General features: G+C 37.3%; 3 protein-coding genes and 1 long non-coding RNA gene across 4 annotated transcripts; 3 read left to right on the top strand and 1 right to left on the bottom strand.

Annotated features, from left to right (window-relative positions):
• The first annotated feature begins 8,513 nt into the window (after nt 1-8,513).
• LOC140015137 (uncharacterized) lies at nt 8,514-9,305 on the top strand. The gene has a single exon (XM_072067031.1). It carries the CDS (start codon nt 8,514-8,516, stop codon nt 9,303-9,305), a length of 792 nt encoding a protein of 263 aa, XP_071923132.1.
• A 28,135-nt stretch (nt 9,306-37,440) lies between these two features.
• Nucleotides 37,441-39,883, bottom strand: LOC113711770 (uncharacterized). Its single transcript, XR_003453157.2, has 3 exons — nt 39,691-39,883; nt 38,356-38,417; nt 37,441-37,664 (listed from the first exon to the last, which is right to left on the bottom strand). It is a non-coding gene; the product is annotated as an uncharacterized lncRNA (long non-coding RNA).
• Nucleotides 39,884-43,158: 3,275 nt separating this feature from the next.
• On the top strand, nt 43,159-45,790 carry LOC113713062 (subtilisin-like protease SBT3.17). The gene is made up of 3 exons (XM_027236773.2): nt 43,159-43,567; nt 43,766-43,863; nt 45,528-45,790. The coding sequence occupies exons 1-3, from the start codon at nt 43,365-43,367 to the stop codon at nt 45,602-45,604; spliced, it is 378 nt and encodes a 125-aa protein (XP_027092574.1). The 5' UTR covers nt 43,159-43,364; the 3' UTR covers nt 45,605-45,790.
• A 1,330-nt stretch (nt 45,791-47,120) lies between these two features.
• On the top strand, nt 47,121-52,568 carry LOC113711807 (calcium-dependent protein kinase 11-like). The gene is made up of 7 exons (XM_027235016.2): nt 47,121-47,787; nt 49,112-49,255; nt 49,392-49,544; nt 49,625-49,740; nt 51,130-51,297; nt 51,429-51,653; nt 52,320-52,568. Exons 1-7 carry the CDS (start codon nt 47,247-47,249, stop codon nt 52,452-52,454), a joined length of 1,482 nt encoding a protein of 493 aa, XP_027090817.1. The 5' UTR covers nt 47,121-47,246; the 3' UTR covers nt 52,455-52,568.
• The last annotated feature ends 19,521 nt before the right edge of the window (nt 52,569-72,089 follow it).

The raw sequence follows: 72,089 nt of genomic DNA on the forward strand, positions 1-72,089 counted from the left end.
AAGGGGAAGAGTTTCGGCACTTGCACAGTGGAAATGGCAAATGATAATGCCTTGCCCGTGAAATTTCTCTGATGAAGTGTTGTGGTTATGTAGTGGATATTGGACATTCTCTTGACACATTACACCCTATTTTTACCTTCTTATCCCGCCTTTTACCTAAACCCCATTACAACTCTATTAAAGTCCCTTTGATTTGTATATTTAGCTCACTTTCGAGTGGTGGAGATTTGATAAATGTGCAACCTATGGTAATGTCATTCCGTGATGTTGATTTGAGCATTCCTAGTATTCATATATTTTATTTGAATTACACCTGTCCGGTGTGTTCTATTTTGGCAACATTGTCAGGGATCTGAGATGCTTGTGTTAGTATAGATTACTACATGACCTTTGCTCTCTTGATTGTGCTTCTGAGTTTTGAAATGCTTAAGGACAAGCATTGTCTAGGTGTGGGGGGATTTGATAGAGCGGGTATTGGGCATATTTTACACTGTTAGTTTGTCCTAATTATGGTTACTTACCGTGCTAAGTATTGAGATTTGGCTCATATTCGATATTTGTGCGAATTGTAGGTAGTCGGCGATAAAAATAATCTTTTGAGGCAAAATTCCAGAAGACCCGTCATTTCAGGGCGTGCCCACGCCAGAACTGAGGAGGCTCACCCAAAAACCGGACCCGCGGGCTTGGTAGCAGCGAAAGTAGGCAATTAGGAGGTTGGGTCCACGTGGACCAGACGCATGGGATTAAAACTCCAAAAGGATTAGCTTTGTTTCATGAATTGGGCCAGATGTTTTTCTTGGCTCCAGGCGGCGCTACAAAAGGATAAAAAAAAAGGGCCAGGGACTCCGGATTCAGGAGATTAGTTTTAGTTTTCTTTTTCCCCAGCCGTTAGACGTTGTAGACTCTTCTCTTGCTTTTTGGCTTTCACGTTTTTGACTCTTTTGCTTTGGCTTTGGCTCTGTACAATTTTCGTTGGCTTTTGCGTTGTACTTCGGCTTCAGTACGAACATTAACGCAGAGACAAGGAAGACGTTTTCTTTTCTTTCTTTCGTCATTACTCCATCGTTCCAATTTCGCTGATGACTGTGTGGATGAAATCAACCAACCCACACAAAATTGATACGATAAGGAGCGGCTATGTTTCTTCTCTACCCAACGGTTAACGCGAAGGCGCGGTCCATAACATCTGTGAGATCTAATCGAATTTTCATTATTTTTTTCAATTTGTAGCTATTCGTGCGTTTCCTGAATTAATTGTTCATGTGTATTTTATTAATTGAATATCAACGGCCGGGTATTTAATTTAATTTAATAGCCTACTGTCTCATTAACTAAATTGAATCCGTAATTGTTCGTTTAGTTGGTAACTAGTGACAACCACCATAATTGGCTTTATGTTGGGGGAATGCAAGATCTAATTTAAATAAACCCTTTTAGCGCGTTTATTGCTTAGGGTTGGGTTCTTCTAGTTTTAATGCAACTGGATAATTAAATTCCTATGGTCGTACCTAGGGTTGTTATCTGGTTAGAGAAGCAGTCAACGGTCGTACCTTGGCTGTCGAAAAGGTAAAGAGGAATTGATTGTCAAAGCTTGTTGATAACTATAACCAACCTAGTGACGAATGGATGAAATATCTGTGCATCGATGATCATTTAATTGGACCGTGCCTGAGCAGTTGATTCTTTTGGTAGAATTTTATTAATTGCTATTTCTAGTAAATTGTACTTGATAAGTTAGTTTTTTGGATTTTGGTTATTTTATTTTCATTTTCACCCTACTAAAAATCCCCCAATTTTGTTCTATTGACTCAAAAGAAACAAATTATCCTCAGTCCCTGTGGATTCGACCCAACTCGCCGCTATATGCAGAATTTGTATTTTTCTCGAGTAGTGATTTAATATTGCACAGGTTCGGCACCTGTCAATTTTTGGCGCCATTGTCGGGGACTGGTGCCTGATTAATTTGTTTCTTTTTTAGTTTATCTTATTTTTATTTATTTTTTTTAATTATTTTTTTAATGGCTGCTAACATTTCGTATTTTGGTGATAGACTGAATTTTATTTCTAGAAGAGGCTATGAGACTCATGCTTTTTCTAATGATCAATGGACTGTTACAAATTGTGAAAGTTATTTTGCCTCAGATCATTCAACCGACATATGTCTTGCATTTCAAGATGGTCTAAGTGCTCCAACCGATACTTTTGAAAATTTTTCGTCTCAATATCAAACGTGGTATGACCCTTATTCAAACGGGTATGATCAAGGATAGTGGGATAATTCCAATTTTAATTATGAACAAAGGCCAATACATTTTCACCAGCTAGAGTTTCAAGAACCGTCATCCATGTCAGGTATATCTCTTGAAGAAATAGTTGAATCACTAGCTACTAACACATATCTACTTCAACAGGAGACAATGAATTTTCATCAGCAGACAATAGATTTTCATCAGGAGACACAAGCGAGCATGCGTAACCTGGCAGATCGAATGGATCAATTGACATCTACGATAGCGCAATTGACTTCTCGAATGAGTGAAGAATTGCCCTCACAAACTATTATCGACCATGAGGAAGATGAGAGTGCAATTATCCTGACAAATGACATGGTACTGCGAGGATCTCAAGAAGAAGGATCTAAAGATGCAGTTGAAAAGAAAGTTGAAGTGTAAGACATGAGACCCCAATATCAAATTGTTCAAATGAATGAATCTAGTGAACAATCTCCAAATGCAGTGACATCTCCTCCATTCTTTAATCAATATTTTTCTAACTCTTATTCTTCAATGCCTGTTAGTGAAATTGATTTTATTATACCAGAAGATTTTAAATTTCATGACAGGAATAAGTTAAGAGTTGCGATAGCAAAATATCTCGAAACAATAAGTGCTCGTGATGGAGGAGTGAGGAAGATTTAAGGTCAACACTTGTTTTTTTGGCGCTATCTACTAATCCATTGAAGACCGTAGCTCGTGGACTCGAGAATTACTCTATTTACGAGGGCTATCAGGATTACATAGAAGATGAAGCACTGAAACGAGTTACACGATTTTATCCTCCGTGAATAAACATGACGATATCTAGCCAAAGACATTAAAGAAATGTGCTGCTTGGGAGGCAACCCAAGGCTTCTTTTGTTTTAGTTTTCTTATATTTTTGGAATTTTTGTTTAGTGTTAGTGTCATTTAGTGGATTGTTGTTTTGTGGCAGGAAGCTGGCAGTTAGACATGCCCACTCTAGTTGGTCATGCCTAAGGAATGAAGCTTTGGAATTGATGGTCAGAAGACTATAGCTTCTAATGCGTGCCCACGCCTTCTAGCCTTTGCGCCAACGAAAGTCAAAGATTGACCATGACCCTCTCTAATCCCACTTTCTATTTTTCTCTTTTCTTGTCTTGTATGGTCTTGTTAATTTCCATTGTCTCAGCTTCTCCTTTTCAATTTTCTTGGTTTTGTCTTAGTTCAATGTTTCCCCCTGTCCACCGTCGCTAGAAATTCTCTCACTCCTCCTCGCGCCATTCATCGCAAGTCGCTTTCCGCCCCACCGTCACTATCTCTCTCATCAGACAGCTTTCTTTGCTCACATTGGATTCCAACCACCTCACCCTCCTCCGCCTTAGTGTCTTACTGCACCCTCTCGGTAGTCAGGGAAGTTTCTCTCCTTTTCTCGTTATACTTCATTCATCTTTTCTACATTGAGGACAATATAGGTATTAGGTGTGGGGGGGATGGCTTCCATTATTTCTTTTTTCTTGAAAAAAAATGAAAAAAAGGAAGAGAAGAATGAAAAAAAGGGGTGTAGTTAGTTGACTTTCTTTCTATTTCTACGTTTGTTAACTGCTAGAGCATGTTGCTATAATGGATTGCACAATCAAGGTGCACGGGTATGTGGTTATATATGCTAGTTATGCATTTTGATTTTCCTTGACAATAGAGTTGAACGTTGAATATGCTGGACTTGACCCATTCTTGAAACCGTTGGGAGCTTTTGAGCCATACATGAGCACATTATTCTTGTTTGCTCTATTTTTGTTTGATTGAGTGGGTATCATGCGTGGTATCGGCATTCTAGAACTTGCTATTTTTTACATGTCGAGACCACATTTTGTTGAACTAGATATATCTGAAATGATAAGGGCATTTAGGATTTAACTTTCTTTAATTTTCTACAAACTATGCCTTCATCTTGTCTCCCAATAGTGAACCAATTTGAGCTTTTATCCTTCTCTTTTGTTTGATTAGCCGTGTTTGATAACCCATGACCTTTTTAGACTTTCTTGTTTAACCTTGTGTCGTCAAAAGATGTCTGAATTTCGTTGTTTGTGCAAGGTAAATGAATCTAAGGTGGCAAGTGTTGTCGGAATAAAAGTTGTATGGTGCTCTGTGCATCTGAAAAAAAAAGGGGAAGGGGGAGAAGTCGGCAATGAGCTGGTGGGCAGAAGACTCCAGCCTGCAAGGCGTGCCCAAGCCTTGCAAGACATTTGCTCCATTAAAAAAAAAAAAAACCTCATGAGAAGAAGACTCCGGCCTACAAGGCGTGCCCACGCCTTGCGAGCCGTTTGTTCAAAAAAAAACAAAAGAAAAAAGAAAGAAAAGGGGAAGGGTTTCGGCACTTGCACAGTGGAAATGACAAATGAAAATGCCTTGCCCGTGAAATTTCTCTGATGAAGTGTTGTGGTTATGTAATGGATATTGGATATTCTCTTGACACATTACACCCTATTTTTACCTTCTTATCCTGCCTTTTACCTAAGCCCCATTACAACTCTATTAAAGTCCCTTTGATTTGTATATTTAGCTCACTTTCGAGTAGTGGAGATTTGATAAATGTGCAAACCTATGGTAATGTCATTCCGTGATGTTGATTTGAGCATTCCTAGTATTCATATATTTTATTTGAATTACCACCTGTCCGGTGTGTTCTAGTTTTGGCAACATTGTCAGGGATCTGAGATGCTTGTGTTAGTATAGATTACTACATGACCTTTGCTCTCTTGATTGTGCTTCTGAGTTTTGAAATGCATGAGGGCAAGCATTATTTAGATGTGGGGGGATTTGATAGAGCGGGTATTGGGCATATTTTACACTGTTAGTTTGTCCTAATTATGGCTACTTACCGTGCTAAGTATTGAGATTTGGCTCATATTTGATATTTGTGCGAATTGTAGGTAGTCGGCGTTAAAAATAATCTTTTGAGGCAAAATTCCAGAAGACCCGTCATTTCAGGGCGTGCCCACGCCAGAACTAAGGAGGCTCAACCAAAAACCGGACCCGCGGGCTTGGTAGCAGCGAAAGTGGGCAATTAGGAGGTTGGGTCCACGTGGACCAGACGCATGGGATTAAAACTCCAAAAGGATTAACTTTGTTGGATGAATTGGGCCAGACGTTTTTCTTGGCTCCTGGCGGCGCTACAAAAGGATAAAAATAAAAGGGCCAGGGACGCCGGATTCAGGAGATTAGTTTTAGTTTTCTTTTTCCCTAGCCGTTAGACGTTGTAGACTCTTCTCTTGCTTTTTGGCTTTCACGTTTTTGACTCTTTTGCTTTGGCTTTGGCTCTGTACAATTTTCGTTGGCTTTTGCGTTGTACTTCGGCTTCAGTACGAACATTAACGCAAAGACAAGGAAGACGTTTTCTTTTCTTTCTTTCGTCATTACTCCATCGTTCCAATTTCGCTGATGACTGTGCGGATGAAATCAATCAACACACAAAATTGATACGATGCGGAGCGGCTAGGTTTCTCCTCTACCCAAAGGTTAACGCGAAGGTGCGGTCCATAACATCTGTGAGATCTAATCAAATTTTCATTATTTTTTCAATTTGTTGCTATTCGTGCGTTTCCTGAATTAATTGTTCATGGATATTTTATTAATTGAATATCAACGGCCGGGTATTTAATTAATTTAATAGCCTACTGTCTCATTAACTAAATTGAATCCGTAATTGTTCGTTTAGTTGGTAACTAGTGACAACCACCATAATTGGTTTTATGTTGGGGGAATGCAAGATCTAATTTAAATAAACCCTTTTAGCGCGTTTATTGGTTAGGGTTGGGTTCTTCTAGTTTTAATGCAACTGGATAATTAAATTCCTATGGTCGTACCTAGGGTTGTTATCCAGCAATAAGAACAAAAGAAACCAAAACTTGTATTGTGCATATCACCAGGAGGTGGGACATGATACGGAAGACTGTCGAGACCTCAAGAAAGATATCGAAGACCTGATTAAAAGGGGGCACCTTAGATAGTTCATTCACAATGGCCGAACTGAACAGAGGAGAAGGAGTACAAGAGGGAAAATAAGACCTATTCGCAAGACCGGTTCCAGGGAAACAAAGACCGAACTCCGGAACTGATGATACAGAATCTGGTTGGAGTGATCAACACCATAGTTGGGGGACCCGTTGGTGGGGATAGTCATACAGCTCGACGAAGCAATCGCCCCCTCCCAGTAGGGACAACCCGGGTAAACGGTTAAAAATATATGAGAAAATAGTGTACGGACCCGAAGACACAGTTCCCCTAACCTCTAATAACAATAAGGCTATTGTTATAGAGGTGGTAACGTGTAATTACAAAGTAAAGAAGGTGTACATAGACAATGGGAATGCCATTGATGTATTGTACTATAAGACGTTCAAAGAGTTGCAGTTAGAGGATAAGCAACTCATTCCGGTCCGAGCTCCTCTTATTGGATTTGCGGGGCCACCGATCAAACTTGAGGGGATGATAATGCCCACGGTTATGGTAGACATATCGTCAAAGTACCAAACTGTCTCGATCAAGTTTGCGGTGGTAAAAGAGCCATCGTCATACAATATGATCCTAAGACAGCCTACCCTGAATGCTCTCTGAGCTGTCTGTTCCACCTTACACCTGAGTTTGAAATTCCCTATGGAGGGAGTGGCTGAGGTACAGAGGATCCAGAAGTGGCTCGGGCATGTTACATTGCAACTCTGAAGGGAAAGGAAAAGTTGGTGGCCCAAACCGCTTGTTTAGAACCCTTAGAGCCAGCGGAGAGGAGCGAAAAGCTTGAGATAGACGAAAAGCTACTTGAAATTCCAATTAGGCAAGAGCGCCCAAATCGAGTGATAAGCGTCGACTCGTTCTTGAGCGAGTTGAACAGAGAGGCGCTGGAATCCCTATTAATAGAGTATGCAAAAATTTTTGCATGAAGTACGGATGACATGCCTAGAATCCTAGCCGAACTTCTTGTTCATAAATTGCATGTCGATCCTAACATCCGGCCAGTAAAGCAAAAGAAAATGATTTTTGCTCCTGAACGAAATGAGGTCATTAAGTAAGAGGTAGCCAAGCTTTTGGAAGCTAAGATCGTGAAGGAGGTCTACTACCTAACCTGGTTAGCTAATCCTGTGTTGGTAAAGAAGGATGATAAGGCTTGGAGGATGTGTATAGATTTGATTGACCTGAACAGAGCTTGCCCAAAGGATTGGTACCCTTTGTCCCGAATAGATTTGTTCATAGATTCAACTATGGGATTTGAGATTTTCTACTTCTTGGATGCTTTCAAGGAGTACCATCAGATAGCCATGGCTGAGGAAGATCAGGAAATATTTTCATTTATTACTGAATATGAAACGTACTGTTATGTCACTATGTCTTTTGGGTTGAAGAATACAGGAGTAACGTACCAAAGGTTGGTCAACAAGCTGTTCAAAAATCAAATAGGCCGCAACATAGAGATCACGTAGATGATATGCTAATCAAAAGTAGGACTCAGGGTTAGTTCATTTCGGACCTTAGAGAAATTTTTAATATACTTCGAAAATCGCAGGTGAGGTTGAACCCCAAAAAGTGCACATTTGGGGTCAGGTCGGGAAGATCTTAAGGTACATGATATCCAAAGATGGAGTTAAAGCTAATCCTAACAAGGTAAAAGCCATTATGGATATGACATCTCCAAAAAACATCAAAGAAGTGCAACGTCTGACCGGTAGGATGGCCGCCCTGAGCAGATTCCTGTCGCAGTCAACTGCTCGGGGGGTCTCCTTTCTTCAAGACCCTGAAGAAGGGGTCAAATTTCGAATGGACAATAGAGTGTTAGAAGGCATTCGAGAAACTGAAAACGCATATTGCCGAACTGCCCATACTGACTTCTCCCAAATAGGGTGAAACTCTATTCATGTATTTGGCTGTAGGAGAAGAGGCAGTTAGTGCGATATTAATTAGAGAAAAAGACAAAATCCAAAAGCTAATGTACTACGTGAGCAGGGCCTTACAAGGGGCCGAAACCCGATACTCGTCTATAGAGAGTTACGTCTTGACTCTCGCCCACATAGCTCGGAAATACAGGTCATACTTTTAGTCTCATCCTATAGTGGTCGTGACTGACCAACTACTGAAACAGATTTTGTCGAAACCCGACGTATCGGGTCGGATGGTCAAATGGGCTGTTAAATTGTTTGAGCATGACCTCAAGATCCAACCCCGAACTGTCATTAAAGCTCAAGCACTAGTCGATTTCATTGTAGAGGGAGTCTCCTTCAGAGTACGCGAATGCAGGATAGGGGGCAGAATCTCGATCAGCCCAAGGCAAAGACAGAACAAATCGCCCTGGCGTGGATATTATATGTCGATGGAACGTCTGGCAGAAAGGGTTGCAGAGCTAGGTTGTTCCTCATCAGCCCCACAAGAGAAAAACTGGCCTATGCCTTGAGATTTGACTTTAAGGCATCTAATAACGAATTCGAGTACGAAACCCTGATCATAGGGATGGAGATAGCCAGTAAGATGGGGGCTGAGTCGTCAAAGGCTTATAGCAATTCACAATTGGTAGTGAACCAAGTCTTGGAAAAAAATGAGGTCAAGAAGGAGCCCTTGAGGAGACATGCAAACGGAGCACGCGAGTTGAAAAGCCTATTCGACCAGTTTAGTATCGAACAAATCTCGAGACGTCAGAACAAAAGGGCGGACACCTTGTCCAAATTGCCCTCTATCTCGTTTGGGTCATTGAGCAAGGAAGTCTTAGTAGAGCTCGTAAAGAAGAGAGCGTACGAACAGATGGAGTCAGCTGTAATCGAAGTGATGAACTCGTGGATAGATAAGTACTTGTCCCAGAAAGAGCTCTTTCTGGACGGGAGGGAGGTCCGAAAACTCCTGCTTAAATCACAAAGGTATGTGCTAGTGAATGGAATGCTGTACAGAAAGTCATACTTAAGTCTATGGTTGAAGTGTATAACGTCCGAAGAAGAAAAGTATATCCTGCGCGAACTACATGAGGGCATTTGTGGAAACCACGTGGGTCCAAGGGTCCTGGCGAAGAAAGGAATGATGATGAATTATTATTAGCCGACCATCTTCTGGGACTCGGCCAAACTGGCGAAAAAATGTCGAGTTTGCCAACTCCATGCACCAATTCATCACGCCCCAACACAGGAGATGATTCCTCTACAAAGTCCATGTCCATTTGTCCAATTGGGAGTTGACCTGCTCGGACCATTTTTTCGAGTTCTGGGAGGATATGAACCCTTGATAGTAGCCATAGACTATTTCACCAAGTGGGTAGAAGCTGAATCGCTTAATACTATCAGTGGGAGGTCAGTGCAAAAGCTCTTCTGAAAAACATAGTGTGTAGGTTCAGTATACCCTGAATTCTAGTTTCGGACAATGATCGACAATTCACCCAAAATCCTTTCCTTGATTGGTATAGGGAGCTCGAAATTCAGTAGCATTACACTTCGGTAGGACACCCTCAAGCCAACGGACAGGTGAAAAACATCAATAGGACCATTCTACATGGTTTGAAAACACAAATAGAGTCCGGGAGAACAAAGTGTGTGGTCAACTTGGTCTGTGGATCGTATGGAACAGTGCTCAAATGTTGCCACATATGACGAGGAGGCAATGTCCGAGCTTACTCTTCAGTAGTATTGACCCCGTAATGCCTGAACTGTGCGGCATCGGCGGTGGGAATACTTTCGCGAACAGGTGACGGAGTGGCCTCTGTTCGGGCCTTCTTGGCCGTGGACTTCTTTCGTTTCTTCTTCCCCTTCTCCGCCTCGAGAACGGATTGGGTGGAAACGAGAGGAGGAAGAGGGGTCGAACTGGTTGAATCTGTAGCAGGCAGAGGCATAGGAGTAGAGCTGGAGGCTCCTCCCAAAGAAAGCATTTGAGAAAACCTCTTCATTACAAAATAGCACAAGTCAGTAAGCAAATAGCTAACAAATCCCGAACTGAGTAATCTGAGCAGGATGGAAAAATAAGTACAAGTTTCCAGCTCGGCAGGCGAGAGAGGTTGGGTCTTATTGGAAGGATCAGAAGGATCTGCTCGGATCAGCCCAGTAGCCAAGAGCTGGGCAGAGGAGAACTCCTTCACATTTAGCATGATGTTCGATTTGTTTAAGCGGCTCAACTCGGACTCGGGAAAGGTTGAGGGAAAAGCATCAGAGACCTGAGTCTCCTTCCTCCAGGACAGCGGAGGAAAGCCTATATTCTTCACATAAAAGAACTGAATCTTCCAACCCCTGATAGAGGAAGGAACAGCAGAGAACAATTCGCGAGTCTAATATTTCACCCAACTCCTACGAGCGAAGTAGAACTAGCTTGGAACGTGCTCGCTTATCTTCATATGAAAGTAGGATTGAAATAGGTCGAGGGAGTAAGGGATTTCAAGAATGTGGCAAAGGATGAAAAAACCAGGGATTGACTGAACTACAGTTGGAATGAGTTGGATTATTTGAATACCCCAGAAAGTAAAGATCTGAAAATGAAAGTTGGGGATAGGGAGACTAAGACTAGTCACTAACTGATCGTTGTGCACTGCTACATACTCAAGGGGAGGTCGGCAGGCAACCTTCCCGAGCTGAGCAGCCCTAACTTCGAACTGGGTAGGAATGACATACTTTCCTGCCAGTTCGTTTACCTCTCCCTGATCTAAAATCAGGGGAATCAGGTCAATCTTGCCAAAGTCGTACCCGACTCCCTTGAAGGTCCCAGCAACGGCCTCGGCCGTAACAACCTGGGCAGAGGCCTTATGGATGGGCGAAATAGGTTGTTCGGGCGAGCTTATCGCTCGAACAGGAGAATGTACGGGGGTCGGGATATACTCAGACCCGGATGAATTGGGAGAGGAAGAGCTAAAAGGGGAAGTGGAGGAAGAGATTACTTCTATTGATATTGGCCGAGCTGTCCTACGCGTAGGAGCCGAACTGGTAATATCCAAGTGTTCGGAGGAAGACATAAAAAGAAAAGGAAGAAGGGACTTACTAGTGATAGAGAGGGAAATAGCTCGAACTTGGAATATTGATAAAAAAGCACAAACTAGCCAAGCAAACTGGGGAGGAAAGAAGCACGAGCTGGCTAAGAAGCAAGGAGATATGAAGAAATGGAAGTGGAGTGTGAAAATGACTGGTGGTGGACCCTATTTATAGGAGAACCCTATCGTAGGAAAATGAAAAGACTCACATTTAAAGCTAGTAACGGTCACTGTTGAGGGACACGACGATTGAAGTGATGATTACTGGAAACTGAAGTGGCGGTTACACAAAATAGGAGCGACGGTTACTCAGAACGTGGGAAGCAATGATGGCAGGGGACGTGTCGCTTCGCCGAACTGACACATCCGTAAAACTCTGTCCAGATTCATTCGAATGACTCTGGTCTTCAGAGGGGAGCTAGTGTAGAAGGGTCAACTCTCCCAATGACACGTGTCAGTTCGGCCAGTCTACTTGGCAGTGCAGACCTGCCTGTTCGGACCTTAGCCAAGGGTCTCCAAGAGTCCGAACTAGGGGCAGACTCCAGACCCATTGGGTAAGGCCAAAGGTAGAATCCAAATGGGACTCCACCTTTCGTGACCTAGTAGGAGTCATATTCGGGATAACCACCAAAGGTAGTGGGATGACTTAGGACTCTTGCCGAATTATCCCACAGGACTCTATAAATAAGGAATGGATGGACCAGGAAAGGTACGCACACACACATATAGCACCATACAATACAGTTACTTTCTCTTATTTCTCAATTGACTTGAGCATCAGAGTCACAACGAGGTGCTAGTCCCCTTGTTCGTCCATTGCAGGTGTTATTCTTGGTTTTGATGATCACAAAGTATTTTGAAATGTATCTAACCTTCTTCGATTATAAGTGTCTTTACATATCAAAGAATCAGGTATGAATAGGTCATGAAATGCATTTCAACCAAAAGAAGAAGCAAAAACAGGATACTCACGTCGGACGGCCGAAAGGAATCTGTCGGACGTCCGAAAGGATAAAGAGCATCAAGAAGGAAGCTCTGTCGGACGCTCGTGAGGAAGCATCGGACGTCCGAAAAATTCCAAGCTGACTTGCCAACTCTCTGCCTACGATCGGACGCTGCGGTGTCGGACGATCAAGACGCATCGGACGTCCGAACGTCAACTTGGATGCCATCGGACGATTGGTTCGGACGATGATTTGATCGTCGGACGTCCGACAGCCCCAACGGCTAGTTGACTCTTCAGCTGCCTTCTATCCGTTGGAAGCATTGATGAAGCCCATTTCTGGTTCCCTTTAAAATCAAACTGGTCTGAACGAAGTAGGGACTTTTGCACACTTTGTTTACAAGATCTCAAGAGATATTTTAGCTAGAAAATAGTCTCCAAAGCTAGATTTGTTTTAAAGTGGTGTGAATTTCTGGTGAGCATTTCTTTTGTGATTGAAAGGATCTTTAGTGTAGCTTTGTTGAGGGTTTTCTGAGTGATTGTAAAACTTCTTAGCTTGACTAAGTGAGGCTTGGGGCAAGGAGGAAGTGATCCCTCCATTGTACATCTAGTTGATCGTCTTCCATCAAAGAGAAGTTGCTCTTCCTAGTGTGTGGTCTTCAAGTTTGAGGATAGCTTGGTAGACACTTGGTTTGATTCCCCAAATTTACTTTTCTGTTTAATAAAATTCTCATTGCTTGTTTATACTTGTGTTTCTGATCAATATAGCTCTTGTCTTCTAATCTACTTGGTTGATCATTACTAGAAAAGAAGGAAATTTTCATTTAGCAAAAATTGTCTAAATCTGATTAAGATTTTGAATAACCCAATTCACCCCCCCTCTTGGTTGTCTTTGGGACTTACAATTGGTATCAGAGCTTGGTCTCCTTGAGATTAAGCTCTAACGGCTTGGAGTAAAGATGACAACCAGTCATGCTATGTTTGTTGAGGGGCAATCTGTTACTAGGTCTCCCATGTTCAGTGGCTCTAACTATGTTAGATGGAAAGAACGGATGATTATCTTTTTACAATCTATTGATATTGAACTATGGTTTATTGTGAGTGAAGGACCGCATGAAGCTAACTTTCTTGATGCAGATACAGGGCTGCTTCGGCCAAAAATGAGAGCTGAAATGAATGCTCAAGACAGGACTAACCTCACATTGAATGCCAAGGCCATGAATGTTCTTTATAGTGCCTTAGATTCAAATGAATCAATTAGAGTGAAAGGCTGTAAATCAGCCAAAGAAATGTGGGATAAGTTAAGAGAAATCCATGAGGGTGGTGACAATGTGAGAGAACAGAGAAAGGCCATCTTGGTCACAAAGTATGAATCTTTTAAGATTGAACCTCTTGAGGATATTGACAAAATGTTTTGCAGGTTCACTGACTTGATCAAAGATCTCGAGGTGTTGGGCAAAGAGTACACCTTGGGAGAAAAGAACAGAAAAATTCTCAATGCATTGGGCAAAGAATGGGAAAATAAAGTGACTGCAATAGAGGAGGCTAAGAATTTAAGTTCTGTGCCTATTGAATCTATCATTAACTCACTAACCTCTTATGAGTTAAAACTGAAATCTAAAGTGCAGGAGGAAGAGGATGCTAGAGCAAAAAGAAATATTGCTCTGAAGATTACTCAAAGTGAAGATGATCCAGCTCACTTGGATGATGAAGATTCGGATGGTGATGATAATGATCTTGCTCTCATCACAAGAGGCTTCAAAAGAATCTTGAATAAAAGGAAGTTCAGAAAGGGAGGACCTAGCAATCAATTCCAAAATTATTCATCAAATGCAAGGAACAAAGGAAAACAAGAATTCAACAAGAAGCAAGTGGACAAATGCTATGAATGTGGACAGCCTGGACACTATGCAAACGAATGCCCCATGAAGAAAATGAAAGATGGAAAAGCTGATCGAAAGCCAAGATTCAACAACTTCCAGATTACTTGGAATGAATGCAACTCTGAAGGGGAAGTTGAAGAAGAGGAAGAATCAGCTCAAATGGCCTTCATGGCTATTGGAGATAATGAGGTAACTTCCATACACTCTCAATCTGAAAGTGATGATGAAGAAGATGATGATCTTGAATCATTTGTTGAAAAACTGCATAATGCTCTGAAGGAATCTTATGATAAGAACAAGCAGCTAAAACAGAAAATTGCTTTTCTCATTCATGAAAATGCATGTCTCCTTCAACAAAATAAACAACTAAAAACTGACAATGAATGTCTTGTAAGAACCGGATTTGATGTTCAGAATGAGCTTGATAGAAAGACAAATATTTGTAAAATGCTGAAGGAAAGACATGGTGATTTAAAAAGGAGAATGGACAACTTGGATGAGACGTTGAAAGCAAGAAAGCAGGAGTTTATCAAAAGGAACATGTCACCTACACATCCTACTATTTTTCAAAGAACATTTGCACACAACAAAAATGCACATGGTTTCACAACATATAGAAAAGGTGGATTAAGATATGTCAAACCAGTACATGTTAAGGACTCTTCCATTATGTGTGGTTTTTGTTGTCAAAGAGGGCATTTGAAAAGTGATTGCTATGTGAAAAGAAATCTGAACAAAGGGATGAAATGCATGTGGTTAGTTAGATATAATGCTAACTATTATGGACCCAAAAATTAAAATGGGTACCAAACACTTTCTCTTTTCAGGAAAAATGCTCACACAAGTCCAAATGGTTCATTGATAGCGGTTGTTCAAGGCATATGACCGGTGATCCCTCTTTGTTCATAAAGCTGAAATCAAGATCAAGTGGAAAAGTGACATTTGGTGATGATGTGAAAGCTAAAACAATTGGAATAGGTGATGTTGGTAAGGATGGTGAAACTTTTGTTCATAATGTGCTCTTAGTTGATAACTTGGGTTATAATTTGCTTAGTGTTAGTCAATTGTGTGATAAAGACTTGAATGTGTTGTTTAGAAAGCATGAATGCATTGTGCTTGATTCCAAATACAATGTTGTGTTCAAAGGTAAGAGGTTCAACGACATTTATATTGTGGTTCTTGATAAAATTGATTCTTCTAGCTTAACATGTCTTAAAGCTTCAAATGAAGATCCTTGGTTGTGGCATAGAAGACTTTGTCATTTTAACATGGAGTTACTAAAGGAAATTTCGAAAAAGGAGCTAGTTAGAGGCTTGCCAAAAATCAGTTTTGAAAAGGATAAAATATGTGATGCATGTCAATTTGGAAAGCAAACAAAAGTTTCTTTTAAACCAAAGAAGTGTGTATCTACTTCCAAACCTTTAGAACTCTTGCATCTTGACTTATTTGGCCCTACTTAAATCTCTAGCTTGGGTGGTAAGAAATACTGTTTTGTGATTGTAGATGATTATTCTAGATACACTTGGGTAATATTTCTTGCTCATAAGGATGATGCATTCAAGAATTTCACTTCATTGTTTGCTAAAGTGCAAAATCTGCTTGGATTAAAAATTGTTAGAATTAGAAGTGATAATGGAACAGAATTCAAGTATTGTGGTTTTCCAGAATTTTGTGATCATAATGGCATAACTCATGAGTTTTCTATTGCAAGAACTCCACAACAAAATGGTGTTGTAGAAAGGAAAAACAGGACTCTCCAAGAGGCTGCTAGAACTATGTTAAATGAATGTAGGTTGCCTAAATATCTTTGGGCTGAAGCGGTAAACACTGCATGTTATGTGATGAATAGAATTCTCTTGAGACCTATCCTAAAGAAAACTCCTTATGAGCTGATTTTTGATAAGAAACCTACAGTTGGTTATTTCAAAGTATTTGGTTGTAAATGTTTTATTTTGAATCTAAAGGAACATCTTGGTAAGTTTGATAAAAGAATCTGATGAAGGAATATTTTTGGGGTATTGTGAGAATAAAAGAGGATATAGAGTTTTTAATAGAAGGACTCTTGTGATTGAAGAAGCTATACATATAACATTTGATGAAACCAATGATGATAATTCCAAAAGTTCGTGTGAGGATGATGATGTAGGTGTTCGAGCAGGAATGGAAAAGCTGTCAATTGGAAATGAAGGAAGTTCTAAACCAGCAGCAACTGAAATGGAAAATGAAGTTCATAATGATCAAGAAGAGGAAGATGAAGACAAAAATGATGATCCACTCAAAGATCTTCCCAAGGCTTGGAAATTCAGCCAAAATCATCCAAAAGAGCTTATAATTGGTGATCCATCCGAGAAGGTAAACACTCGTTCCTCATCTAGAAAATTGATTGACAATTTTGCTTTAGTGTCTCTTTTTGAACCCAAATATGTCAATGATGCTTTAAAGGATGAAAACTGGATTTTGGCAATGCAAGAGGAACTTAATCAATTTGAGAGGAATGAAGTTTGGACACTTGTTGATAGACCTCAAAATCAACCTATCATTGGCACAAAGTGGATTTTTAGAAATAAGTTAGATGATAAAGGTGTTGTTGTAAGAAATAAAGCCAGATTAGTTGCTAAAGGATATGCACAAGAAGAAGGAATTGATTTTGATGAAACATTTGCTCCCGTAGCAAGATTAGAATCTATTAGAATGCTTCTTGCTTTTGCATGCTTTAAAGGCTTCAAATTGTTTCAAATGGATGTTAAAAGTGCCTTTTTAAATGGTTTTATTGATCAAGAAGTATATGTGGATCAACCCCCCGGTTTTGAAAATACAAAATTTCCAAGTCATGTGTTTAAACTATCTAAAGCTTTATATGGTCTAAAACAAGCTCCAAGAGCTTGGTATGAAAGACTAAGTGGTTTTTTGATTGAAAATGGTTTCAAAAGGGGTGTTGTGGACACCACACTTTTTACTAAGCAAGTGTTGAATGACCTTCTTATTGTGCAAATATATGTTGATGATATTATTTTCGGTGCTACTAATGAGTATCTATGCAAGGATTTTTCCTCCACTATGCAAAGTGAATTTGAAATGAGTATGATGGGAGAATTAAATTTCTTCCTTGGACTTCAAATACATCAAGCTCTTGAGGGAATTTTTATAAATCAAGCAAAATATACCAAGGAGTTGCTGAAAAGGTTTGGCATGGAGGACTCAAAGCAAGTTGGAACTCCAATGTGCACTTCTACAAAGCTTGACAAAGATGAAGAAGGTAATCATGTGGATGAAAAGCAATATAGAGGTATGATCGGAAGTCTACTCTATTTAACCGCAAGTAGACCTGATATTATGTTTGCTGTTTGCTTGTGTGCTAGATTTCAATCTTGTCCAAAAGAATCACATTTGAATGCTGTAAAAAGAATTTTTAGGTATTTGAAAGGTACATTAGACTATGGTCTTTGGTATGCTAGATCTAATGAGTTTGCACTATATGGTTATTCGGATGCTGATTTTGGAGGTTGTCGTGTGGATAGAAAGAGTACTAGTGGAACTTGTCATTTTCTTGGAAATTGTTTAGTCTCTTGGTTTAGCAAAAAGCAAAATGCAATATCTTTGTCTACAACCGAAGCGGAATATATTGCCGCTAGTGCATGTTGTGCTCAACTTTTATGGATGAAGCACACTTTGAATGATTTTGGATTATTGTATGACTGCATGCCTGTATTTTGTGATAATACTAGTGCTATAAATTTGACCAAAAATCCCATTCATCATTCTAGGACAAAGCACATAGATATAAAGCATCACTTTATTCGTGATCTTGTTCAAAAAGGTGACATATGTGTAAATTATGTTTGTTCTAAAGATCAATTTGCTGATATTTTTACCAAAGCTCTGCCATTAGATCAGTTCATTCATCTAAGATCAAAATTAGGAATAATCGAAAAATCATCCTAAAATTTCTCAAAGTCTTCGGACGTCCGAAAGAAGATGAACGGACGTCCGATGATGTTCTTCAGCCATTTTCCAGAATTGCACCTGTTCGGACGCAGCTGTCGGACGCACAACTTCGGTCGGCCGTCCGACAGTGCAACGGCTCATTTTTTAAATCAACTTTCTTCCCTATTTGCTTCAGTCTCTTCATATCCTATTTCCTCTCGGACGAAAACTCTCTCTTCCCTCACTCTCAAATTCGTACCATTCTGTAGCTACCATTCCCAAATTGACTCAACCAAAACATTTCCCCATCGTTTGCGTTTCATTTCTCCTGATCATTTCACCAAACTGAGTAACATTTCGCAAATCCCCAAATTTTCCTCACAACCCTACTCTTGCATAACCGCTCTGTCAAATCTCGTTCAAGGTGTTTTTGTCCCAATATTTCTGTGCGATTCACCTCCCTACTGCTGTGTGCATCATTTGCATCCTCCATTCCACACATTTAGAACAATGGTGAATCTAAGGGGAGGAAAAGTTACTGCCGGACGCAAGCATCCACTCAGGGATGAGGATGAGGATCTTCCTACTGTCAAACGGACATCCAAACGCTTCAAAAGGGGAGCTATTAAGGGTCAAATGTCACGGCCTACTCCACAACCCACATCTCAGCCTGAATCTGGACAGGGGACCTCCTCTCAACCGCCTCCTAAATCAGTCCCTCCTCCTACATTCTTTGATGATGCTGCGAAAGACAAATACTCCTGGATATCCCAGAAGGGTGTCATCCCTCAAAGAACTGTAAACCCCTCTGAATTTCGCTCCATAGGTTTAGAATCCATTCTGAGTCTATTTGCTTTCCAGAAATGGTCACATCTTATTTCTATGCCAAACGTCTACTATCATGATATGTTGCATCAATTTTTTGCCAATCTAAGGAAAGGTTCTGACCCAACTGAAATATTTTCCAGGGTTAATGGGGTAGACTTAATCATTGACTCTGAAATTGTGAACTCCATTTTAAATACTACCATTGAACGTTTATGCAAAGATAAGATTGCTAATTTCTTTTCTTATGAAGAGCTTCCTACTGCTGCAAATCATTTTGATGGGACAAAAATGTTAACCTATTTCAAAAGAAGTTTTTCCTCACCTGCTGATGCTAAATTGAATGATCTGGCTCCTGTGAATTTAATTGCTTTTTCTATCATTTCAAACCTGTTTGTGCCCACTGATGGGCACAGAACTGATGCAAACAAAATGGAGTTGTACCTCTTTTATTGTTTTCAAGAAAAAATTCGTATTGATTTTGGTTTTGTCATGTGCAAGTTCTTACTTCGCTATGCCACTGATTCTCGCAGAAAATTATCTTATGGAAAGTTTCTTCAAAAGATTTTTGAGTTTAACAAAGTCCCTATTCTAGGTGTTTGTCCTAAAGAAGCATCTTCTTATGCCTTTACAAAAGGGTATTTTGAAAGGAAAAATCTTGTTTTCAAAGATAATCTGTGGGCTTATAAGGGTGCATCTTCTAGTGAACTTAGGTCTAAGACTGCACATGATCCTTCACCCATTTCACTCACTCCCATTCACCCTAGGAAGTCTGCCACTAAAGCATCTTCCTCTTCCAGTGATGAAGTAATTGAGCTCCTTCGTGAACTCAAACAGCATGTTCTTCTCCTAGAACATGGTCTAATGCTCACTATGTCCTCTGAGCAACAAACTGCCTTCCTAGACAAAAAGAACCTCCTGTTTCCCCCCCCCTGTTGTTGAGGAAGTTTCCCATGACAAAGAGTCACACCCCACTGATCCAAGTTCATCAATTCCGGATCCTGGTTCTTCAACCCCTGTGACTCCTCATGGCACCTCTACATCAGATAAAGGCAAGGCACCAGTTGAAGAGGCTGCTGAAGATGATGAAGAAACTGAAGAGGAGGATCTTGATCAATATCAGCTCTCTCGGAGGACACCTGGATCCACTTAGTTCATCATTTAGGACATTTGCATGTTGTTTGTCTCTTTTATGTTTTTGTAGTATTCAACAATGAATGTGTAATGTAATGGATATTTTAAGTTTCGTTTTGGATGTCTAAGTACTGTTTTGATGGATGTCTGAATATTTTGATGAATGATTGTCTATTCTGCTTATGTGAATGTAATGAATTTGTGGATTGTCTATTCTGATTGATGGTCTAAGTTTTGATGTGTGAACTTGTCTAAATTTATGAATTTGTGGATGTGGCGATGTGATTGGTTGCCCGTTTGTGATGACAAAAAGGGGGAGATGATTGATGATTGGTGATGTTGGCATGATTGATGATTGGTGATGTTAGGATATGTTGGATTGATTGTTTAAATTTGGATTGGCTGATATGCTTAATTGATTAACTCGGATGGGCAGCCTTGTGAGGGGGAGTTTTCCAAAATTTTCAAATTTTGTGATTCACTAAGACAGGGGGAGTTCTTGTCTATTTTGAAAGGGGGAGTTTTCATTGCAATCATAAAATTTCATTTCAAACCTTTGTTTTGTCATCATCAAAAAGGGGGAGAATGTTATTCTTGGTTTTGATGATCACAAAGTATTTTGAAATGTATCTAACCTTCTTCGATTATAAGTGTCTTTACATATCAAAGAATCAGGTATGAATAGGTCATGAAATGCATTTCAACCAAAAGAAGAAGCAAAAACAGGATACTCACGTCGGACGGCCGAAAGGAATCTGTCGGACGTCCGAAAGGATAAAGAGCATCAAGAAGGAAGCTCTGTCGGACGCTCGTGAGGAAGCATCGGACGTCCGGAAGGATCGGACGCTTGCCATCGGACGCTCATCAACCGCATCGGACGTCCGAAAAATTCCAAGCTGACTTGCCAACTCTCTGCCTACGATCGGACGCTGCGGTGTCGGACGATCAAGACGCATCGGACGTCCGAACGTCAACTTGGATGCCATCGGACGATTGGTTCGGACGATGATTTGATCGTCGGACGTCCGATAGCCCCAACGGCTAGTTGACTCTTCAGCTGCCTTCTATCCGTTGGAAGCATTGATGAAGCCCATTTCTGGTTCCCTTTAAAATCAAACTGGTCTGAACGAAGTAGGGACTTTTGCACACTTTGTTTACAAGATCTCAAGAGATATTTTAGCTAGAAAATAGTCTCCAAAGCTAGATTTGTTTTAAAGTGGTGTGAATTTCTGGTGAGCATTTCTTTTGTGATTGAAAGGATCTTTAGTGTAGCTTTGTTGAGGGTTTTCTGAGTGATTGTAAAACTTCTTAGCTTGACTAAGTGAGGCTTGGGGCAAGGAGGAAGTGATCCCTCCATTGTACATCTAGTTGATCGTCTTCCATCAAAGAGAAGTTGCTCTTCCTAGTGTGTGGTCTTCAAGTTTGAGGATAGCTTGGTAGACACTTGGTTTGATTCCCCAAATTTACTTTTCTGTTTAATAAAATTCTCATTGCTTGTTTATACTTGTGTTTCTGATCAATATAGCTCTTGTCTTCTAATCTACTTGGTTGATCATTACTAGAAAAGAAGGAAATTTTCATTTAGCAAAAATTGTCTAAATCTGATTAAGATTTTGAATAACCCAATTCACCCCCCCTCTTGGTTGTCTTTGGGACTTACAGCAGGTCAGTTTGGGAGCATACACGGGTGCTCTGTTCGGATCGTGATCTCGACATACTCATCACAAGGAATATTAAACGTACCTAGATCCTTATATCTAGGAAGTAAGTTTTTTTGTAGCATCGCTAAAACATTCTCCCTGGTATAAACTTTCTCACTTCCTTTCAACTTTTTCTTAGTGGTACACAATTCTTTACAAAATTTAGCATATTTAAAAATTTGCTTAATTGCATCAAGAAGCGGAATATTTTGCTCCAATTCCTCTTTCTTAGATGTTGTAGATGAACTAGGAAATGAAGGAGGAGGTGTCACCACTAGTGGGGGTTCATCTATGGACTTTCATTGGAGGGGCATGAGTTAGAGGTCTCATTATTTCTTTCTCAAATTCCTCTTCAATCTTGTGCTAAGATACTCCCTTTTGAGGCTCTTGCAATCCTTTGCCACTTCTCAAGGTAATAGTACTCATAGTTTGCTTAGAATTGATAATAGTTTGTAAGAGCAATTTTTCCGAATCATGAGATTCTAACTAACTCATTGGAGATGCCAACTGGCTAATTTGATTGTCTAGGTTTTGAATCCTTATTCTTGTCTTCTCTTGAACCTAAAGAAGGTCAAAACGTAGTGTTAAAACTTTAATAGAAGATATCCTAATGCAGTAAAAAAAAGTGCAACTAAAGCTCTAAAAAATTTCATCTCCAAAAAATTTCATCTCATCAACTCGTCTACTTGTTAGCTTATTGCCGTGGTTTGTCATCACATAAAGCTACAAAAATTTCCAGTCAAAATAATATAAACATGACAAAAAATGAAATTAACAATGTGTCAATTACAAATTTGATCATGCTACATCAGTTGAAAATGATAAGGAAAAGAAAATTGAAACTTGAAACAAGCAAATTGGTGAAAAGTATACATTTCTATTTAATGCTGTTACTCAATGACATCTAATGAAGTACCAATGATCCTCCATTAGATATCCAAAACTGAAATAGTATAGGATTGCACATGTATTAAATTTAAACTTTGGTGATGATTATAATGATAGCACGAACACAACAGAACAACAAATCTTCATATTTAAGAACTCTGTACACCATTCTACTTACATGATCAAGCGTTATACGATGCGGATGAAGATTAAGGACAACATAAGGCTTTTCTAGACTCTGTAAGAATCCCAAGCAGGTGGACAAACTTAAAGTGGAATCTTGATCTTCTGACCCAAAGTGGAATTATCTTACCACATAATTTTCCCCACACCTAAACAATGCTTGTCCCCAAGCATTATTATCCTAAAGATCACAATCAAAATAGCAAGCACTTTATAGTATATTCTATTAGCACAAGTACCACATCTTTCACAATTTCTTCACAATCCAGATGCACAAGAGTTAGTAAACCTCCCAAGGATTTTATTGTATATACACACAACACTCAATACTCAACAAGTGTTTAGGGATTAATTAACTCTTAGATCAACACAATGGACTGACATTACCATAGGCTTGCAAATATATCACATCTCTACCACTATATAGTGAATTTAAACACAAAAGTCAAAGGCTCTTTACAAGGGTTCGTAATGGGGCTCAGGTAAAGGTTAGATAAGAAAAAGAAAATTTAGGTGTAAATATGCATGTCAAGAGAATATCAAATTTCATTGCATGAATTCAATCACCATCTTTGTACACATTCATTGCCTAAGGCACTCCAACATTTTCATTATACCAGCAAGCGCAGACATGGCAATTCATAACTACCACAACACCACACATATCGACATAGTCATTGCACAACATATTTTTGTATTTTTCTCTTTTCTCATTTTTTTCATCATTTTCTTCTTATTTTTTCAATTTTTTCACATGAATAACATCGAAACAAAGATAGTTGTAAGCACTTGCCATTTTCAAACATCACCTTGCAACAATACTCATTAAGTTTCATTCAATGAAATTCTAACATCTTTTTGGAAAGGTTCAAACAAGAGGTTAAAAGCAAAACGGTTCAGGTAGTATTTATGGCTAATGAATGAAGAAAAAGTTAAGGCTCAAAAGGGTTCACTAAAGGTAATTTAAAATAAAGTTAAGCTTTTTACGAAAGTCAAAAAAAAAGTTAATCCTATGTGCCCTTGTCATTTTAATGCATCAAATCTAAAAATGTGGTCTCCACATACATCAAAAAGCAAGTTCTAGAATATCATGTCATGTGTGATAACCATTCCACAAGAGAAAGTGAGAATAAATGATTAATAAAATGCTCAATAGGCTCAAAAACTCACTTATCTGATTAAGCTTGTATTAACTCTTGCACATCTATCAATTGAATTAATAGCTAAGAAAATAAATTGCTCATGCCAGTAAAAATATACTAATGATACTTGTGTAAAAAAAATCTAAGAAAATCTAACACTAAAATTAACTTTTGTTTTGGTTTTCCTTTGAAAACAAGAGAAAAATCTAAGAAATTGCAAAAATTAGACAACTAAAATTAAAAACTAACACTAAACATCAGCACAGAAATATCCCCTCCCCTACACCTAAATCAGACATTGCCCTCAATGGTAGAAATTTAAGAATAAAAAAGGAGAAGTAGAGGATTCCCCTGATTAAAGAATGTCAAGCATCAGGAGAATTTAGGGGATGAAAACCAAATTGGGTAAGGAATGCTACAAGGTTCTTGGTCAAGATTGAATTCTGGTGCTTTGTTTTTTCCATCCTCCTGTCTAATCGCTGAATCTAGTCATCCAACCGTTGTAATTGAGCATTTAGAGTAGATGGTGATGGCGTATTACATTTAGAGGGTCGGCTTCATCAATAGACCTATAATTCATTAGAATGACCTATTGGAAAATAATAACACCTCGAGGCTGTATGGCATCCAAGTGTGTAAACTGGTAAGTATCATTAACCCTCTCAATGGCTCCCATTCTCTCTAAACAACTGATGTAGAACAAGTTGATCAAAAGACATTTTTTGTTATAGCATGCCCATGATTCATGTTGAAATGTCTGTCTAGTTGATCAAAAAACCTCTTTCAATACAGCATGTCCATGCCTTCTATTGAGAAGTCTTCTGCCTATTACAAAATTCAACATTTTTTAAATTTTTATGTTATTTTTTCTTCTTTTATTTGGAAATTAATTTAGCCTATAAATAGACGTATCTTAGGGTTTCTAACCATAATATTTAACTTTTTCCATCACATTTGAGTATTATGAAAAAGGAAAATAATCATAACAAGAAAATAGAAAATATATCTAAGTTGAATAGATATGAAAAGAAATTTGATAAAAGCTAATTATTGCTTATACATCTTCAAATAGTTATAACTTCAATAAATATTAGTGTATTTTCTACAAAAAAAAGTTGGAAAATAGGAGTAGGAAAGTTTAATATTCTGAACAATGGTATGAATTTTTGGATGTTTGTGAATTGCATATGCTTATTGTTCAAAGAATAATACATGTATTACTATAACTAAATGACTATCTAGCAAATACTAGTGTGCACATTCATGAATGAAAATGTGCACATTGGAAAGAATAATAAAACTGTAGTGAATCACTCTTAAAAATGTCGCCATTATAGTAACAAAAGAATGGGTTAGAACAACAGCGAAAGATAACCATCCTTCGTGGCCAAAACTGTCATGAGATAATAGCAACAAAAGGTTGTTCTTTTTTTTCCACACTTCTTCAATTATTTTTTTCTTTATTAAAATCCAACTATGGACAAGTAAAAATAGTTTCGTAATTGATTTATTAATCTTCTATAAATTTAGTTACCTTAAAAATCTTCTATAAATTTAGAACACATATTAAACATAAGAATAATTTGTTTAATCACCATAATTAAGTTTTGGTGTTTAGATTTTGGGCTAGGAGTGTATTTGATTAATTACCATAATTAAATGCTATAATTAGTGTTAATTTAGGATAAGATATACGTATTCATTTAACAAGAATAGGAAATCTTTGAAGAAAGTAATTTGATAGCCAATTTTGTGTCGAGATTCGTTGGTCTCATGAAAAAGAAAATGTAATGTACTTACTTTTATGATAATTTTTTTATACACGAATTGTACTCGATGTATGCCATGTAACTTAATTTCAAATTTGAAATTGAATTTTTACACATGTGGCGTTCATCTACAACTTTTAATGTAAAAAAAATTTACATTGATAGTGTATAAAAACTTAATCCTTACTTTTATACCTAGGTTTAGTCAGGAAAACAAACTACGTCTAACTTCATTGAGTAATAGAAGATACAATAAATATAATGATTATATGCTGTCACATGCATTTATAATTACCTTATAACTAACTAAATTATTGGAGAATTTACTTCAGAAAATGGTAATAAAATATTCAAATATCATTCTTTGCCTAATTGGTTAAATTTCCATGAGGAAATAATCGGTAGAAGATTACATGTTATTGTGTAAATTATTAATGCAATATGAACATTAATTAGGGATTCACTGTACTCTACGAAGTAGGAATTATATCTAATAGAAACAAGGAATGTATTAACGGTGATAATTGGTGACCAATGGACACTTGTTAAAATGGATACAATTATCATAATTGATGAATTTTAACATTTAAAAGGTGATGTCTATAGTTTTGGAAAACTTCTAGTAAGGAAAGAATTTTACAAGTGGCAAAAAATGACCATTTCAAATAAACCAACAAAGGTAGGGTGAAAAGTTTGAGTGTTCGTGCTTCAATTTCATCTCTCTCTATTCTTTTCCTTTTTGCTTAGTTATCTTTTTTTCTTGCAACATAAATTTAAAAATCTAATAATTCATTTTCATAAAATTAAGAACAAAAGTGAGCCCAACTTTGAGCATTTTTTTTAAGAGCTAAATCGTGCATAATACTGTAAAGGTTGCCAAAATAACTTATTTTTATAATTTATTTCTTTTAAACTACAAAGAGATAGTAAGTTCCCAAATTCTAAACCAAATCAAATGAAGACTTTTATGGCTAAAAAGAAAAGGAAAAAATTATGAACTTGGAACTTTTTATCCTCCATAAAATGACAAATTCAAAGGAAAAATATAATTTATTTTGGAAGAAGACATAGAATAATAAAATTTTCAAGACTTGTAAAAAAAAAGAAAATACAAATAAATAAATTAAAAAATTGACAAAACAGGCAAGTACCCTTTTGTTGAATTTTAACAAATTCTCTTAATTAAACAATTGTATGTGGTTGGTTTACTAGGTTTTATTTTTCTTTTATTTGATAAATAAACTTAACACACTTCTTGTGGTTTTTGACAATGGCAATCAAAACTAAATTAATGATTTTAATGTGAAACTACAATGAAAACTAAAATTGTTTGAACTTCCAATACAAGGATATTTTCAATTGAAAGAATAATTTATTTTTTGAATTTTACATTTGTTTGGTCTGTAGTATATTTCGTCTAGCCATTGAAGATTTTAAATATGTTTAATTTTTCATAGTTCTAAATTGCATTCCTTAGTGCCAACGAAAGATTTGTCATGTTTATTTTTAGGGAAAAGGTTAGGTATGTCATTTAACATGTGAATTCATTCAAAATAACTTTCTAAAATATGAAATAATTAATGCATTAATTAAACAGATTATTTCTTATTCATATTAACAAGTGCCCACTAGGCACCCATTACAAAATCTGATGTATTACTTAGCTTAGCTTTATGAGAAAATGCTACGTAATTAACTTATATTTTATCATTAATTTGTGGCTACGTCCACGTTCATCGTGCAAAAGAAGATACAGTAAATATAATGATTATATGCTATTTCAATTTATAATTAACTTATAGCTAACTAGATTATGAAGAATTTCCTTCAGAAAATGGTAGTAATATATTTAAATATCATTCACTGCCTAATAGGTTAAATTTCCATAAGGAAATAATAGGTAGAAGATTACACGTTATTCTATAAATTATTAATGCAGTATGAACATTAATTAGGGATTCACTGTATTCTACCAAGTAGGAATTATATCTATTTCAAACTAGGAATTAAATGTATTAATTAGCTTAGCTTTATGAGAAAATGTTGTAATAATTATCTTATATTTTATCATTAGTTTGTGACTTATTTTAATCTAGACAAATTTGTAAGCCTTATGGTAAACTTATAAGTGTATAAATGTAGGCTTTTTTGCCTCATAAGTTCAGCAAACCAATTTCTGTAAAGTTTGCAAAAGTCAATGGTCGAATGGAGATGTCAAAACCTAATAGCATCTCTTTAATTCTATCGGTTTGGCTTTTGTTCCTCAATTTCTCCTTTCTGATTGTAAAACCATCACCAGCCGATCCAAGTGATTATGCAGTGCTATTGAAAAAGACACCTCCTACAGAAGAAGGTTTGAGGGAATTAGCTATTAAAATTCTAACCAATGTCCTTGGCAGGTACTTTCATTTCCTATTGTCTTATTTCTGTTAGCCACTTTAATTAAAAAAAATGAGAAAGATAGACAGTGCAGTAGTGTTGCTTTCACTAAAACATATCAAAACTTAAGGTTATTGGATAATTTGAATATAATGGTCGCATTCATTACTTATAAATTTTATGAATAGAAAACATAATTATTATTTACTATGCGGTACTTCTTTTCAATTTTTTTATTAGTGTAAGTGGAAAGTTTTGAATTCGGGACCTTTTATTTACACTCTCTTTCTCCGTATCATCCAACCCATCCCTCCTCACTTTACTGTGTGGTACTTATTATGAAGAACAGTGTAGAAAATTGTGCCATAGTGATTTCTATTATTATATTTGGTAGACAAATTCTTTTGGAATAATTTAAAGAAATAACAAATGTGTGGCAGGAAAATGATAGAATTTTCCGAACATCTAGTATCAAAATATAAATACGTTTAAAATGAAGAATAATTGATTGATGCACTTTTCATGATGATTTTATAGCCAGACAGCTGTAGCGAGAGCTCTAATTCGTCTTCATGCGGCTGATCCTGGTGGCTTCGTGGCTAGGCTAACTCTAGAGCAGGCTTCCCAAATCAAAAGTAGGTGTCCTTTTTTTCACTTTTTCTTCCAAATGTCATTTTAATTTTCGTTATTTCTTCCTCTTTTCTCTTTTATCTTTGAACTTCTTATTCAAATAGTTCCTAAAAATGTAATTATCACCTAGTTTAGTCAAGCATTAGGTATTAGATTATATTGTATGTCATTAGAATTATTCTTTTGGCACAAAATTTGCTTTTTGTGGGTTAAGATCAATCCTTATCCTATACTCTTAAGGCCGGCCACAGCATAGATGAACATATTTTGCAAAATAATTTGCACATATGTCTATTTCACAAAATAGTTTGCCCATATGCCATAGAATATTATAAAGTTTTAATATGTGGCAAATTCAATGTACTCGTAACTAGATTGATTTTTGTAAAACTACTTGTGAAATTTTGCAGATCAACCTAATGTGAAAGAGGTCATACCAATTAATGCCTATCCACCTTTCCAGAAGACGGACGGGGCTTCCAAATGAAGTTTCACGACTGGAAGAATGAACTAAAGGGTCACATGATATATCTTTATTTGCTTTCATGGATCCTTGGATATGCTTTAAGCTAAGATATCTGTTAATAAACTAAGTTGTGAATAATTGCTTATTTCTGAAGTAGAAAAGGGAGGAAACTTGCTGATGCTCAAGGCAGTGGATGTAGGGAGTGCAGTGGAGGGAGGGAGTGGCAAGGATACGATGTGGATTGATGGTGAGAACAACCACTATTTGCACAGGGGTAGAAGTATGATGGAAGGGGAAAAGGGAGGGAGGGAAGATCAGCAGGAAGGCTAGGGTAATAAAACCAGCACGGGGAAGTATAGGGTCAGTAAGACATGGAAGAGACTGGTGCAGGAGGTGGGTAAGAGGAAGCCTCTGCCTGAGATTGAAACTATACAGAATGGCACGAAAATAGGGAAGAGAAGAAAGGGAGTAGGTGGGAGTGAGCTAGAAAGGAACCTGAGGGAGGCTGAGTGTAAGAAGAAAGCCAAGCTGATTGAAGGGGTTAAGGATGTGTTGATGCTGTCTGAGGTGGTGGAGCCCTCCCTTAATGGGGCTCCCATCCCTCAATGAGAGCTCTAGTGTGGAACTGTCGAGGTGTAGGGAGCCCCTTGATAGTTCCCCAACTTAAGGAACTTGTACAAGTCCACTCTCCATCTCTAATATTCTTATCAGAGACAAAAACGAAAAAGACCTTCATAAATAGTGTTAAGCAATGGGTAAAGTTTGATGATCTGTTTGTAGTAGACCCTGTGGGGATTGCAGGAGGTTTAGCTATGCTCTGGAAGAAGGATATACAGGTGAAAAGCATCTTATTTACTAGTTTTACTATAGAGTTACTTATAGGGGATCAGGGAGGTAGTAGAGATTGGTGGTGTGTGTGTGCCTATGCCGGTTCAGATGATAACATTAGGGAGCAGCAATGAAGGGTGTTAGAGAGGAGAACACGGATTTGGGGTGATTGTTGGGCTTTAATGGGAGATTTGAATGAATATCACTTCTAATGGGGAGAAGTGGGGGGGTAGAATCAGGCCTGCTAGCAGTTTTGAAAGTTTCACTGGCTTCATTAATAGGACTGGCCTGATAGTTATTGGCTTTGAGGGAGTGCCTTGGACCTGGTGTAATAACTGGGACACTGAAGGAGTGATTAAGGAAAGGATTGATAGAGTGATGGGTACTAAGCAGTGGTGTGGAAATTTTGGAAAGGCTAAAGTTACTCATGCTGAAACAGAAGCTTCTGATCACTATGCCTTGGTACTAGATCTGACCCCTGTAGAAATACCAAGGAAGAGGAGATTTGCTTTTGATAAGAGATGGATTATGCAGGAGGGGGTTTGGGGAGGTGATCAAGGAGGCATGGGGGAAGGAGCAACAGGGGTCAAGGTTGTATAGAGTGCAGAGTAAAGTTAAACAAGTTCGTATGAATCTGCTGCATTGGAGCAAAAAATTGAATCTGAACTCAAAAAAGCAGATAGAACAGATTAAAAAGGAAATTAAAGAGGTGAGGGAGAGTCAGGGCAGAAAGGATAGAACAAAAATTATAGGACTGAAGAGGAAGTTGGCGGAGGCTTACAAGAGAGAAGAGGTATACTGGAGTCAGAAGGCAAGAATTAAATGGCTCCAGGAGGGAGACAACAACACTAGCTTCTTCCATGCTAGTGTAATGAGTAGGAGGAAGCAGAATAGGATTAATGGTCTGAAAATGAGAAGTGGGGAGTGGTGTAGGAATGAGGAGGAGGTCAGGGAGGAAATTGTGGACTATTTCCAGCAATTGTTCACGTCTGGTGATCCAACTAATTTCAGTGCTATTTTGGAGGAGATCCCACAGACTATAACTGCTGACATGAACAAAAAGTTGACAAGGCCAGTCTCTGATCAAGAAATCAGTTATGCAGTAAATTCATGCATCCAAACAAGTCTCCTGGACCAGATGGTATGTCCCCTATCTTTTTTCAAAAATTTTGGCATGTTGTCAAATGTGATGTTATTAGTGCAGTTCAAAGCTTTTTTCACTCTGGTCATATCCTAAAATCCATAAATGAGATCTTGATCAGCCTTATCCCTAAAACTGATTCACCAAATCTGATTACTGAGTTTAGACCTATCAGCTTGTGTAATGTCACTTACGAGATCATCTCAAAAGTTCTAGTCAATCGATTTAAAACTATGCTAGACTGTTGCATTAGTTCCTCTCAGTCTACTTTTGTGCCTGGTAGGCAGATTCTGGACAATGTCCTAGTGGCACATGAGAGTATTCATTTTCTTAATAATAAGAGAACTGGAAAGGATGGTTATATGGCTATTAAGCTTGATATGTCTAAGGCTTATGATAGTGTAGAATGGGTGTTTTTGGCAAAGATGATGCAAAAAATGGGGTTCTGTCCAACTTGGATTCAGTGGATTTTAGAGTGTATAACTAGTGTCACCTACTCTGTGAATGTTAGTGGGAAAAAAGGGGGGTTTATCAAGCCTTCTAGAGGCTTAAGGCAGGGGGATCCCCTATCCCCATACTTATTTCTGGTTTGTGCAGAAGGTTTCTCTGCCCTGCTCAGAAGAGCTAATAGACAAGGTAGTATGTCTAGAATGAAGATTGCTAATGAAGCTCCTTGTTTGTCTCATCTCTTCTTTGCAGAGGATTCACTAATTTTCTGCAGAGCCAAGGTTGGGGAGGCTGTGCAGCTTATGAAGGTGTTGGAAGAATATGGAAGAGCATCTGGCCAGTTGATCAACAAAGAAAAGTCCTCTATCTTTATCAGCAAAAATGTCAAAGGAAGGAGAAAGGAAGAGGTGCTTAAAGAGTTGGAAGGCATGAGAGAGGTTCATCAGAGCAAATATCTCGGGCTTCCTATGGTTATAGGAAGGTCAAAGAGACAGGTATTTGAGTTCATTAGACAGAAAGCAGTAAAAAGACTTGGGGGTTGGAAGGAAAAACTTCTGAGCCAAGCAGGAAAGGAGACTTTATTGAAGTCTGTCATTCTAGCTCTCCCTGCATACGTGATGTCTTGCTGTAGGCTGCCAAAGGCATTGTGTCAGAATGTATGTTCAGAAATGGCTAAATTCTAGTGGAGACAGAGGAAGGATGAAAAGAAAATTCACTGGATAAAATAGAGTAGAATGACAAATATCAAAGCTGAAGGGGGCCTGGGATTTAGGGATTTACAGGACTTTAACTTGGCATTATTGGGGAAACAATTATGGAGAATTTTGATGCAGCCTAATTTGCTGACGAGTAGAGTAATGAAAGCGAGGTACTTTGGTGGGAAATTCATATGGGATGTACAACCAAAAGGATCAGACTCATGGTGTTGGAAGAGTCTACTGAGTGCCAGAGAAGTGCTGGAGGAAGGACTAAGAAGGAGGGTGGGAGATGGTGAATCTATTAAAATCTGGGAAGACAGGTGGCTGCCAGGGATAGAGGATGGGAAGGTAAGATCTCAGAGGAAGGTTGATAGCAAGATTCAGAGGGTTAGTGAGCTGATCAAGGATGGTAAGTGGGATAGAGAATTGTTGATGCAGGAATTTGAGGAGAAGGACAGGCTGCAGATACTAAAGATACCACTGAGCTTGGAGAAGGTAATGGATAGGATCTATTGGGAAAAATCAAGTTCTGGTGTATATTCTGTCAAGACTGGCTATAAACTAATCAAGGAAATGAAGAGAAGACAGTGTCAACATGGAGGAACTTCAGAACCAAGTAATAGTAGGACGATCAAGGCTCAAAACTGGAGTTTTCTGTGGGGCTTGAGCATGCCAAATAAACTCAAACACCTCATCTGGAAATGTTTGCAAGGAATACTGCCAACTAACACAGTGGTGAAGGGAAAGTGTGGTAAGGGGAACCATGCGTGCAAGTGCTGTGGAGACAGCTCTGAGACATTAGAGCATATGTTTTTTCTGTGCTGTAATGCTAGAGCAATTTGGAAGGTGGCATCATTGAGGTGGGATGGATTGGAGGAGTTTAGGAATAATTTTTGGCATTGGTGGGAAGAACTTAGGGGGGCTATGGCTCGAGAGAGAGGAAGGGAACACATAACTCTCACGGTAAACATTTTTTGACAGATTTGGAAATCCAGGAATAATAAGCAGTTCAACAACAGGAGCAGTGAGCCTATGGTGGTGATTAACAAGGCACTAATGGAATGGAATGAGTTTCAACTAGCACAAGGGGGGAGCAAAACATGACAACCTGGCAGTTGGAGAGCAGGAGAAGGGCAGGAGATGGGATACACCGCAAGCTGGCTGGATCAAGCTCAACACTGATGCAGCTTTGGACCAAAAACTTAACAAGGCAGGATGGGGTATAGTGGCCAGGAACAGCTCAGGGGAACTGGTAGGTTCATGGGCGAGGCCAACTGAAGGCTGTGCTGAGGCACAGGTGGAGGAAGCTCTGGCAATAAGAGAAGCTATGGTACTAGCTAAACGAATGGGATGAAGAAAAATGAAGCTGGAATCGGACTGTAAGCTAGTAGTGGACAAAATCAATGCAAGGGAGGAGGAAGTCAACATAGCCATAATTCAGTTGGATATTTGGAGGCTGATGAAAGAATTTGATAAATGTTGTTTTTCCTATACTAGAAGAAGCAACAACTATGTAAGTCACTATTTAGCAAAGTTTGCTATAACATTGATTGATGTAGCTGAATGGAAGCTCAGTTTCCCAGCGTGGCTGCTTGGTTTAGCTCAGGCAGATTTACAGGAGCAGTTGCTCTGACTTTGTACCCGTTTGTGCTTAATACAATGTTATCGATTGGAAAAAAAAAGAATAATTGCTTATTTCTCAAATTATCTTGTCATTTAATATCATTTCTAATATTATAATTAGTTTCTTCTTATTTCAACCAAGGAAATGAAAGATTTTCATCTGGAAAGGTGTAATTCATCCAGCAAATGTGACTAATAAGGTTAAGGGATTGATTTTTATTTGGTCAATATTTCTCTCTCCATTTAAAAAATCCTACCACATAATTGGACTCCATACTTTAATCAAGTCCAGGGTTGGTCATTAAAACGAACTACTTAATTTTCTTGAGTTGAACATAATGAAAATGCCAGATTAGTGGGGAGAGAAATAAGTAAACAATCCAATTCTGCTAAGAAAGAGAAAGACTCATAAATGCTTGTTAACTAAGCAAAAAGAAAATATTACACTATAAAAGTATTGGTAAGTAAGGTTCAATTATCTAAACCCCGAAATTTGGGATACGCAGTGACATTTTACTAGTCATGAACATTATCACTATGCACTTTGCCTTCTTATGCACAATCAAACATTAGAAACAATAAAACCATCAATCAAAATTAAAAAAGAGTTAATCTTATACACACTCACAGTGTATACAATATTATAATTAGATGTATGATGTATATGCAATATTTGAATTTCAAATTCAAATTTAGATTATGTGGTATACATTTTACACTGTCAGTGTATAAAAGATTAATTCATTAGAAAAAGTAAAAAAAAAAAAAAAAAAGCCTACTATGATGATATTAATGACCTCAATTATTGGTTCATGGACAATTTTATTCTTTGGCTATAAAATTGGGATGGACTCTAATGAAAATAACCTTTTACGCGAGGGAAATGCTTACACATTTACATGTGACATGAGATTTAAAGAGGAGCTAAATGTAAAGTGCACCTCAAATTACCTTTGGTTTGTAAATCATGCTTTAAACTATTAATTGCAATATTAGTATTTCCTTAGTCTATTAATTTTTACACATAAGTTATGAATTTAATGGTAATAATATATACGCGGTCTACTTTTCGTGTTCTTTTCCCTCTTTCTCAGTCTGCGTCCACTCTTTTTCCCTCTTTCTCAGTGCTATCTTGTTTGGAACCCAAATTTTTTGCCAAGTTTGTCTGCTACAAATTTTTTAAAAACTTTAGCTACAGTAATCTCAAAAAATTTCTTAAAGTTTTTAAATTATACACTTCAAAATATTCAAAAATTTACACATTTCAAAAATTTTTTTAAAAACTTCTACAGTAAGTTACAGTAAAGTTTTAGACAAACTCCCAAAAAACTCACCTTTCAAACAGGGGTATCCCACTGTCCACCAAACGCCTCTTTCACTAGTGCTTCTTCCATGTCTCCTACTCTAAGAGCAAATGAAAACCGTTTCGCCACAAAATGGCACAATGCGTTCTTTGTCATTAAGAATTTAAGCATTGCAAAATGGAAAATGCCAAACTAATTTCACTTGATCTGCCATTCAGTTCACTTGTTTTCATGATTATTCATTCAAAAAAAATGATTAGCCATTCAAATTATAAAGAATTTCCTAGTAAAATATATTGTATGGAAAAACTAAATGCAAACTCTAGTCAAATGGAGTTTTTTCTTCAAAACTTTGAACTTGAATTTGGTCTCCAGATAACTATTTCTTTTTTGAATATTTATGATCAGAATTTAGCTTTAGTTTGCAAACAGCAAAAGATGTAATCACAAATAAAGAAACAAAAACAAAAGTAACTCCAAATTTAATAGGCATGAAAAAATACTTGATAAAAATTTAACTAATGCATACACAAAATACCGAAGAGTTTGACTTTCATTAAGTACGAGAGTGTTTTCTAGACAAAAATGTACACTTGTATCTTTGTATCTTGGTCTTTGACAGTAAAAATCCAGTTATGGGGTGCAAACTACATTCTTCAAAGTTTAAGGCCGTAAAATGTAACTATTATCAAAATTCAGGGAGGTCAATGTGGAATTAACTCAATGGAGTCCATTTTTTCTTGGGTAAATTTTACTAACCTCCCCTCTAATTTTCTCAAAAACTAGAGACTTCCTCTCTTGATTTGGAATTAACATGACCCTTTTTTGTATAATCGATTTATTTTTTTTTCGTAACATGAACTTCCCTTATCAATTTACTTTTTTTTCATGTTCTTTGTTTTAAATAAAAAAAGAGTTGTTAAAATGAAAAGGTTGAATTTTCTGCTATGTTATTTATTCATGGTCAAATGGAAAAGAGAGATTTGTTCATGAAAATTGAAGACCTAATTTATTTATTTCTCTAAATTTTTTATTTTCACCAATCAAAATAAAGATATACACACATGTATCGATTCCTAAAATAAAACATATTAAAATGAAGATGAGGTATTTCCAATCCATGTACTCATCAAATCCTTTTAATTTGGTGAGATTTTAACTTACATACACATGAATATATGAGATAATAGAACGAAGACATCAACTCAATGCCAATTTCATACATAAAAAGAAAAAAAACCGAATGTAGATATTTTAAAAGCACAAGGACTAAGTCAGCAAATCTAACTATATAAAAGGAGGAGTTGCTTGAATGAACAGTAAAAGTGTATCCGTCGGTTATGTTGGTATTTATTGATATGTTTGGGCTATTGTGGTCCATTTGCATCAGTTCATTGGTGATTCCTCATGTGATTAGCATTAGCCTTAGTTAGTTCTTCATTTTTCGATTTTCGATAATGCCATTTGCTGTTTCTCCCCTACTCAGGACACCGGAAGATGCATGCTATAGTTGTGTGGTTCCTTTGTAATTTATTTGTTCTTTGTTCCTCTTTTGTTTGAGTCATTATCGCCCCTTGTGATCCGTAGAGATGGGCCACCTTAGCTATTTATGAGTATTAGTTTAGTCTTAGGTGTTGTCTTATTTTCCAATCATGCCATTTATTTTTCCCTTCATTTAACATGTATTTTATATTTGCTTGGTTGCTTTGTAATTTTGTTGTTTTTTTACCCTAATTTTTGTTGACTTATTGTTCTCTTTTGTGGACAACATAGATGGATCACTTTTTGTTTCTATGCTTCTTTCAAAGCAACCTTTTCTTCATTGGAAAATTCTCATTTTGAGTTTGTGTTTTTTTGTTTCCCATTGATACTGTTGCTTTTTTCTCTAGCATTAAATGTTGATTATCCTTTCAAACAACACCAGTTTTGTTTGGATTTTGACATACAAAAAGAAAAAAAATCACTCAAGTTTACTTTAATCATCTATTTTGTTCTGCCGGAACTCTAACCCGATGATGCTGCTATATTGCCAAACAAAAACAACATAATCACCTTTATTGCTAACATAGATGTTGGATAGGGCTGCAAACGAATCGATCTCGAGCTGGCTCGAGTTGAAATCGAGCTCGAATTCGATCTAAAGATATTAAGCTTGTGACAGCCCCACCTCACCCTAAGGCGAACCAAAAGGGTTCGGCGGACCGCCTGCCCAACTCTCGCCAGGACTACGGAGTCAATTCACACAAACCCAACATAGTACACGCGATAGGACCCAAAGAAAATGAACAATCAGAAACTACTAAGGTGAGAACATACCTACCAAACTATAAAATCATAGTCTCAACGAAATACATTTAATAGACAAGGTTAAACACTTATACATATATTTACATTGAAATCTTGAACAAATTAACATACAGTGCGATCCGAGGTACTCATACTACACAAAACACAATTAGGGCTTCATTTTCAAAAGAGTTTAACAACATGACATATATACTAGCTTGACCCTTTTCTTCCAAAACCGTGATTTTCAAGTTTGTCCCCTGTAAGGAAAACAAAGGCAACAGAAAGGGGTGAGTTTACGCTCAATGAGGTACCAAACATATAGGGGAAAAATCATGGCCTTTCACATTTAATCAATCATATACATATACCAGATATAAATGAAAGCATTTAAACACAGTGATTCAAAGGGAAAGGATACAAGTGGCTCTCAGGAGCCAGATTTTCATTTGCAGTACTTGACCCGAACCCGTTGACTCTCCGTCAACGTAAATAGAATCAACATATCCGTAGACCCCACTTTACACCAATTTTCGTCCACCAAACATACCCCTACCGGACTCGAACTCCATTCAAGAACAATAATGGTAATACTCGAGTATACCGGAATCAAGAGTCTCAATATCCAAAGATTCCCAAAACAGACTACCGTGGTTCGTTATCTAATCGATCAGACCCTTGCCGGCCCGACTTGAGTAACTAGCCACAGGTGTTGAGCTCAAAGGTCACAGAAAGGTCGTTGGATATCAGCCTCCAAACGACATCCGAACAGACTCAGATACAGTTAACAGAATATACACAGTAAATAGGCATATGGACAGACAAGAGAACGAGTGTGATAAAGTACACCCTCGTCTCAAACAGAATAAACAGATAGTGTAGTCATTTAAATCGCAGATTGCAGGGGCAAAAACCAAGTTAAACAGCAAATGAGGGGAGTGGTACACTTACCGGTTCAAGTACAGATACGTCAAAAGTTTTCACTTCAAACTAGCTTTAATCACCAAGAAACCCTAAAATCATCAAAGTAAACCAATTAAAGGTTTCATATCCAAAATCGAGTAAACGGAATGCACAAGTGAGACTCGACTACATGTCGTACGTCTTTCCAGGTTAAGTACTAGTACAAAAGAATAAAATATGACTTTTGAGTAAAAAGATAATAGTTGGTCCTAGGGTTACAAACAATCCCCAAAACCCTTCATTTGTACTAAGATCAACTCAATTGAAGGAATCGCGTAACCCTAAAATTTTGGGCAGCATGTCCTCTGTATTTACCTATTTACCCAACCACTTATGGCTTCATTATTTTCCTCAATCAATTCCAAAGTCATACGCAATATAAATTCATCACAACAGCCGTTCAATAGGCTCAAAGTCATTCAAGTACAAGATTTAGCTAGGAAAATGGCCGGAAATGAGCTTTAAGCTGGGAAACCAAAAAGACAGATTCACCGCTACTTAGCGTATCAGACCTAACTGAAACTACGTTTATTGGATTGAAGTGCAAGTTATACCGTTTCGAACCTAAGACAGAGGGCTATAACTTTGATGAAGACTACTTAGTCCAGTTCTCATCCTAACTAGGTCAAAGTTACCAAAACAACCCCATATTTTTCAGTTCGAAGCTCACTGTGAAATTCAACTAGCAGTCCTGATTCATTCAATCATATCTCAGCACACACAACTCCGATTCATGTAATTCCAAAGCCATTTGAAAGCTAAGATACAACTCTATAATTCTTAAGAAGACATTGACAACCAAATCAGTAGTATTCCCGGTCAAACTAACCAATTACAGAAACTGATTATCAGTTTCGGATAGAAACAGGGCAGCAGGGGTATTTCGGTCTTTTCACAGGCTACGTTGCTCCGATTGGGTTGAAATTTTGCAGGAAACTATAAAAAACCATTCTCTACAACTTTCATGTTTTGTACTAAACCTAATTCGGCCTCTAACATTATGAACTGGAACCGAGCAGAACTGAAGTTGGAATTTCCAGAAATCTGGAATTTGGGCTATTAGTGCATACCACTACTTTTCTTGCTTCATCCTTTCATTGTTTTCCTCTTAACCAACATGCCAAGTGTTAACTCTAACTAAAACCATGAATCAAAGCTGTAACAATTAATCATACACATGGTAGGCCACTTAACCAACCCAACTACCACTTCACTAATTCAAGAGATTTAGCCATAGGAAGCATCCATACAACTTCTAGTTTACCCTCAAACCTTTAAATACTTAATATAACACCATAAAAGCAAGGATTAATGATCACATACCTCTCTTACAAGTTGATTAAGTCACCCAAAATAACCACCAACCAAAAGCTTCAAGGCTTGAAGATCACACACTAGAGTTGGATGGATTTCACTCAGTGACTCACTCCTTCACTTTTAATTTTTTTTTCCTAAGATTAAACTAAGAGTAAAAAGCAAGAAAATGGAGTTTCTTCTTCTCCTTTGTTGCTCCAAGATGGGCGGCCAGCTTATGAAGGAAATGGAGCAAAAAAAATGGTTTTAATTCATCAAATTCTTTGGTCAAATAAGTTGCATGGTTGGTGTCTTGCCACTTGGCAGCATCTTGGTCATTCTCTCACTAATCTTTGCCAAATCATGTTCCTATCCTCCAATTCTTTCCCTTATCTTACTAACACCCCTTAAATCTCATGTAAAGTCCTAACCACATGAAAAAGAATATTTGGAGATAAAGTATATGGTGAAATAAAATAATACTAAGCCAATGAAATATTTTAATCGCGTATACTAGAGTTTTAACTTATAATCACTAACTTATTATTATCACTTCAAATCATATAATATTTCCTCATTCAAAAGTCACTTTTACTCACCAATTGAACATCATTAAGATCAAAGAAAAGGTGTCTTAGTCACTTACCTTGCAAACTCAAGAAAAGAACCAACTTAACACCTCTTGCTTCCAAATCATTTCACAACTAACCTCACTACTACTCAACTAAGGGTTTTTTATGGAGAATTTGGAAATTTAAACGGTTGATTTGCTAGATTGAGCAAGATTGGAGCAAGAAATTTGAGAGCTTTTTCCTTTCTTTTCTCTTGAAGATGGCCGGCCAAGAAGCTTGAAATGGAGGGTAATTTTGGGTCAATTTTTGTTTAATTGATAAAGTGGTGAATAGTGGTCAAAACCCAAGAACCAACCACTTCGCGACACCTAGCACCTTTTTAATTCAAAGCTATCCTTTTGTCTCTCTATCCTTAATCCAACTAAGCAACCTCTACTTATCTTCCAACACCTAGTAAATTAATTCCTGTATACAAAACTTAACCTAATTGGTCGAATTTTATCGAACTTACCGCACTAGTGGGTCCCACATCCAGTATACACTCTTAAAATCTTATAAACTAACTTATACTAGAAAAAATGATTTCAAAACCATCTTTACTCATAAAAATTATTTTCACAATTTTTCGAATAAATAAAATATGAAAAACCGTGCAATTCAAAGAAAATAAAACCTAGCAATTAAGAAAATTACGAGTTCTCACAAAGCTCGTTAGCGAGTTCGAGTATATATATATATATATATATATATATATATATATATATATATATATATATATATATATATATTATTTTAAGTATACATATATTTTTTTATATTTTTTATTTTAAGTATATATATATTTTTTATTTTTTATTTTAATAGTAAAATGACATATATATCCTTAATATTTTATTATTTATTAAGAGAAAAATATTATTTTATTTATTTTTAAAAAAATAAAAATAATTATTTTTTATTTTTTTCGATCTCGAGCTTGAAATTGTTGGCTCGTCGAGTTCGAGTTCGAGTTCACTAAAATTATGTCAAAACTCGGCTCGATTAGGCCAAAACTCGACTCGACTCGTCTCATTTGTAGCCCTAATGTTGGGACATCAAAGTTGAGGATAATCTTCTAACCTATGGTTGGAAAAAAAATGCTATGATAGCATGTTATTAGTCCAGACTATATTCTCACAATTATGAACGAATATCGAATACACATATTCGATGTCAAAATTGTAAAAGTTTCTGCAATATAAAATAATAATTATAAAAATTACACTTTCACAATTCAATATTATTCTCATATTCTGCTACTTCAACACATATATGCTATATTCTTATTAGAGGTGTCAAAATGGGTGACTTAAACGGGTTTGGATTAGTTAAAATGGGTAATAGATATAAGTGAGTCAAACTATTTATACTCATTTAATTATATGGGTATAAATGGGTAAGTCAATAAATGAATTGGGTAACCAAATTATCCATTTATAACCCATTTATTTTAACTTTTTGTAAACTCATTTCAATTTATTTTTACAAATTAAGTTATCAATTTATACCACCCTTTGCATCCATCATTAGTTTTAAATATTTACTTATAATACTCAATAAGTCTAATTATCAATTTTTTTCATCCATACTCTATGTTGCAAAATTATATACTATTTAATAATTGAACAATAAAAATATAAAAATTTAGACAAAGTACTATAAAAGTTAACATAAAAACTTAATTCAAAAATTTTGAACCCCTAACATTTTTTGTGTGTAAATTTAAAATTTCTTTTTTAAAAGGTAAGAAAAGAGGTTAAAACTTGTCATAAATTAGTAATGTTGAAAAATGAGCAAGTTAACAAACTAATAGAAAATAAAATGATAAGATAAAATCGACAAATAATAATAATAATAAAATAAAAGTAATTAATATCATGACAAAATGAAAAATTTGAAAAAATAGGTATGGGGAAAGAGAGGAAGTTTGGAGGAAGACAATTCTAAAGGGGTTGATTGGATTTGATGGGTTATCCAATAATACCCATATGCAAAAATTTAAGATATTCATACCCATCTATTCATGGGCAAGTATGAGTAAATTTTTAGATAAGTGGGTTTATTTGCGCACCTATAATTTTTATTCAACATTAAACTACATTTTATACAATAACCTACCGACAATTCTTTCCAATTATCCTCATTTAATAAAAAATAATAGCTCACAATTATTTACATATTATAAAATTATTTCCTACATCAATACTTACAAAACAAACTTTACAAAATATAACTAGACAAACACATTATTAACACGGGTTACGTACACGCACCCTGTGCATAGCGCAGGCCCCATACTAGTAAAAGATAAAATTGACGGAGGGAAAACTTTTATAGCTATACACATTTTAAGTGCCATCAATTCTTTCAAAATCAAAAATTTATGAAAAGAAATTGTAAGCCATCTTATCCTTTTCAATTTTTTGGAAATACTTAAATGTCTAGAAAATAATGTTAGTAACTAAAGTGATTGTATCAGTATAATCTAAACGAATAACGTGATAATAATAATGTAGTAATGCTATAAAATAAAAGGGTATTTTTGTTTAAAATTTCTTAATATATTGAGTTGAATTAGTTATGGGGGTAAAGTGATTAAAAAATAACGTTAAAGGATAAACTGATAATAGTGATATAGTTTAAGGGAGTAAAGTGATAATAACCCTTGAAATAAATTAACTATAAAACTAGTTAATTTCTCTCCCTCTCCTTAACCAGAGCGGGGAAGCTTTTGACGTTTTATAACAAACAAGAGGGGAGGTCCCTACATTTTTAAAATTAAGAGGAGAGGCCCTTCACTTTTCCTAAAACTACAGGGGTGGTTAGCGTAATTTAGCCTTCTTCTTTTACTTGGTCAAAACGGCGTATCCTTCCTGGACCATCTTTCATACCTCAAAAAATAAAAATAAAAGAAAGAAAAATGTACGGCAAAATCAAAACCTTCATTCTTAAGCAAAAACCACAGAAAGAGATACCCTGTCCTGCGGTATTCCTAAATAATCAATAGCATTAATAAATCTTGACATTATCGCCATAATCTCTTTTTCCAGCTATAAAAGAAGATATTTTCTCATATAAAAACACCCAAAAGTGATGAAGAAAAGCCATATCTTCTTATTCTCAACAGTTTCATTAACCTTTCTTCTGGTATTCCTGAGCTTTCCCTCAATTTCAATGGCTGATTCAGAAATCCCATCATCATCTGAGGCCAAGGTCCACATAGTTTATACCGAGAGACCCCAAGATCAAGAACCTGAGGATTACCATATCAAGACTCTTTCCTCTGTTCTTGGCAGGTCCAGTTTTTTTTTTCCCCCTCTTCAAAAGTTATCTCTTTGTTTTATGTTTTGTTTTTAATGGAATTCTAGCATGGAAATTATGCTTGTGTTTTTCTTTTTGTTTATTTTTGCATTGTGGTACATGGGTTTGATTATCTTATGCTGATTCATGTGAAAATTTTGGAAAACCTGAAAATAAATTAAAAATAAAATCAGTGAGGAGGCTGCAAAGAAGGCTTTGGTGTACAGTTATAAACATGCTGCCAGTGGGTTCTCTGCTAAGCTGACTCCTGGACAGGTTGCTGAGCTCTCAAGTAAGTTTTTGGTGTTTTTCTTGATTTGATTAGTAATATACGTATATTTTGTGCTGCTTTTCTTACATGGTTGTTATCATGATGATCGCGGTTATATTTAATATTGTTGTTAAATCTTACAATTTTTTTGGGAGGGGATTGGGGTTGGGGGAGAGTTTGTATTGTAAAAACCATTTTAAATGGACATATATGCATCAGGATTAAAGGAATTTTAACAAATTATTATGGATGATGTTTGTTGAATTATGTTGAATTATGGGTTGATTGCCTTTTTGAAATGGTCAATCTAAGTTATGATTTATGGAAGCATTTCATTTAGTGGATGTTATGGATTCTAAATATTGATCTGAGACTTGGCAAGGAAGAATGCTTTGACAAATAGTGCTTGATTACGCTCTTTAACTAGACAGGTTTTGAATTGTTGATCACACAAGGAAGTTATGAATCTATGGTGTTTATTTTCAGTATAAATTAAAACTCTTTGTGTTATGAGATTTGTGTCCCACACAGTAGGATGTATCTGGTTTTTTGGAATCCATGCTATTCAGCAAGATTTTGATTACCTCTAGCTTCCTCCACTGCTCAATCTTAGTTATATGAACCAAATGTGAAAAAGTTCTCTCAGATACTTTCACTCTTCTTGGAAAATTTGTTCAAATTCAGATTTCTGCTTAGGATTGTGGCGTTGTCTCTGTCCTTCATAAGTATTTTTGTTGATGAGAAATATGGGCGTTCAATTGGCCTCTGTTTAATATGAGCAGAAACCTAAGGTAATGAAATAGTGTCACAGTTCTGTATTGTAGATACCATAAGAACTACTAATAGCTGAATTTTTTTGATCAGGCAAATACTCAAATTGACTTTTCTAAAGCAAAATATCTGCATGATGAGAAGTTACAATAATTAATATTAAGTTTGAGTTTTGGAATTTGGTACATGTTTTCCATGTCATGATATGCTTGTACCATTTTTCTTTATCAAATAGCATCAGGGACACTAAATGAAGAGATCTTTACAACAATGCTTTATTTATTGGTGCTTTTACTCCTGACTTGAAAGTTTGTTAGCTGACTTTGTCCTTCCATTCACCCTTATCTGCTCTTCGAGTGACAAGTGATCAGAATCTGCTTCATGAGTTCAAATGGGATATTCTTGATATTTATTTCCCTAAATTACTTTCAGAAGGGCTTAGGTGTCTTCTGACTGAATAGAAGCTTAATTGTGTGAAATAACTAAATCAGTAATATGCTATATGGTTTATCTTTGTTATCTGCATCTGCTCTGGAGAACTATGTCCTGTATTAGAATATTTATTGATGTGGTAAGTCTGGAAACACGAGTCTATTATTAGTTTGAGATTTCTGGTTGACTAATTCAAATTTTTTGAGGTGGTTTCCTACATGCCATCTGCTAAACTGTAAGCAAAAATCACATGATGAAGGTCTCATATTACATAGGAGTCCTGAAACGTGAGGCAAATTTGATTTTGCAAATAGATCAGGATTTCTTTCTTCTTATTGCTGGCATAGAGTACAACCAAAATGCTCTGGTCAATCTCAAAGCAACCTCTTGCTGCTTGTTTTCTTAGTGTGCACGAGTTAAACTCTAAGGTGCACATATTCTTGTTCAAATGCGACAGACTGATGAATACAATATTTTGGCAGAACAACCAGGAGTGCTGCAAGTTGTCGAAAGCCAGAAACTTCACCTTCATTCTGGACCTACGAAGCTGCACGTGTGAATTCATTATTGAGCTTGTTGGGTTTTCTTATGTATAAACTACTGATATAGACTTTTAGCTGCGTGTTTGAAGTGATAAGTGGATAAGTAAAACACTTCTATATGTACTACTAAGTCTTACAGTGTGGACCTTATGCAGTATGAATGTTTGATTGTACCAAATAAAAAGTAAGAGTTATTGAGAATCTTTTAAAGTATTGATGAATTAGTTCCTCATATTATGCATCTTTTCATACTTGGAATACATGTTGGTGCTTCATAGAATAAAATTGAATGGTTAAGTTTGGATTTATTTGGAAGTTGAGAAACTTGAGTTTGATATGAAGTGTATTATTTTGGGAGTTCATACGTAGTGGAGAAATGCGGAGAAATGAACCTTTTGGCAAAACGTTTTTCCTTGGAAATAGGAGTACGTGAAGAGATGGCCAAAACTGGGATGAACTTTTACTCTAAAACCAACTAAAATGCTGGTTGCAAATAGACATTATTACCTGAATTCCCAATATTGGCCACAAACTTGAGGCTAAATCTTGTTAGTAACTGGATGCTGCCTTTGTCTTTATCTGCAAATTTTGTCAAAGAGCTATGAGTGAGAGTTTTTAAGCTCATAGCTGTTTGTATTGGCAGGCAGTCATATATATAGTCTATAGAGATCTTGGTAAAGATTTCCTTGGCTTTGATGTATGGGAGTCGATCTTTTATTCTCAATACTAGCAGTACATCGGTTGATGACCTTTAGATCACGAGAGACTTTAACTTTAGTCACTAAACCAAAACTTGCTTGGCAATTAATAACAGGCTTGTCTCCAACTTAAGACAATATAAACAGTTCAAGGCAATTACTGCTTGATGATCTATTTGTGTTGCTAGTCAAAGCCACAGATGATTTTAATTATCTAATAAAGGGTGTCATGGAGTTTGTAAATATATCTATATCTAAAAAGATAACAGTTTCTTTTTTTCTGAAAAACAATAGAAAAAGAAAAAACATCTGATTTTCCATCTCTAGCTAGACTTGAGATCTTGCAACATCGTAGCAAAATTAAGTTCTCACCTTGAAGGTGAAAGGGAACAACGAGCGATGACCAGCTTGTCCCAAAGGCATGCATTGCAATCAATTATGGCTTTAAATACTTGCGATAGTGAAGCAACAAATAGTGTAGAAAATTAGAGGTCATTTCATTATCTTACCACTATAATCACAGATAACATGACCGTAGTTTATACAATTATTGTAAACCATACACCAAAATGGGAAAAAAAATGTCTCTCTTTTATTTGCTGTCAATCTGACTCTTTTTCTTCTGCACCACCTCACACCCCAGGATAAAAGAAGTACCAATACTAGAAAAGATAATTGCTATATTTAGGCCAATTAAAACAATCCCCGCCAAGTCACTCCAGGATCGTGCAAAAGTCAAAGCCCCCCACAATCCCCGCCAAGTGCTATGACCAAAACACCCAAAAGTAGTTATTTACCAGCCAATCCAAAGCTCCCGACGATATAGAATATAACAACAGAGAGGCAGAGGAAGGAGAGGAGGCAGATTGAGAGAGAGAATTCTTCTAAAATTCAAGATCAAGAAAATAAAAGTTCTACAGGCAGAGAAAACAAAAGAAGAAGGAGGATCTAATCATCATCCATGAAGAAGCCATCCTCATCCTCAAAAGCTCCTAACAGTGTCCTTCCTTATCAAACTCCAAGACTTAGAGAACACTATAATCTTGGAAAGAAATTAGGCCAAGGTCAATTTGGCACTACCTACCAATGCACAGAAAAAGCCACAGGCATTGAATATGCTTGCAAATCAATTCCAAAGAGAAAGCTTTTATGCAAAGAGGACTATGATGATGTATGGAGGGAAATCCAGATCATGCACCACCTGTCTGAGCATCCATATGTTGTGAGGATTAAAGGGACCTATGAAGACAATCTGTTTGTTCACATTATCATGGAGCTGTGTCATGGTGGTGAGCTTTTTGACAGGATTGTACAAAAGGGTCATTACAGTGAGCGAAAAGCTGCACAGTTGATGAAGACTATCATTAGCGTGGTAGAGGCATGCCATTCTCTTGGGGTTATGCATAGAGATCTGAAACCTGAGAATTTCTTGTTTGATACTGCTGATGAGGATGCCAAGCTGAAGGCCACTGATTTTGGATTATCTGTCTTTTATAAACCAGGTATGAATATCATCTTACATTCTTCTATTCAATCTTGTCAGTCTGTTCTCTCTATCTTGCCTTGACAGAATATTTTTTGGTCAAGTACTCAAAATTTTGAGGATTTGCATCCAATCTGTTTGGAGCTTATTGACAAAACACAAAAGAAGAAAAAGCTATGTTTTCATTGCCACTATGATCACAAAGAAATGGGGCATTTTATGGTTTTTTAGTTTTGTCTGTTTGATTTTCTCTGCTTGCATCAGCCTCTCATTTACAATATCTTGAATTTCCTGACCATTATCAAGAACTGAATGCCTCTATTCAATATTTGCATTAACAAACGTTGATCTTGTTATTCCATCTGTTGTTCCGTGGAAATGGATTCAATAATAAATCATTTTCATATTTCATATCCACGTGCCTTTTTAATGTATTTTAGGAAAGCAGAATTACTTGCTTTATCCTATTAGAGATTTTCTTTCTGTTACGAGAAAAGATAGGGAAGGAGTGAACAAATTTGAAGTGAATTCTATATTGCAAAGGGATTCAAGTGATGAGTCAGATAATATGTGTAAATTTTTGTTAGATGTACTGGAAGAATGGAGTAGAAATGAAGCAATACATGTGGAGAAATAGAAATATGGTCCCAAAAATTCAATAAGCAGGGCGTTCAGTGCAGTATTGGAAACTTTCGTTCAGTGGGCTTCAACGATGATTTGACAGCATCTTCAGAAAATTCTTATTTTGCGTACAGAGAATGGACATGACTATTATTTTTCTTTTCATATTGTCATCATGAACATAACCACATAAAGAAGAAAAAAGTTTACTAGGAAGAAGTACTATTTTCTGTGGAAATTGCCTTTTGGGATTATTAACGTAAACAACATTCAGGTTACTTACACTTAAAAAAAAAATTCAGGTTACCCTCTGATTGTCATAACCAATAACTTACCTGGCTACCAGTTTTGGAGCCACAGATCGTTATATAAATGGATAGTTCTGTTGAATTTCTTCTATCTAGTTCATAAAAAATACTAAGAATGAAAAGTTGTTGCTCATTATCATGATGGTATGTTAATTATATACATAAAAGCTTTCTGACACACAATAAAAATCATGTTTTTCTTTTGCCAGAGGATATCTTCTTGACTGAATGACTGCCATATCAAAAGTTTGGGTAGTTTAAATCATCCCCGTGATCTTAAATACTCTCAGTTGAAAACAGAATTTCACTTTGGAGCCTGATTTTCATGTTTATAGAATTATCCTGACTAAGAATCACTTAGACACAAAATATTCAGAAAAGTTTATCATTATCTATTAACGGTTTCACTTGCAGGGCAATATCTTTCTGATGTTGTTGGAAGTCCCTATTATGTTGCACCTGAAGTGCTGCATAAGTACTACGGGCCTGAAGCGGATGTGTGGAGTGCTGGTGTTATTCTATACATCCTGCTATCTGGGGTTCCTCCTTTTTGGGCAGGTAGCTTTCTCAATGATTTTCAATTTGCAACTCAAAGCGTAAGCTAATAATTACACTGAGAGGGTGGAGATTTTACGTTTCCTGGTACTTAAGACAGTTGGTTCTCCTTAACATTTAGCAATTTCTCAATTTACAGAAACGGATAATGGCATTTTCAAGCAAATATTGAAAGGGAAAATAGATTTTGTATCTGATCCTTGGCCTCAGATTTCAGATAGTGCAAAGGACTTGATACAGAGAATGCTCTGCAGGGACCCTAGAAAACGAATAACTGCCCATGAAGTACTATGTAAGCAAATATTTGGTGTGTTAGGACTAGTTCTTTTGACACTGTTTCGATGCTTAAGAGGAATTTTCTTTCTGAGATAGGTCACCCTTGGATAGTTGATGACAAGGTAGCACCAGATAAACCTTTGGGTTCTGCAGTTTTATCCCGTCTTAAGCAGTTTTCTGCAATGAACAAACTTAAGAAGATGGCTCTGCGCGTAAGTTTTCTTTATGTTAATGTCTTACTTTTCCAGTCAAATTCCAATGTTTCCAATAGAGAAAATGCATGTTATATTTCAATTTGGTTGCCTTCCCAGCAAACTTTTTATCTTAAGACACTTTCTTAAAGTTACACAGTTGCAACTTGCAAGTTGAGATATCTAGTTCTGGGGAGCGTTGAGCACATTCATGCGATGACCACGTCCCTGGTACTATGAGTCCTTGGCATGATTTTGAACAAATTCTGAACAGATGAATTGGCTAAGCTAATGTGCCGGATACAGCAACAAAATGTTGATAAAATAGTTTCAGCTGTGCAGTTTTCCTGACAAGTTGAACACAATTAGAGCATGTAGACTGTCTTAAAAATGAAGAATGTGGCAATCTTCATCTTTGATGAGCTTACCTGTTTGAGAAAAGACTTAATATATGGGTTGTTGTATTGTGATGTACATAAATGAGTACAAGTAAATGGTTCCTTCTTCTGTAGAGACAGAAGTAACAGGAACGATGTCCGAAATTGGAATTGGCATCAAGCAGAATTTATACTAAGTTTTCTTTGTAGATAACCCAAACCAACTCATTAATCATAGCATGGTTTTTAGTAACAGTGATAATGACGGTCTATTGGCTCTAGTTTCCAACCAAATTACTTCTCAATCTACATGATATTTTATTGAACAAGTGAAGTCCCAAGTGTTCAAAACAAAGATAAGGGAAAGCACAGGCTTGTGTTTGGACTCTAAAGAAATAGTTGCATGTATTATTCAGAATGTTGGAACTTGGTTCAGCCAAAGTATGTTGTTTTTGGTGTGAATCCCAGGTTATCTTCTCAATTTACCTCTGTGTTCATAGTCAGTGTTAACGATTTTGAAGGTATTACTCATTCTGCTGAAGCTGAATACTTCTGTAGAGTGGACACCAAAGTTTCTATGAAATGGCTTTTTAAAACATGTGTCAAGAGGCAGCTATCAGGTTTTACAGGGTGACGTGCCATGCTCAGCTGAACAATTTTGACAATTCTGTCTTGTTTCTGCAAATGAAAGCATGCATTTTACCAACGTTTTGTTGTCAAGCTAAATTTGGAACTTCTTTCTGGACAATTTCATGTTTTAACTTGATGGAAAGAATTTGAATCTAACTTTAATGATGATTGAAGAAGTGAAAAAGAGTGCACTCTCTTGAATTCCTTTTGTTGATAACAATCATTTGCATACTCAAAATATGCAGCTTAGAAGGCAGGACTAGTGTCATTAATCAAGGAAATCTGATATTCTTTGTACCTTAACCTTTTATATATATCAACTTGCAGGAAATGAATGTCGAATTGTTGCTGCATTTTAATGGAGACTGCACTTATTTAATCTTTTGGAAACATTTATTTGCAGGTCATAGCAGAGAGGCTATCAGAAGAAGAAATTGGTGGCTTGGGACAGTTGTTTAAGATGATTGATACAGACAACAGTGGAACAATAACTTTTGAGGAATTGAAACAGGGATTAAAAAGAGTAGGCTCTGAACTAATGGAGTCCGACATCAAAGCACTTATGAATGCGGTAAATAAAACACCTGAGTGTTATCTTGAAATCCTAGCACTTCTCTTTTGGTTACATAAAATTCCAAATCGTCAGCAATTCTCATTCTGAATGAAGAGCACTTAAAACTGATACTTAAAGGGTTGTGTCAGGCTGACATCGACAACAGTGGCACAATAGAGTATGGTGAATTTCTCGCTGCTACACTGCACATGAACAAGATGGAGAGAGAGGAAAACTTGCTTGCTGCTTTCACATTCTTTGACAAGGATGGTAGTGGCTACATCACAATTGATGAGCTCCAAGAAGCTTGCAAAGATTTTGGATTGGCTGATGGTCAACTGGATGAGATGATCAGAGAAATTGATCAAGACAATGTAAGACTCTTAAGCTATGATCATACAGTTGTTGAAACATTGATTAACTTACACAACTACTAGGTGTGGCTCTCTCAGTTTGATTTTATAAGGTTCTTTTCTCTCATGGATGTCTAATTTGAGCATTACCTATCTATTCTGTGCTGCTTAACATCACAAGACAGAAAAAGTAGAGTTCTTGGTTGAGCTTTGGCTCTTCATCATTCACTGTTGTACAGGATTTTCTGCAGTATTAATGTACCACACGCTTGAAAATCATTCCATATTTTAAATATAGGCTCTTGAAATGAGCAGTATATGCATCATATCATCATCAAAATGGATAGAGTAATTTATAAGTGGATGTTACCGAAGGCTGGAAAATCAGCCCCCTACACACACACACACACACCCCCCGCAAAAAAAAAAATAAAAAAAAAAATTTCTTTCACTTGGTAAATTTAGCGGCATCAAATGAATATTCAGCACCTATATGATGGCCTTATTCTCATTTCATCAGTAACTTCATGGATTTGTATGTCATCCTATGTTTGTAGGAAGGTATTTTCAGTTACTATTCAGTCTGCAGCTATGCTGCTGCTTTTATTGGTTTCTAATCAGCATGCAGCATTTTTCTTTAATTACTTTACTCTTTATCTTACGGTCATTTCTTTTCAACATAAATAGGACGGACGCATAGATTATGGGGAATTCGCTACAATGATGAGAAAGGGAAATGCAGGACTTGGTAGCAGAACCATGAGAGGAAATATCAACATCAGTTTGGCTGATGCCCTCGGAGCAAAAGAAAATTTGGACTGATTGAAAGGATTTCTTGTATTATATATTCCAATTGCTGAATGAATGTAAATGAAAACCTCTCTGATTCGGTCCAGTTTCACCTTCTTTTGTTACAATAATTTCTTTTTAGCTTCATTACTGAACTTTCCTTGGCTCAGATAACAGATTTTTATCCAAGACTGAACTAAACTCGTCACAATTCCGTATGCAACATGTCGTACATCCATGAACAGTTTGCAGAAACCTATTGATCAAAAGAACTCAAAATCGAGAAGAAAAATTTCGAGCACTCAAGATGGATATAATTTTTCCTGTTTGCCGAAAGAAATTGTGGTAGTTGAATTTCCCTGATTTTGGTAATTTTTAGTTCCATTTAGAGGCTCAGCACCTACTTTTGACATTGAGCTCACTACTGGCGTCTCTCAGTCACTAAAATCTCTTTCTCATAGAGTCGGCTGAATTACCCGATATATAAAACAGCCAATTGCTAGGGATTCCCTACCATAACAAGCAAAATTACGAGAATCCGCCTGTAAGGGGATGTACCACGGAAGTTCAAAGTGCATTCAACATATAATTTAAAAATGTGTTTAATGAGGAAAAATTATTCTATATATAATTCAACAAGATGTATGGAATGAGCTTAAATTGAATATGAGACTGTATATATGGACTCGTGCAACTTATCTGGCCTTTATCCATATTCATTTTGGCACTCATTTGGTCGGGACGACTATGAAATTGACTTTAGATTAGTCCCACCCAAGATCCAAATTAGTCATTATAAAATTTTATTGATATTGACTTGATACATTAATTACAAGCCTAATTCTATTAATTTTTTTTAAAAAAATTTAATTTTTTTTTATTCTTTTGTTTAGTTACAATTATTTTATTTTATTTTTCTTAATTATTCTTAGTTTACTAAAACTTATTTTACAAGAGATTTTTGCACACCTTTTTTTCAATTTTAACTTAAAATTCCGTATCTTTCCTTTTTCTCTTTTTTATTTTCCTTTCATTTTTCATTTTCATTTTATTTTTTTTACGTTTGCCACCTTTGTGCGAAGCAGCCATTTAAGGCTTCACCCAACAATTTTGCTTTTAATTGAAGATTTAAATTATAAATGAAAAATGGAGAAGAAATATGTTTGCAATACGAAAAAATGTTTTAAATGGAGTTGTGGTAGGTGCTAACCTGATTGCTGTGGTTAAAGAGACGATATATAGGATAAAAGTGGAGTGGCGAGGCTTTTAAGAAAAATGAACAAAGGAAAAGAGACAAGAAAATAGAAATGTTGAAATAAAAATAAGTAAATCTTATATATACTGACAGTATATACAATATCACTGTTGAATCTATGATATATGTACAAAAGTTAAATTTCAAATTCAAATTTTATATAGTCGTCATTTATCCAACGCTGACATACACTATTAATGTATGAAAAATTAATCTAATAAAAATAGGAAAATTTAGAATATATGGGATACATGAGATACCCAAATGAACTCAGACAGACCCATCAAATAAATAGGTAACACAATCTCAATCCCATCAAACCCACATCCCAATTTTCAAAACCCATCACGCCCAAATTATGGTGGGCTTGAGTATTTAATTGAGATTTGGGCCTTATTGCCAGCTCTAGGAGTTGGTTACATGTTCTGGCAAGTTAAAATCAAAGGAGCCATGATACGGACCTAGCTGGTTTTCAAGTTCATCAAGCCCGTTTGCACTTCAATGGCTAGTTCGTGGTGCCCAAAGTCAAGATGTTGTTCCCAAAGCCATTGAAAGGCTTGAGCAAGATGTTGCTTGCAATTGAAGACACGCATGGTCAAGGCTAAACGCCACATTGGACCTAGATTAATGAGCTCATATTGAGCCTGTGAGGACCCGTAAAAACTATTATTTTATGCCTAATTTTTGGCTTAATAAATTATTTAATTGGATTTTTATCCCAAGGAATATTTTCTAGTCATATTAGACCTAAATACATGGTAATATAATTTCGTTATATTTTTAAAGTGACTCGTTCAAAAAAATAATTTCCTAGGGCGCGTTTAGTAAAAATAGCGAATAGTACTTGGAGATTTTATCCGCGTAGTAGTACAATAAGCTTGGAATATTGGAGACTCGTACTATGGTCCTAAAATAGGTAATCTTATGAATAAAAACTCAAGTGATAGTTAATAGTGCTATCGTTATAAGAATTTCTCGGAAGTTTCGCGTTATAGCGTTAAATTTGACGGTACGCGTTTTCACACGCGCGACTTCAATTGAGGGACTTTAGACCCTTATTTCGGGACAATTAAGAGTGGGTAATATTTACATGAATATATATGCCTTGGAGGTTTAGTGCACTAGTGAACCAAACGCGCGAGAAAATCGAGCCGTAATCGCACCAAACGGCCCCTAATGAGAGTTGACTTTTGGGTAAATTACCACCACTTATTTCACCTTCTCTTGAAAGCTAAAGGAAATCAGATTTCCCTCCACCTTCTCTCTCCTCATTGCCGACCAGCTCTCCCCTCTCTCTAACTCCATTACTTCAAAATTTCTGCTCACTAATCTCACTCAAAACCACCCCAAATCATCTCCAAATTCAACCAAACTTGCACCACACCTAGCTTGACACTTGAGGAGCATTTTGAGCTGCAAACAAGGGCTGGAAATCACGGTTTTTCTGGGGTAATAGAGGGCCGAAAATTCTGCTGAACATCAACCCAAAGTAAGTGATGATCCACTCTTGGAAACTTGAAGTTTGGAAGCTATCTTACCTTGTTAAGTTCATGCATGCTTTTGGTTAGCTTGATATGGTTGTAAAATGTTCTAGTGGGCTCTTGGAATTCCCACACTTGAGTTATTGTTGCTGATGTGATGATTGATGGTGATTATATTGTTGGTTTAGTGGTTATAATGATGCATTAGTGGTGGGTAATTAGTAGAAACATCATTGGGTGTAAGAAACTAAAATTCCCGATTTTGCCCCTGCCATGTTCGGCCATTTCCAGGCCAATTTTTAATGGTCTAACGGGTTGAATTGGATGTTTATAGGATGTATTAGATGTGTGAAAAATTTCATTGGAAAATATTGAGGTTTGATTGATCAAATGAATTTTCTTGAGAAACTAGCAAATCTGGAAAACTGTTCGCGTATGATTCTGACCAGTGATAGTATTTTGGCTATAACTCTGTCCTCGGATGTCGGAATCATGTTCCGTTGGTGGCGTTGGAAACTAGACATTCCTGGCTTTAATTTGGTATATAATGCACGTTCTGATTCTTTGTGAGCAAGCCGAACCAAATGTTTTAAGTTCGCTGTCCTGTTGCTCTGTTCATCTGGAATGAAGTGTTCAGGCAGCAACTTGATGCCCGAATTTGAACCAGATGGGTGCCGAATTTGGAAACGATTTCTTCTGTGATATTTTAGCCCTATGAATGTATTTTCCAACGGCATAAGCCATGATCGATTTCGAGTTAAATTGACTGAGTTGTGACTGAAACAAGTGGACTGCTCTGTTTTGGAAAAACCCTAATGTTGGACTGGTTTGGAACAAGATCTTGGAGTGAACTTGTTAATTGATGTTCTTGATACTAAACATTTACCAAAGGAATTATGGATGTTTCTTAGGCCTTTATTTCACAAATGAAACATGATCGGATAGTTTGCTTGATTAAACGTTTTGAAATGGGTAATGAATGTCTAAAGGCAGATTGCCTTATAATTTTTCCTGAACTTTGGTTGGCTAATTAGCTATCTTTCCGAAAGTATTTTTCCCTGAAATTTGATAGAACGGTACCTCTCATATGGGAGAAAAATACTGCCAATTTTGGTACCAATCCAAGTTCGTTTCGATACCGAATTAAATTTCTAGTGTTGGAGGCTCAAAACTGGAAATTCTTCTCCAGTCTTGAATTTCCCCAACTTCGGGCTACCGTATCTCGGTACTCGAAACTCCGATTCTTGATCCGCTTGTTTTGTTATACACCTCACTTGTAACACTAATTGAGCTGCAAATTTCAGAGGCCGGTTTGCAACGTGTGAATCGTGCCGAATTTCCAAAGTTGGCCGAGATCCAACTTAATTCTGCCATGAAAACCAATCCTGCGTCTTCAAGCTCATTTTTGACCACTTTTCACTTCGATTCATGGAAAAATGTCTTCTAGGAACTTATAGTACTTTCTAAAAGGTTTCCAACGGTATAAAGTTTTCCAATTCTCGACTTATACCGAGCGAGTTACGATTTTTCAAAGATTCATCGTAAAACTGAAAATTTTCCAATCTCAAAGAAATAGAGTTTTCTCAAGAACTCTTTATTCTTTTAATATTTTTAAACGTTTTGCTCACGATTTTCATGATAAAAACTCAAATAATATTGTACATAATAAAAGACAAGTTGAGCCTCGATTTACGTGTAATTGAGGTTCCTTTTTGCAAAATAATCCTTAGATTGTACTAGTGTACAATCTTCTTGATAAGTGGATTAATTGTGTGATTATCCACTGTTAATTGCCAGGCGCACAAGGAGACCTTCAAGAGGATCTCACCGTGGACACTTGAACTCCCAGAAAATAATTCTTATTGAATTGCTCGGTGAGTGTCAAGTGTGTGAAATTTGATACTTGCTTATTGTGGTATTTGTTGAAAGTTTTAAAAATAAGGGCGGGTGCGTACTTTATCGTACTCGTTCTAATTTCGAATGAATGAATGAAATGTATTGAATGAATGAATGAAATGCAATGTTATGTTATGAATGCTTGTGTTGCTGGAGTGAACCTCCTCGACTTTCAAATGAATGGGGGACGCCCAAACTCATAGGCCGTCCTTAGACTTGAGCCAGCAATGGGCTTGGTCGGGGATTTGGGCGAGCCATGAGATACATATAAGCTCGACCTAATAAGAGGTCTTGCTTGGCATACTCGTTGAGTATCGCCCAATAATGGACATTGTGGGCCCTTGGGGTGTACGGTGGACGGAGGGAAGTAAGTGGTGATCTACGGAAATGGAAATACCGACCCGGTTGACAGGAGGGTCAATGCGGGAAGGTATACGAATGACTTCGGCAGAGCAAGTGGAACTTAGCTCTTGAGAGCTATTGTATCCTTGAATTGTTTCTGATTTCTTTTCCTGTTTGAATGATTGTTTATTGAAGGGACATGGTTTATTTATTAGATTTGGGATTGCTATTTGAACAAAGTGCTTGCATGTGTGTTCTTGGCCTCACGAGCGTCTAGCTCACCCTATAGTTTTGTTTTCCTTAACAGGACCGAATCTTGGAGAAGTAAGGAGAAACCATTCGTGGTACTTTTGTTAAGACTCCTGTTATATTTTGACTAGGCCCTAGTTTGGATTGTACTTTTGGAAATTTGTAAACTTGAAAGTTTGGGCCCTGATGTGTACGTTGAATTTAAGTTGTTTTGTGATTACCGAGGTAATGGTTATATGTTAAGTGATTCGATAAGATTGAACGCTTTCGCATTTTTGTATTCATGTTGTTCTCTTCGAAGTGTTTAGTCCGGTTTTAAATTGAACGGAATTGCTTGAGTCCTGGCGAGAGCTAGGCAGGCGTCCGCGGATACCCTTTGGTCCGCCTTAGGGAGATGTGGGGCGTCACAGAGCCTAGGGGCTGGCCGTGTAGGCCTTAGGTCCATTAGTGCCTTAATTAGTTATTTAGTTAGTTAATTAAGTTGCCTACTTAGGGATAATTTCGGCCAAGAGCAAAACCCAACGGCTGGCCGAACCCTCTTCATGTTTTCCAAGCTTTGTTAGGTTTTAGTTAGGGCTACAAATAGCCTCAAGTGATTGTTTACATTCAGTTTTGCGATATTATTAATAAAATTTCAGAATTTCGTCTTCCATTAAGGCAAATTCCTTTAGTTTGTGAAAGCTAAGTTGAACATCTTAGCGTGGTTCCTAGGTTGTTTATCGACTTATCAATCAAGCACACACAATTGATTGTGGCGTCCTCTACCGTTGAATCCGTTCTTGAGTGGTCTAAGTTTGGGTTCAATTCTATCCATTACACAACGTGTCCTTTACGGTCTAATCTTTGCTTCCGGGCTCACATCAAGCCAACTCTAGGAGCCGCGGTTACTGTTATTGTTATTTTTTGAAGATCAAGGGGTTTATTTGTAGTTTGGCCAATGTACAAGGGAGAGAAATGTAATTAATTGTAAAATATAATAACTTAGATCATATGAAATTTTAAGTAAATTCTTTTTTCATCGAAAGTCTTTTACTTACATCCCATATTCATGAGTTACCCTAATGAATTTAGACAAACCCATCAACTAAATAGGTATCACAATCTCAATCCCATCAAACCCACATCCAAGATTTTCGAAACCCATCCCACCCAAATTATGGATGGGCATGAGTTTCTAAATGAGACTTGGGCCTTATTGCTGGCTCTAGGAGTTGATTACATGTTCTGTAAAATCAAAGGGAGGTGTGTGACAGCCCCACCTCTCTCTAGGGCGAACCCTAGGGTATCAGTGGACTGCCTGCCCAACTCTCGCCGGGGCTCAGTCGATCAAAGTACTAATAACTCAAATGAAGCGAATGCAATATCTTCTATGCAAGGGAGTGTAACCCTAAATAAAACATAATCACTTCACCAACAATCCAAAAGCTTAGTATACATATAGCTAAATGTCAACTTACCACTTCAGACATAAACTTACATAATATGAGTCGAACTTATAGGTTTAAATTTACAGGAGTCAAAAGTAGAGTCTACTTAAACAAAAGGTTACAATCTCAAATACAAGTCCAAAACAATGTAAAGCTAAGAAAGCTCTTGATCAAATCCATCCCTGATCTGTTAAGGAAAATAAAGGGAGTGGGGTGAGCTAACGCCCAGTGAGGTTCCAAGTAAAACAAATAAACACATAGCCAAATAAGGTTACAAAATAATTAAATAAACACCGTACAGTAAGATAGTAGTTTAATCACAGTTTAATTCAAGGATACGGCTAGCTTTCAAAAGGCAATAACCACTGGAGCTTGATCATAACTGGATCCGTTGACCCTCCGTCAACGTTTGTATTCATAGAATGTAAGTCCATAGAATATCGCTTTCACCAATCTCCGCCCACCAATCAACCCCCTATCGGGCCCGCACGCCACAAACAGTAGTTTGGTAGTACTCGAGTATACCAGGAATCCAAGATTCCAAAGAAACAGGATCAAGTCGAGGATTTTACCACTGGTGGTGCTGGGTAACACAAAAACCAAGCACAATGACTATACTTTATCAAGGACCTCCAAACATCAGTCCCCAAGGTTTATCGGCCTTCTCGACCAAACCCTTGCTGGATCGATACAACTGACTCACTTAAGAGGTTGGATACCCAAACAGTAGCAGTAGTTGATGGGATATCACCCAAACAACTCAAACACAGTCATATATAGCGAAATCACATCTCATAATAATAGTATACAGAGCCTCATTGGAAAACAAGGGAGGTCGAGTGCGATAAAGTACACGCTCGCCTCCATTTTATCAAAACAGTATTTGGCTCCAACAGTCATAAATCAAGTATTTCAGATATTCAGATATTTCACATAACGGGTAGCAGGTAGTGGAACACTCACCTGTCAAGCAAAGCAGTAGTCAAACGTCAAGTGTCTTGGTTACGACCACCTTCGTTTCCCAATCCTAGGGCAACGAGTGAAATCGTTAACATTCAGGGTTCATTTCCCACTCAAATGTAGGCTTATTAAGAGACCAAGTAAGTAGGTAAAGCTACTCAATTCATCATGCAAATGAGGTCCAAATTACAGTGAAAGTTCATGAGAAAACAAGTTTGCTAGGTGCATGAAAGTTTGGCAAAAGAAAAGTTTCATTCAATCTCAAAAGGTTCTTCTCGCGTAAAACAGTCGCGCCTGCGCAGTTTTGGGAAAACGGCTATATCTCATTGTAGAAAAGTCGGAATTAGATGTCGTCAGTGGCGTTGGAAACTAGACTCAAAGGGTTTCCAACGGTACCAAATACACATGCTGGTTCATCTCCTATCAGTACCAGTAGCTCAGACAATTTGGCTGTTTTTCCAACTCTGGATCAGCCCTAACCTCAAGCAAAACTATATTAGTTCTTGGTGCTATCTTCATTTGTTTTAATCCAAATTCACCCAAATCAGTCCTCAATTGTTAATATACAGGGGGTCACATTACCTAGGACCATTGGAGTTCAAAATATAATACATCAACATGAATAAGAATGACCATAGCAGCCGAGCCATCAAGAAAACCAAACCAGTCCACTATGGCCCAAACCACCACTTTACTTGCTCAAATTCAATCCAACTCACACATGAGCTTAACCTATGTCTAGCCATGTTTGTTAGGCTTGATTAGGGTACAATAAAATCACAAAAATCAAGGAGAAACCCTTCCTTCAAGAACCGGTCAGCCATGGCAAAGAAAACAGTCCACACTTTCTCATATTCACTCAACCTTTACCCTCTCATGATTTCCCTTAAAACAACATATCAAGTGGTAGATCTAACTCAAAAGAGGTTTAAAACATGCTAATACCTCATAAACAAACATGAAAAAAGGTTAAGCATTTCGTCAAACACATGGTAGGCATACTAACAAGCTTAACTACTACTTGTTTAATTCGAGAGATTAATCCCAAATCTCAACCAAAACAACTTGTATTTTGCCATTAAAACTTAAAGTAGATGATATAACATCATAAAACTCCAATTTAAAGATCATTTACCTCACTTACAAGTTGCTTAAGTCACCAAACAATCCACCAAGATGGAAGCTTCAAGCTTGGAACAACCACTAGGGTTGAAGGGAAGTTTCTCAACTAACTCAAGATCTTTCTCTTTTGATTTTTGCTCTTGATTTACTAGGGTTAGAAAGTAAGGAAAAATGCAGTTTCTCTCTTCCTCTCTAAGCTTCAAGAAATTTGGCCACTATAAGAAAAAATATGGCCAAGCTTAGTTTAAATTGTCTCTTAACTCTTGGTCAAACAAGATACTTAGCTAGGGTTTTGCCACTTGGCCCCATTCTTGTCCAATCCTCCCTTAATCTTTGACTAATGATATTTTAACCTTTCCAAATGTACCAATACTTATTTAACACCTCTAATCCTACATGTAAAGTCCCTACCACTAATAAAAGAACACTTGGTAAAATATAAGTGGTAGAAAAATGTAACTATCTCAAGAAAATTGTTTTAATTGAAGTAAGAGGAAATAAAATGTAATGTATGGAAATTGTTATAGCACATAGGGAATATAATGTAAGGGCATATAATAAATGGTTTAGATCTTAGAATAAGGCATGTAGTTAAGGAAAATTACGGCTTAAAGTGAGGGTTCTCACAAGGTGACTATTACTTTTTAAAGATGAAAGGGTCTATTTGTAGTTTGGCCATTGTACACAGGAGATAAATGTAATTAATTCTAAAATATAGTAACTTAGACTATATGGAATTTAAGTAAATTCTTTTTTCATCAAAGGTCTTTTATTTACATCCATATCCATGACATACCCAAATGAACTCAAACAAACCCATCAAATAAATAGGGGTAAAATACACGGAATCCCCCGTGATTGAAGATACCTTACACCCATATCGTTTAGAAACCTCCACATAAACATCCTGAACTTCAGGAATAAAGTGGAATTGACCCTCTAAACCAGCTGAGTTACCGACAGCATGTTGAATACCCAAAATACCCTCATTTATAATATCAGAGTAATAGAGACAGAGAGAGAGAGAGAGAGAGAGAGAGAGAGAGAGAAATAGAGAGTCAAGAATTGAATCTTTTTCGTTCATCCTTTCTAGGCAGTGAAAAACCCTAGAAAATTGAAATGTGAAATTGCTTTTTACATCATTGCTAAAATATCGTAAATCTGAGTGTGAAGACGGCATGGCTGCATTTGGTCGTGAAGAAGGGAAGGTCGAATTGGTGATTGCATCTGATTGTGAAGCTTGTTTGGCAATTTTAAGTAAGAATCAGAACCTAATTTTCGATATTCAGTCCATTTGATGTTTAGGATTTGTATGTTAATTACCCATTCCTGGATCCACTATATATTGGGCCTAAATATGTGGTTTTTGTGATTTTTATAGTAGGTGGTCCATCGGTGAAAATGGGGTTTAAAAATGTAAACTTCTTAACTTTTTGTTAGTTTTTTTAGAGAATGTGGTTGATGCCAGAAGAAAGTAATATGTGCTGGGTCTGGGTTTGGCTACTATATTAGATTTCACTGTATAATTTGACTAGTTGTTGTTAAATTGAGTGGTGTGATGTTGCTTAGTATAGTTTATTAATCTAAATTTGAATTCTGAAAGTGTTGATTAAATAATTTAGGTTAGAGACCATGTCATCAGCTTTTATGATAGTGGATATCCACATGCACTATGGTGGGGCGGTTTATACACCATCCCAAGATTAGGTATACAAGTGATTTAGTGAGAATGTTTCACAAATTCGACCCTGATGAATTATCACCATATTCACTGTTGAACTTGTACTCCAAAATTGAAAAACACGTGGCATGCGCAAAGTTTTGGTATTTCATTCCCAACCATGATTTGGATGCAGGTGTTATCCCAATAAATGATGATGTGGACATAGAATTGTTGACTACTTGCTATGAAAGACTTCCCTATATGCATATTTATGTTGAGGCAGATGAAATCCCTATCAAAATTCTCTCACCAGATAGCAAGCTCTTGTTCGAAAGAGTGACGAATGATGGTCCACTTGCCTTACCGTATAATGAAGGTTGTTTGGAAATCAATTCAGATCTGACTGGAAACCTGTTGCAGCTTCACAAATTCCTATAGATCTAACCGTAAATGAACCATATGTTGGTGATACAAGAGGGCAAGAAATTGAGTTAGATGGCATAGCAGATGAACAAGCTAATAATGGCACACAAATTCCCTTCAAAGCAACTAAGAAGAATAGAAGAAAGGTTGGTAAAACTCTCGTGAGAAAGAGACAAACCGTGGTGCCACCTACGAAGAGAACAACTAGGAAACCTATAAGGAAGCTATTCTAGCAAAAATACTAGAATAGATTCAGTTGATAGCCAACAAGAGGCTTCTTCAGTGAACCAAAGTACAGTAGAAAGTGGAGTCCAAAAAAACTTAGAAGAAGAGGTCCTAATGAACCGTGAGATCCATAGAAAGCTTCCAGAAAGGGTTTGATAATATACTTTAAGAGGTGCTTAAAAACTAGCCATAATAGGAGAACTTGCAAGGAACATCCTCATCCCAAGTCCAAGTTATACAAGGTATATTTAAGTACATGAATATAAGCTGTGTACTCCTGATTGTAAAGTAAATCTTGTAAAATTACTTCGGCAGTAAATTTCCTCTTTGGCTGCAAGCTCGAGCAAGCAACAACCAGCAAGAGGCAACATCAACATCTACTTCAGCCCCAACCACAGAAGCACCACTACATCAAGTCTCTTAGCAAAACAACACTACTATAGTTAGTGACAACAACCCCAATCCTCGATCCAAAAGATCTAAGAAGAATTAGCATCTCTTCTTTATGAATGTTTTCAGGATTATTGTCGATGTAAACAGGTTGTAATGGCATATATGCTATCTTTTGGTCATCCTATATTTCCAGGATTAACATGTTTTGTAAGTGATCCTATTTTCATACTTTAACATTATTGGAATTGTTGCTAGTTATTTGTAGTGACATTATTGGCATTGTTGCTCTTTTTTGTAATGTCATATATTTGATTGCGGCTACCATATTATGACTGTCCAAATTATGATTGTGGCTATACTAATTATGAATAAACAGGTTGTATAGATATTATCCTTCTTTCATTAAGGAACATAAACCACAACAAAAACTAGATTTTTTTTTATAAACCAAAACCATTAGATTATTTTGTACATTATGTGCTGCCACTAACCAAATTACTATTTTCTATAACCAGCAATAACTAGAGATAAACAACAAATGATAAAGGACAAAATCATTATCACTTTCAACATCGCTACTGTGTCTTCAACCATGCTCAACTTTGTGTGCAGCCCCAACAAAACCTCATTATTGTTCACAGCCGACATACCTTCATTACTATTCACTGTTGAAGGAAACTCACAACTTTCTTCTACTCTTGTTTCTAGACTTTGACTAGTAGATTCATTGCCCAATTTGTCCCTACCTATAGGATTGCACCATACCCAAAAGGAGCAGGGCTCATTTTCACAAACGTAGCAAAGCCTACCTTTTGTGGGTTTGTTCGATTCCACGATCTTGTTTTTTGCTATTTTCTTGTAGAAGCGCCGACATCATTCCCGACACCATTCCAATCAAACGTCCTCCATTTTTTGCTTTTAATTCTTCTCCCTTTTTCCTTTCACTCATTGATGGCTTCAAATGTTTTCTGTCCTAATATGTCACTTCTATATGGCAACTCAAGGGTAGTTTGGGAATGAAACTCAAGGTCTTTCCAAAGGAACTATGTGTACACATTGCCACTAGGTTGCATAGCCGGTTACAGGTCAATTTTCATTTTAGTTATGAAGTTTATGGTGTTTATGTGGAGGTTTCTAAATGATAAGGGGGTAAGGTGTTTTATCGCTAAACCACAGGGGGGTTCCATGTTTTTTACCCAATAAATAGGTATCACAATTCCAATCCCATCAAACCCACATCCTAGATTTTCAAAACTCATCTTGCCCAAATTATGGTTGGACATGAATATTTAAATGAGACTTGGGCCTTATTGCCAACTCTAGCAGCCGGTTACATGCTCTGGCAAGTTAAAACCAAAGGGATGTGACTGTTATTTTTTTGAAGATCAAGGGGTCTATTTGTAGTTTGGCCATTGTAAAAGGGAGATAAATGTAATTAATTCTAAAATATAGTAACTTAGATCATATGGAATTTGAGTAAATTCTTTTCTCATTGCAGGTTTTTTATTTACATCCCCAATCCATGAGATACCCAAATAAACTCAAACAAACCCATCAAATAAATAGGTATTACAATCCCAATCCCATCAAACCCATATCCCAAATTTTCAAAATCCATCCCGCTCGCCGAAATTATGGATGGGCATGAGTATTTAAATGAGTCTTGGGCCTTATTGCCAACTCTAGGAGTTGGTTACATATTCTGACAAGTTAAAATCAAAGGGAGGTGACTATTATTGTTATTTTTTGGAGATCAAGGGGTCTATTTACAGTTCAGCCAATGTATAAGGGAGATAAATGTAATTAATTCTAAAATATAGTAACTTAGATCATATGGAATTTTAAGTAAATTCTTCTCGCATTCAAGGTCTTTTATTTACATCCCACATCCTGGTTAGGTTGCCAATCATCCATTCTTGGTATTTGAAATCATTTAATAGAAGTATGATAACATAGGCATAGTTCACAGATGACAGAACGTGAACTACTCAAAGATTTGGCAGGATCTCCTCCTGTAAGCTCTTTATTTTACTTGATTTGCAAGTTCGAAAATTTCATGTACATCAAATTGAGGAGTTTAAATTTGTGTATACAAGGTCCTAAATTGTTTTATTGCTCTTCTATCCCGAAGTAGTGCTTTGTTTTTCTTTTTTTTTTTAATTCCAGAAAAGATTAAAGGATGGACTTTTGCTTTGTGCTCCTATTCTATTACTTATTGTTAGTGGTGGCGGGTATTTCAAAGTTGAAATGATTCTTGTGGCAAAAACCAAATTAGGAGCAAGCATACTTTGCTTTTTTTTTTTTTCGGAATGCAAAGTGTGTACATTATGCACTCGGGCAACTAGACTCGTGTATGAATCACACACCTCTCTTTAGCTAGGTAAATATGTGTAGACAAATTGTGAGGCCCACGTCAAAGATATATAATCTTTTTTCGCTGAAGATATATAAACTTTCTTTTATTGAATAGATATAAGAGTTAATATCAGAACATCAATGGGGAGTTGCCAATCGGGCAACGTCTCGCAGATTCCAGAAATTAATCAAACTTCACTCAGTTAGCTTTTTGGTTGTGCTTGAGCCAATGGTTGATACATCAGCACTGTCAGGGTTTGTAGCAAAGTTTGGGTTTCATCTTGGCTTATTTAATACTTAGAAATAAGATATGGGTTTGCTGGTCAAACACATTTGCTGTGAATGTTCTCAGCAACGGGGACCAATTTCTTCATTTGGATCACCCACGAGTTCATCCCAACAGTCTTCTATGGCACCTTTGTGTACACGAAGTGCACTAGGCATGAGCGACAAGAGCTATGGTCAGCCCTATTGGAGATACGCAGTACGATTGGCCACCATCCATGGCTCTTGAGAGGAGACTTCAATACAATAGCCTCCCTGGAGGAGTACTCAGGCACCTCTCCTCAGGATATAGGTGCGATTGTGGACTTCAACTCCTGCCTTCACAGTTGCCTGCTTAAGCATGCGAGGGTGGTTGGAAGTAAGTACACTTGGACGGGGATTTGCAATAGGCCGAGGATTTGGAAGAAGCTGGACCACGTTTTGTATAATAACGAATGGGAGCAACACTTCCCGCGACTGTGTGTTCATCATCTCAATCGCACATCGTTGGACCATTCGCCCCTACTGTGCTTGTTTGATTATCCCTCTCGGCCATCCTCGGCTTCTTTTAAGTTTCAACACATGTGGATTCAGCATTCAGCCTTCATGGATATAGTTCGCCAAAATTGGAGCTTGTCGTTTGAGGGGTATGGGATGTATGCCCTGTTGGCAAATTAAAGCGCTTGAAGCGGTGCCTACAGGCTTGGAACAGAACTACCTTTGGAAATGTATTTGACAATGTGGCACAAGCAGGGGAACTTGTTCGTCAGAAAGAAATTTGCTTGGAGCAGGAGAATACGGCGACAACTTGTCTGGAATGGAGCCAGGCCCAAGCAAAACTTCTCCAGGCATTGGCCAATGAGAAGCTTTTTTGGAAACAAAAGGCTCGGGTCAAATGGCTTAAAGAAGGGGACTCCAATACAAAATTTTTTCATGCGTACGTGAGGGATAAGAGGGCGAGGCTGCACATCAGTCTCATCAAGACCTCTAGAGGAGAGTGGATTGACGACTTGGATGCTATAGCAGCCGAGGGCATAGCTTTCTTTCATAAACTGCTATCCAGAGATCAAGCTGCTCCCACTGATGCCCCAGCAGAAGAGCAAGCGACATAGCGCCTAATGCAAAATATTCCTTTGTTGGTCTCTCCGCAGCAGAATACCAATCTCATACGAACGGTGTCTCTCGAGGAAGTCAAAGACGCGGTGTTTGGCTTGGATGGCGATAGTGCAGCGAGTCCAGATAGGTTCTCAGGGTTGTTTTTTCGACACTGCTGGGATATTTTGGCAACAGACATCTTCAATGCAGTCCAGGAGTTCCTTATTGGTGTTCCCATCCCCAAACCCATTTCAAGAACGCTCATAGTTCTTGTTCCGAGAAGGAAACATGTAGCTCCTTTGACAACTTTAGGCCAATTAGCTTGTGCAACTTCATTAACAAAATTTTCAATAAAGTGCTCTGCAATCACTTGAAGCCCCTGCTGCCATCGCTAATCTCAAAGGAGCAATTAGGCTTTGTTCAGGGCCTAGAAATTATAGATAACATTTTGCTGGGACGGGAGTTGGTGGCTTCCTTGGATTAAAAAGTACTGGCAATAATATTATCTTTAAGTTAGACATGATGAAGGCTTTCAATAGGGTCTCTTGGTCACTTGTATCTAAAGTATTGCAAGCATTTGGCTTTCACTCTCACTTTGTCGCGCTGATCTTGAGTAACTTGACTGTGAGCCGATTTTCTTTATTGATCAACGAGAAACCTTGTGATTTTTTCCAAGCTTCGTGGGGGCTTAAATAGAGGGATCCGTTATCTGTTTATCTTAAGGGCAGAAGCACTAGGCAGAGGACTCAATAAGCTTTCCGAGACTGGGGCAATCACTAGTTATAGGCTACCGCGTGGGTGGCCGTCAATCTCCCATTTGAGCTTTGCTGATGACATTATGGTTTTTGGGAGGGTAGATAGAAAATCACTCATGGACTTGATGGATTTTCTAACATTGTATGAATGCGGGTCAGGCCAAAAGGTGAACACGATGAAGAGTTTCTTTGTTCTGCCTCACAGGTGTTCCACGGTTCAGTCGCATCTGGTATCCTCTATTACAGGAATGCAGTGTAAACAGCTCCCAATAGATTACTTGGGTTGCAAACTGTTCAAGGGGAATACAAAATCGTCTTATTTCCATCCTCTAGTCGATAAGCTTCAAAGGCGTCTTGCGGGATAGAAGGGCAAACTTCTGAGTGCAGGAGGAAGAATGATACTTATCAAGCATGTGCTGGCGGCTATCCCTCTATACACGTTGTCGGTGCTCAATCCTCCGAAACAGGTGTTAAAGCGGTTGGAACAGTTAATGTCTGTCTTCTTTTGGGGGGCTTCGAATGGGACAGCCAAAAGGCATTGGCTCTCTTGGGACAAGTTATGCTACCCGAAGGAGGAGAATGGCCTCGCCTTTCGGAAGCTAAGGGAGGTTCAACGTGTGTTTGGTTGCAAGCTTTGGTGGAAATTTCAAAAGGGCTCTTCCCTATGGGCTAATTTCATTGCGGCAAAGTATACTAGGGATTTTGCTCATGCCTCTCTGAGCACCCCCCGGCAATCTGATTCACCAATTTGGAGAAGAATGCTATGATCAAAAGATGTCGTGGTCGGGAACACTCGGTTACTAGTCCATGATGGATCCTCATCTTTTTGGTTTGAGAACTGGCTAGGTGAGGGGCCGCTAGCAAACGACCAGGCCGCCGTTCCAACTCTAGAGGCTTGAATCTCAGACTTCTATAACGCTGGTACTTGGCATTTGGAGACGTTGCCGTTGTTCATTTCCAGCGGGTACGAGATCATATACGATAGTTTACTTTGGCTAATGAGATACGGGACGAGCTAGTGTGGTGCTCCACTCCCTCTGGTCGCTTCTCCATTTCATCTGTCTTTAGCATCATCCGCCAATGGCACCCACCTATGATCTCCAGGAGATACATTTGGAGCTCCCGCATCCCACTACGAATATTAATTTTCATGTGGCGACTTCTGAATCAGGCTATCCCCCTGGCTGATGTCCTGGAGGGGTTAGGGTTTAATATGCTATCCAAATGTTCGTTTTACAGTAGCTGTGAAATAGTGGACCATCTGTTCTCCTAGTGCCCACTTGCGGATAATGTTTGGAATTTCTTTGAGCGCTTGCTGGATATTCCGAGTGAACGCCACTTGGATGTTCTTACCCGTCTTCAAGATTATTGGGCGCGTGTTTCCACCTCCTCAACAACTGGTCATCTTCTAAGCATCTTGCCATCCCATCGTCTGTTGGGAGATTTGGAAAGCATGGAACCTCCAATTCTTTGATGATGTTGTGCAATCCGCTTTCCAAGTCTGCCGTCGGATTCTGGCTGAAGTTTATGCCATTCCATTGCTAGCTCTGCGACAGTCCCACCTTCCCCTGAGACGGACCAAAGGGTTCGGTGGACCGCCTGCCCAACTCTCGCCGGGACTCAGTCATACCTCAATCAAATCCGAAATAAAACCTCAAGATCAAACGAAATAACAATCCAAAACTTAAAGTGAAACTTATATACATCGCTGTCTTAAAAGGGAGTGCAAGCACCGAATACAAAGGTTCTCAATTCTTCATATATCCAGCCCGTGCCAAGCACTAGGGCGAAAACCATTACAAAAATCTGAGACTAGTCTTGGCTAATCTATACCGAGCTCTCGTCCTTGCTCGCCTTCCCCTGCTAAGGAAAATAAAACTAAAGGGATGAGTTAAAAGTTCAGTGAGGTTTCGAACATATAATGAAACAATAAGTTCAATGCATTAACCAACAATAACCAATAATTCAAGAAACATTTACAATGGAAAGTAATACTAACACATTCATTAAAAGGATACGGGCTCACAGGGAGCCATTCGTTCATTCTTCTTTCATTCCCTTATTCCTCCAATCGTTTGAAAATGCATTTCGATAAGTAAAATCCCTCATTTGTATTGACATTTGTTCGTTCATTTCATTCATTCACCCCCTCCTGGACGTTGGCCAGGCTCCACCAGACTACAAGGTAATACTCGAGTATACCAAACGTTCACCCAGGGTCACCAAATCCCCCGACCGAGTCCCCTTCTGGCTCGAGTCGACCGGCAACGAAGGGCAAGGGCCCAGTTCAGCCAAACGGCTTACATTCATGCGCAACTAGTATTTAATTATTTAATCATTAAAAATTTCACATTCATTTAGGTCGAGTGCGATAAAGTACACACTCGCCTATAAAACTCATTTTAAGCAATCATTGAAAACATTTAACATGTTGTCATTCGTCATAACAAGTCATATAATCAAGAACAAGCCACATATTCAATGAAAATATAACAAACAAGGAACACTCACCTATTTACCCAAAATAACGTCTAAAATATCCTTCTGGATAACACCCTTAATCACCAAGAAATCCTAATATAATCAAAAGAACACATTATGCTTCAACCATCAAAGATGTAAGTGATTCAAAGAAAATTCGAATACGTACTAGTACAAAGTATAAATATGGTTTTGGTAGTGAAAAGAATACATTTAAACCAAAGGACATAAGTAAAATATTTGTAAAACTTATGCTCACTTGTAAAACTTTAAAATCGTTATTTGAGTCGAAGTGGCAAAGAAAACGTATTTCTATTAGTCGTAAATTTCATTTTTTTTCAAGGGTACAAATTTCGGCCGAATTCTAACTTATATATCTCGATAAAAGAAGACATAAATATCCTAGATGGTTCACGTGGTATTCGCTCTCAAGCCTTACTCAAGTCGTAAGTATCTCTTTCTAGTCCTCGGGCGTAAATTTGGGCAGCACACCCTTTGTATTTACCTATTTTCCAACCATTTATGGCTTCATTGGTTTCCTCAATCAGTCCCAACATTACACACAATATAAATAGCCATTCAATAGGCTCAATGTCATATGATTACCAAACCAAGCTAGAAAAATTGACCGGAAATGAAGTTGAAGGCCTAAAATCAAAGGCAGATTTGACGTCACTTAGCGTATCGGACACAACCGAAGCTACGCTTATCCGAGTAGGGTGAAATTTATACCGTTTCGAAGCTAAGACAGAGTGATACAACTTTGATGGAGACTACTCAGTCCAGTTCATAGTGTATCTAGGTCAAAAGTCCGGATTACAGAACCAAAATCTCACATTCGGGCTAGTTAACCGCACTATACATAAATGATAATAACTCAGGCTACCGAAGTCAGATTGATGTGATTCCAATGGCGTTGGAAAGATAAGATATAGTACTACAACTTTCCTATTTTGGTTAAATGCTAATTCAGTACACATCAGGGTGAACAGGCACGGTTAGTGTTGTGAAATATCAAAATTGTCCATTGGACTAAACCTATGAGAGTCAGGGGTATTTTTATCTTTTCACAGGCGAAATTGTTCCGATTGAGATGAAATTTTGTAGGCAACTATAAAATATCATTCTCTACAACTTTGATGTTTTATTCTAAGCCTAATTCGGCCTCTAACATGGTGAACTAAAATCGGACAGAACAGGGGAATAATAAAACTCAAATCTGGAATTTGAACTTTTTCTCTAGAATTTCATATCCAACAAGTATTCTATCATCAACCCACCA

The sequence above is a fragment of the Coffea arabica genome, chromosome 10e, assembly GCF_036785885.1.
Source record: "Coffea arabica cultivar ET-39 chromosome 10e, Coffea Arabica ET-39 HiFi, whole genome shotgun sequence".
Lineage (NCBI taxonomy): Eukaryota > Viridiplantae > Streptophyta > Magnoliopsida > Gentianales > Rubiaceae > Coffea > Coffea arabica.

What these genes read in the sequence shown, in the direction of transcription:
- LOC113713062 (XM_027236773.2), top strand. Translation starts at nt 43,365, where the DNA reads ATGAAGAAAAGCCATATCTTCTTATTCTCAACAGTTTCATTAACCTTT. An exon ending in CTTTCCTCTGTTCTTGGCAG is followed by an intron (nt 43,568 to 43,765) that starts GTCCAGTTTTTT and finishes AAATAAAATCAG; the next exon opens with TGAGGAGGCTGCAAAGAAGG. An exon ending in ACAGGTTGCTGAGCTCTCAA is followed by an intron (nt 43,864 to 45,527) that starts GTAAGTTTTTGG and finishes ATATTTTGGCAG; the next exon opens with AACAACCAGGAGTGCTGCAA.
- LOC140015137 (XM_072067031.1), top strand. Translation starts at nt 8,514, where the DNA reads ATGCAGGATAGGGGGCAGAATCTCGATCAGCCCAAGGCAAAGACAGAA.
- LOC113711807 (XM_027235016.2), top strand. Translation starts at nt 47,247, where the DNA reads ATGAAGAAGCCATCCTCATCCTCAAAAGCTCCTAACAGTGTCCTTCCT. An exon ending in TTAAGAAGATGGCTCTGCGC is followed by an intron (nt 49,741 to 51,129) that starts GTAAGTTTTCTT and finishes ATTTATTTGCAG; the next exon opens with GTCATAGCAGAGAGGCTATC. An exon ending in GAGAAATTGATCAAGACAAT is followed by an intron (nt 51,654 to 52,319) that starts GTAAGACTCTTA and finishes CAACATAAATAG; the next exon opens with GACGGACGCATAGATTATGG.